Below are 69,741 nucleotides of genomic sequence, written 5' to 3' on the forward strand. Positions count from 1 at the left end.
CAATAATCTTAAAATTTTTAAAATCAAGCAGAATAAATCAATATCAATTATACACGATATCATGTCAATAAGAAGTATACCATGTTGACAACAAGTGTATGCATGTTTTTACGATTATGTCAATAGATAAAGTACATAATAAATCTATGTCAATAACAAGTATACCCTATCGACAGCAAGTGCATGTATATTCTTAAAATTATGTCAATAGATAAAGTACATAATAAATCAATGTCAATAACAAGTATATCTCATATATAGCAAACATAATTATCTGGTTACTATTATGTCAATTTGACTATGTCAACAGCGATTCTAATAAGTATACACTATGTCAATAACAAGTATATCATGTTTAAAGCAAACATAATTATGTTATTACTTTTATATTAATTGTTAAAGTTTATAATGTAAACAGCAATCCAAACAAGCATACACTATGTCAACAGTATACAATATCATCTCAATGACAAGTATATGTTGTTTATAGAAAACACAAGTCTATTATCATAACTATGTCAATAGCTATTGTATGAAATGTCAATAATCTTAAAAATTTAAACAAATCCTTAACTGGAAGCAGATGCATGTTCTCTTTCGTTTTTTCCAGCAGCCTTGTTGATTTTCCTCTCTTTCGATTCTACCATCGCTAATCAACAATAAAAAATCAGCAGAAATCGAATTCAGAAGAAAACAAATCCAGATCTGTTTTAATACACTAAAATCGAAGCAATATACTTAAAATTTGAATCAATTTCTTAACCTGAAGAATTCACTTCAACGACCGCCGATTTGGAATGCCTTTTTCTGGCTACAATCGGTGCTTCAACTTCAACTACTTCTTCGATCCTCATTTTTGGAAATTAATTGATGTAGAAAACTGAACGAAGTCTAAGATTAGGAGATGAATTGCGACGAAGGGAAGAGAAGATGCAGAATTGTAGAAGAAATTTGGGAGAGAACTCAGAGAAATGTTCGAGAGTTTTGCCGGCGTGTTTTGAATACAGCTGAAACATTTTAGAGCTGAAATGACAAAAATACCCCCCTGTTGACATAAACCAGAGGTTGTTGACATCGCGCTAAGATTGTGAATGGGTGGCTGAGATTGCATCTCAATTCTCAATTAGGCCCAAAAATCTCAAATATATATATATATATATATATATATAGGGGTGTGTTACGGTTAGAACAGTGTTACGGTCAGAACATCAAATCATATACATTTTATGCACATATAAGTTAACTCTCATATGTAATAATGTACCACCCCCATATAATGTACATTATATGGGGATGTACATTATTTTGGGGTGGTACATTATTACATATGGAGGTGGTACATTATATGTGCATAAAATGTACATGGTTTGACGTTCTGACAATATTTAGCGTTCTGACCTGAATACATCCATATATATATATATATATATATTTATTTATTTATAAAAATGTTTTTATTACCACAAAAAAGAATTACTACTATCAATTGGATTCTTATCTTAAATATAAAGAAAAAAAGGTGGTAAATTGCCATAGTCGAACTACTATAAATAGCCTCGCACTATCAGAACTATCTCATAACTCAAAATGCTTCTTCAGCTCTTAAGTATTTTCTGGCTCTCAAAAATTCTACTGCAATTCGAGTTTAGTGAATGAACTCTATTGATTTTAAATTACATTTCAATGTGTTGTTTTGAGTTTGAGCACCGATAATTTAATTAATTTACTAAGCAAAAATGGATTACGTCGGACTCAAGGTGATGAGGAAGGATTTCGGAGGCAGCGCCGCTTGCTCCGGCATCGTGGTGGCCTTTTCCTCCGTCAACGGTCTGTATCCGAGGAGATGCAGCTGACGGAGATCTAGAAAATCCTCGGGATTCGGGCCGGAATTTCGATCTGAATGTTTCCGGAAACATCGTCTACAGCAGCGGAGGTGGTGGATTGCCTGGTCTGGACTTGAGCGAGGGAGTGAACTACATCCTCAACGGAGAAATTGATCTGAATCGTGATTCTCAACGAAGCGGCGGAGAAATCCAGCACCACCGCCGCGGAGATCGTCGAGGACAACGATTGCGTAATCATAGCGGCTCCATCACACCAACAAATCCAGATGCGGAATTGAGGAGAGACTATGCCATGCCCTTGTCTCATGCAATTTCAAGCACCGGCTTCGACGTCCACCAGTCTGGATATCGGCGGAGCTTCTATGGTGGATTTCCTCTCGGTGTACGCATTGTGAGCCCGTTCCAGATCAGCAGCAAACGACTCGACGCCGCTGTTCGACGCACATCTCACATCCCTCACTCATGCATCTATTTGCCTCAGGTATCATTTCTCATACTACTAGAGAATTGAGATGTTGCATGTTTATTTTTCTTTGACTTCAAATTATTTTTAGTTTTAAACAAATTTAAAAGATGATACTACCAAAGTTTTCAATTTCGTCTGATTTTTCTAATTGGATCGGATTGCAGCAAATATTTGCATTTATAGAAAAAATGTTATGCTTTTCAATTTCGTCTACTCATTATGAAATCAAATGAAATAAAAGTGCAGTAAGTTTATCCCATCAGAATTTACAAATCTTATTTAATTTATAACGCTATAATCAAGATGTTTTCTTCAATTTTTTTTTATTTTTTTATAAAAAATAAATTTTTAATTTTCAGAAAATGATTTATTCTCTTGAAGATTCAAATCATCGGACCTATTGGGTGAATAAGAAACATTTTATGTCATGATGTTAAGGCTCTAAACTATAACAACAATTTTTGTGAAGTATAAGGCTAATATAGTTAAAGCTTAATACTATAGTTAACAAGAAACATTTAATATCATGATGTTAATTAAGGCTCTCTAAACTACAACTAACAGTTTCTGTACTAATTTGAATCTCGATTAATTAGTAAAGAATTTTGTTGAAGTTTAATAATTAATCGGTAACATTTCTAATCTATTTTACAATGCAGGTCTCTAAACTGGGATTTGCTGGACTTGATAACGTGGCCGGTATTCCTCATCAAATACCTCCTTTTCCACAGTCCAATGCACATCCCTGGCTTGAACCGCTATGAGTTCGAGCTCTTCCAGAGCGAGTACTACGCAATGCCGGCCCCAGCCAAAGTCGCCATCTCTGCGACGACGTGCTTGAATCAAAGGCTTTCAAGGCCGAGGCTGACAAGAGGGCACTCATGGCGGAGACTACTTCAGCTTCAAAGGAAAGAAGAATAAGCGGAAGTGCAGCGGTGAAGACTCAGAATTTCTGAATGACTTCGTAGCTGATGGGAACGGCGATGAGTGCTATCTGTCTAAAACAGATGGTAACTTGATCTGCTGCGATGGCTGCCCTGCTGCGTTCCATGCTAGATGCGTTGGGGTCGTCACCAGCCAATTGTCCGATGGTAATTGGATTTGCCCCGAGTGCACCATTGAGAGGGATGTGTCTTACCAGCTGAGTAAGTCTATCCGAGGAATGGAGCTGCTTGGGTTTGATGCTTATGGTCGGCACTACTACAACTGCTGCGGTTACTTGTTCGTGTAAGTTGTCACTACAACAAATTTGCATATTCTAATTTTATGTAACTAACTTTGAGTGTTTTTCATGACATATGGTCTGAACTTACATTTTTCTTTTGGAAAACCCTAATTATGAGAGAATTTTTATTTGCAGGGCGGACTCACGTGAAGACAACTACTGGTTTTTGTTGTACAACAAAGACGATATGCCAGCAGTTGTTGCAGCGCTAGAGGCATCATCCAGTGTGTATGACGTAATAGCAAATGCTATTTGGAGGAACTGGAACTTAACTCGTGGAGTCGATGAGACACTAGAGGGGACCAACTAGTGGTCAGTTCTGAAGTTCCATGGGACATGGTAAACCCTAGAGATGAAGGTGCTGGTGCTAGTGCATCAACTAGCTCTTTAGAAGTGGCAAACTACTTCAATATCTACGAGTTTGCTCGTGCGTCATACAAGTTCTCCAAGGAGTTGGCCTCAAAATGGTCTGAAGAGGAGCAAGTAACGAAGTCAGCATGAGAGATCATCGGGAGGCAGATGAGGGTGATCTCCAACAAATATGCTGCATTTTCGTGGCCGAATCTAAGAGATATGGGTGAGGCCACCACTAGAAGGGAGAACTACGGATGGTGTATCTGCTGCAAAGTTCCGGAATTGGAAAAAGATTGCTTGTTCTAACTAATGATAATGTTCAAGCGTCTGACAATTTCATGAGCCAGGCTTTGGGTACCGTGCCAGGGCTGGATAGTAGGAAGAACCACTTGGTGGATGTCATATGCCATCTTATCTGGATCGAGAGTCAACCTCGCAGCCTTCTATGCGGCCCCTGGTTGGATCCAAGCTATTCCGGCCGTTGGCGGAACAATACAATTGAGGCAGCCCATATTGGAAACGTCAAGCATTTGCTTCTTGAGGTTGGTCTAGTTTCATTGTCGTGTATTAATCAATTTTCCTATATTTTAGCATTCATATGGTCACAATAGGCAAATTGTATTAAAGTAGATTGTGGTGTCAAAAGAGTTTCTAGAGTTGTACCTTTATTTATGGCCCGAGAAGCGTCTTGCAGCGTCGCCTGGGCCAATTTTTTTTTTCAAAACATTGGGATGAAACGACGTCGTTTGGTCATTTCATTTTTCTCTTATTCAACTCTCCTTTCCATTTATTTCCTTTTTATATATTTTAAAAGCGGCGTTGCTTGAACCATTTTTTATTTTTTTAAGTGTACGGTCAAAATGACGATTTTGACCTCGTTTGTTCTTCTTTATTTTCTTTAAATGTAAGGCCAAAATGACGTTGTTTGCTCTTTTTTATTTTTCTCATATTTTGTTATATAATCAAAATGGCGACACATTGTCCGTGCCTCCTTTTATATCTTCTAAAGGCGGCTGTAACGCCCCACTTTTTCAAACCCTAATTTTCGGGTTATAAAATTTTTGCATTAAATGCCTTAAATGCTATGATATGTGAATTATTTGATGAGTGATTAATTGCATAGTGTCTTTGTGACCTAATTGCGTATGAGAATGGAGATTGAGTTGAATAGTCAACTTGTTGAAATGTTGACGTGGCTATTGAATAGTCAAAGATGTGGAAAAATGATGTGGCCGTTGAAAGGTCAATACGATGAGAAAATGAAGTGAAAGTGAAGAGATGATTGATTTGGAATATGTGAATATTTTGATGCGGAGAAATATAATTGTGGGGAATTATTTATTTTGCTAAGGGATGAGTGAGAAAAATAATAGGAGCATTTATTTAAATCATGTGGAATTTTCGGCCACTATCTTAATTGGAGAAGAAATAATATTATTCTTGGATTTAATTATTTGTTCGGGATAATTATCCAAATTAAATCCAAAGTCCAAATACTCTATAATTCCTACATGGAATTTTCGAACCACCACTATAATTTTTCCCATGAGATTTTCGAAAATCTCATTTATTGGAGAAGAGAGAATTATTTTATTTATTTGATTCCTTATTTATTCTATTCCATGAATAAATATAAATATGCTAAAATATCCTAGCATATCTTGCCAAATCTAAGAAGATATTGTCATATCCTAATTAAATTAGGATTTGAATTTATTCCTTGTGGGAAGAGGAAATACACGCCTAGTTCCTATTAAATTGGGGAGTATTTTATTTTATTCTTGCTCCGTGATATATTATTCTACTCCGTGAAATATTTGAATTTAAATTATAGGCTAATTAAAAGCCTATAATTTTCGAAATCCCCATGATTCTCAACCAATTCAACGCCAACTACTCCTCAAATCTCTCCATATCTCTCCCAAATCTTTTATTTAATCAATTATTGGGATATTATTTGTGACTCTATAAATAGGAGAAGAGATCAAACCCTAGAAATCACAAAAACCGGCGTCTCCCACTTCTCCCATATTCTCGAAAATTACTCCCCTCTCTCTCCAAGTTTTCTTCAAGTTTCTTCAAGATTTCTTCATCAATTGAGAAGAATTCAAGTGAAATTCAAGAGATTATTGAAGAATCAAGACTAATTCCTTGTTTCTACCGTTCGTTCTTTTGGAAAAGGTACTTTATTTATTGATCTTCTCTTCTTCTACCGATTAATCGGTATTCTTGAGTCCACATGCATTTAGATGAGTGGAGGGGAAATAAATTGATGAAATTGGGATGCATGGATGTGTGTGTGTGTGTGTGTGTTCGACCGTGTGTGTGTGTGTGTGTGCACGCCTCGGTCGGCGTGCACAAGTGTGATGATTGTGTGCGTATGTTGTGTGTGTGGAACACTCATGCGTGATACGAATTATTGGTGATTTTGGGATGAGTATTTAAATAAAAATGGTATGTTAATCATACTTTGATTGTGATATTGATGATTTTGAAAATAATCGTTGGGAAAAAAAAGAAACGTGGGATCATGCATAATACTGAAATCCATGATTGAAACTGATTTGTGATACGCCTAATTTAAAGGTGATACTTCGCGCTCTCAGCGTGATAAACAAGGAGAAGAGAATTCTATCGAGCTAAACCTACGAGGTGGGCTTTCTTTTAAAATAAGGACATTGTCCTAAAATGATATTGATGAGAATGAAAGATGTGTTATCATGCCTTGATTTGTTTTGTCGTGCCTATCCCTCGTGGCTATGCCACTATTGTTATAATCGAATTCGGATCCATGTAGAGCCGCAAACTCTACTTGGGTTAGTGTACACCAATGTTAGACCGAGTGCTGGCGTACGGGTTGGCCGGTCTAGTGACCTGGATTGCGGCCGCAGTCCTTGTCATGTAGAATGAGGATATGGTAAACGTCTATGAGAAAAATGGTTGCGCGACCGTGATATTTGAGAAAGAAGATATTTTGGTGCCTCGGGTCTTTCTAAAGTTAAAACCCCGATGGACACTTGAAAATGGCATGATAACTATAATTGTGATAAAAACTGTTTTCGGCAATGAGCCCATTGAGTATGTTTATCGTACTCAGCCCTGCATGTGTTTTCCTTATGTGCAAGTTGAGTGGTGACGAGCGGGCGGCGGTGTTGAGTAGAGAATAATAAGATGATCTGTTGGTACTTAAGGTGTCGTTGTGTCCTCATACATAGCCTCACTTCTTTCTTGGTCGCTTCCGCTATGCTGTTTTTATGAAAACTTATGATCTTTTGTTGGGATAAATACTGTTATTTCGTGGGTATATTTTGGGTATAGAACACTTAGAAATATTTTGGAACCTTTGCTACTTTGGAGCATTTATGGTGATAGCCTTTTATTGGTTTTCTTTGCTAAAGCATAAATTCTTTTCCTATTAAATTGTTCATTAAATGCTTTGGTGAAAATCTCTTATCAAATGGAACCCTAGCCTATGATTTTTGATGCATTTAAGTCTGTTTAGATAACGATCGCCGCATTTATTATACCCTAGATGGGCGGGTCGTTACAGCGGCCTTGCCTAAACTTTTTTTTTAAAACGTAAAGCCAAAACGGCGTCGTTTATTCTCTTTTATTATTTTTAAAACGTAAGGAAAAACAAGGTCATTTGTTCTTTTTAATTTTCTTCTTTTTTGCTCTATTATGAAAAATGGTGACACATTTTTCGTGCCTTCTAAAGCTAAAATGTCGCCGTTTGCTCTTTCCATTTAAAAACCTAAAGCTAAAATGTCGATGTTTGTTCTTTCTATTTATTTTCTTTTTCCTTTTTATATATCTATATGTGGTGATGCCTGAAAATTTTTAAAAACATAGCCAAAACTATATAGTTTGTTCTTTTCCATTTATTTGTCCATTTGATGCTACTTCACACACATAAGTGTATATTAGTGCATGCAAAACATTATAGATTCGGTGTAAACGGTTCAAATTTTTTTATTTCAATGGTTCTCAATTGAACAAATTTCCATAGGCCTATACGTGTAAAAATCATGTCTCCAAATAGAAATCTGATTGAAGATATCATGAAATTAATGGAGAAAGGTATATCCTATTTTTGTGCATCATCATAGCTCAAATAAGTGTGGATATGATTTGAATTTTCTTGATGTTGAACTTGAATCAAACTATCTTGTATGTATTGGTTATCTAATTTTTATTTTTCTATTATTTTTGCCAACGGTTGGCATCGAATCTCCTGTGTCGCATACTCTCTGCAGATTGGACTAAGAGTGTCGATAACGCAGCCACGACGGGTTCATCATCTCACACAATGAGGAAGTCAGCAATGCGAGTACCCTGTATACATGCAGATAGTCGAGGAAACGCAAGTGCCCAAAGGACAAACTCGCCCCAACTCCAAAAGAGGAGCAAGGGGTGAGTTTGTCTTGGTGGAGAGGCGGAAAGGATTCACGAAAGCTCTTCAATTGGAAGGTCCTTCCTCGCACCTTGGCTCGCAATGCAACCCAAAAAGGTCTAGAGCTTGTTCTTTTCTTCCATCTCTGCTTCATTTTTTAAATCATTAATACAGACTTGTGGTATAGCAGGTGGTTGTAAGGAGATTGATGGGGTTAGCTACCCAGACGGCGGAGACTACGCGAAGAGGACGAAGGATCTCGCTTGGTCGGCCGCTGTCGGGGCCTCCAAGACGGTGGATCAGCTTGCACTTCAGGTGTGTTTTTCTTATTTCTATATTATTCATCAGTGTTATGCTAAATATCTTATATAGTACCCCGCTCGTCTACAAAAAATAGACAAGTTTTACCATTTTGGACCGTGCACCAAAAATTAAACTAATTCTCAATATGGAAAGTTTGAACCAATACTAACACTACTTTCCACCACATTTTTCCCTCCATCTCTCTTATTTTATCAATTGTGCATTAATATTCGTGTCGTTTACAACTTTGTCTATTTTTTTTGGATGGGAGGAGTATTAGTTGTTTAAATTCAAATTTTACATGCAATATTGCAAATAATTTGATTTAACAAGTTATATCTTTTCATAAATTAGTAACTTAACATAAAAATTACTCCATGTTATTAATTGAAATACTATGTTTGTGGTGTGAACTAATATAACTCTCTCAACTGATATTATTTAGGTGAGGCTACTCGACACCAACATCAAGTGGAATGCGGGAGGCATCAACCTTCTTCCTGAACACAAGAAGGATAGGCAAGGAAGGCGGTGAAATACTAGTCGATGCAGGTCCCTCGCTCGTGCATCGCCTAATGAGGGCAGTAAAGAGGGTGAGGAGGAGAAAATTGAAGGGGTCATCGAACGAGCGGAGAGGTTGGAACAGTCGATGTGTGAACACTGCACTGAATGTGTTCTTATTGGGTATGCTGGACCATTCTAATTTTATTATATAGGGGTATATCCTTATAAATGAGTCTTGTTTTACAAAATTTGATTTATTTATAAAAAGTCTTATAAGTGACTTGCACTAATTTGCATGCCTTTTTCATAGAAACCAGGTTATGGAATCCTCTACACCAAGCACAACCATATCACCTCTCTTCATGACATGCCTGGAAGCCTTGTGGGTAGCTGCTCGACAGGAGTGAATGCTTAGTACGACTCTAGCGATTTAGATAATTTCTTGCGGCAAGAAATGCATTAGAATTCCAAGTACGACTCAGGTGATTTGGATCAATTCTTGCTGTAAGAAATGCATTCGAAGTCTAAGCACGACTAAGGCGACTTGGATCATTTCTTGCGGCAAGAATTGCATCAGTACTCCAGTTTTTGCGGCCCACCCCGGCTAAGGATAGCCCAAGGCAGGTGGGGTCTGTGACTAGGGGTGGAAGATAAGAAGCGGGGGGAAAAGACGTACGATAAATGGTGGTTTTTATCTTGACTTGAAAATAAATGAAGAAAAGAAATGTATTTAATCATTCTAATCAAAGCAATGGAATAATTGTCTCAAAAGTATTTAATGCCATCAAAATGACTAAGGTAATAATTTTCATGGAAAATCGTATAGTATGGCAACCGAAAGATAATATGGCAGCGGAAATATAGTACAAGAGAGCCATGGGTGCCGCCCATGTATGAAGACACAACTCACTCGGGTTTCAACAACTTCTACTCAACATTCGCTGCAACCATCACCACTCAACCAGCACATAAAGAAAACATATGCAAGGCTGAGTACTTGATATACTCAGTGAGCTATGCCAAAAATGTTTAAACGATTATGTCATCCATTGCGCAGTCCTACATATGTTTTCTTTATGTGCAAGTTGAGTGGTGATGGTTGCGGCGGATGTTGTGTAGAAGCTGTTGGAAACCGAGTGCGCCGGGTCTTCATACATGGGCAACACTCATGACTCTCTTGGACGATATTTCTGCTGCCATATTTTCTTTTTGTTGCCATACTAAACTATTTCAAGACAATTATTACCTTAGTTGTTTTGATGACATTAAATACTTTTGAGATAATTATTCCATTGCTTTGATTTGTATTATTAAATACATTTATTTTCTTCAGTTATTTTCGAGTCAAGTTAAATACTGCCATTTATTGTACGTCTTTTCCCACGTCTTCTCTCTCCGCTTCTTATCTCCCACCCCCAGTCGCAGACCCCACCTGCCTTGGGCTATCCTTAGCCGGGGTGGGCCGCTACACCAGTCTTAGTGTGAGCAGTGATGCAAGAGATGGTGAAGCAGCCCATGATGAACCAACAGTCCCAATAGTCAAGCCACACCTTTCACGATTCTGCAGAGATATCACCGATGTGTGTATCACAAATTAACTACATTGATAAAATGTGTGTTTCTTTTGAACTTCATACTTGGATACTTTATTTGTTGTAAGTAATACTTGCTCTCTTTTTTCCATATTAGTTGAGTTGTATTACATTTTGTGTTGTACCACATTACTTGAGTCAATTTCCGTTTTTGCTAAAAACAATATTATTAATAATTTAAAGGACGAAGGGAGTAAATTATGGAGTACAATAAATTAATTATAGGATAAACTTAAAAGAGAATAAAAAATTTAACAACCACATATTGATGTCTGTAATTGGTATTCAATGAATTGTAATTTATATTACAGAAATCAATCAGTGGGCTAGATTGTTTATGACTGCACCTCTTGTCCTTGATTCCTCCGAACACAACACATTGAATGGGATCTGAGCATCATGTGATGCCATTTCCGAGCCTGATCCTTGTATTGAAAACAATGGATCTTCTTCACTCTTGAAAAATAAAATAATCCAGTAGATTCACATGACAAGCACCAATCCCATAACAAGAGAGTGATCAATATGAGGTTCAACAACCATTGTTAACACATCTTCTCCAAGAACGACTCCACTTGTTGTTATCTTTCTTTTAACCTATACATACCAAAACATACATAGTTATAAACTACTAATAATAAACTATTTAATCAAGATAATCATATACATTGATCTCACCTCTGCAACAAGGCCACCATGAGCATCAATTATTCGGCAAGATTGCTTACAACTTTTAATTTCCATTCTGTATTCGCATACTTTATCTTCGCCTACTCTGATCAAAGCTTTGCACATTGAGTAACCTCTCAAATATCTGAGAAACGCTCTGATTCCCATGAGTTTTCGAACTTGAAACACCGGCTTCTTCTTCCCGCCTTCTGTGCTTGTTGTTGATCTGTATCCCTCCCATGTTTTAAATATGGAGAATTTCTGCTATACAAAATATATGATATTACATGATGAAATCAATAAATTTTTATTTTGAGTTTCTAAGAAATTAAATTACCTTTTTAACTATAGTCAATAGGACTTTGCCTATGGCATCCATGATGCAGATTTGAGTGGTGCATCTGTGGCTATAGTTGTCGACACGAAACACGATACAACCGTTGGAATCGAAAACAGCACAGCCGTTGGTGCTCATGATTAGAGACTTCATCCAAAGAGTGAACACTTCTTGCTTTGATGAAGTGCATAAAGAGACAAGCTGCGGATGCACCTTTGCCATGATGTGATGAGAAACTAAACAGAGACAAAAACTAGATTTTGTAGCAATCTTTTTTATGTAAACTGCAAAAACTCAATGACCCTTTTGGGATTTTGTGTTTCTTAATTATAGAGAATGATGATGATGATGATGATGATGATGATGATGATGATGATGAAGAAGATGTGAGTTATGCACATTTTATAAATATATGAAAAACACACACATAAATAAGTTTCAAGTGGATATACAGAGGTGCATCATCCTTTTTGTCCTAACCCAGCCTTGTAGCTCTCTATGGGCTACATTTTGATAGGACAAATTTGAAATTTGTTCACATTGGTTTGTCATAGATTTCAACTAAGTGACCACAACTTCCCAAAGTGTGTTTGGTGTTTTCTACTAGACACCCGTGTCCTACTACACAAATTGAAATTAAATGATCATACTCCATATCATAATTGAGTACAATTAATCATAATTAACAAGTACAAAATTAAAAAGAAATTGTTGGTTCGGCACCCCGTCCCTTAAGAATGAGGTTAGGGGTTCAATCCCCATCCATATGCATAGAGCAAATCATTTGGCAGACCTGTACCACTTAGTACTCTGACCATTGGAATAAAGGATTTAGTCCTCTAGTTGTCGGCATGAGGGATATCTTGGTAACAAAAAAAATGATTTTTTTTTAAATGTTACACAAATAGAACACCAAAAATAGGATACAATATCCAAAGTCCTATTCGAATCAAAAAAAGATCATATAATGTAACATTGGTGTATGAGGTGGTTGAGATTAGAGCATTCTTTAATGTAGTTGGATCAAGTGGTTTTGGACAAGGAATGAAGATTATTCTTCATATTGGAAGTTCGTGAATCGCTTTTTCATAGTTTAAGCGCCTCTTAATTACAAGTTGGCCTTATTATAGTAATTGTAAGTTATCTCGTTCCTTTTAAATTATTGTTTTTGTATTTTCAAGTAGATCAGGCTTTGGAACTTAATATTAAAAGGCAAATCTACATAGTCCAATTGTTGTCACATTACTTGTCAAGCATGTTTGGAATTGGTATCATCCACGTCAGGCGTCAGCACATCATGCATGTCAACTTGGCCTCATTTTATAAAACTTGTATAGTTTATAAAGGGCGTTTATGAAGCATGTTTCATAGGCAAACGCCCTCGGTTTTGTTGAAAAGTAGTTACTCTAAAATTTGACTCCCACATTAATCAAAGGTTGTCATATTTGTATTTATTTCTAGTGTTTTCACTTCCCTTTAGGTGGTTGAATTTACCTTGCACGAGTAACTTTCGATTTGGAGCGTCTCACTTGTAGCGGGACGGAGGGAGTATAAAATATTTAGAAGTTAACTCGAATTTGAGAGTTTTAACCTCAAATTTAGCTCCTCTACTACTAAAATAACTTATACTCACTGTCTTTACCATAACTAGTAGTATTTCTCTTGTGCAATGCAGGGTATATTAAATTTCTATCTCACCCGAACAATGCACAACATATTATATTTTCTTGTGAAGGGTATATAATACTATCAAATTATATGCATCAAAAGTATGAAATAAAAAAACGTTTATTAAAATTAGTCCAAAAATATTGATTAAAATCTTTTAAATATCTAACAGAAAAAAAGTAAACACACATCAACACCCTATAAATAAGAACCTATATAGTTCAATAGTTAAACAACGTCATCAAGAAATTATAAAAATAAAAATAAAATTTCGCATGAAAATTATAAAAATAACAAACACGCATCAACAACATCTAATTAAGAACATATATAGTTCAATAGTGAAACACCCTCACCAAGAAAGTATAATAATAAAAATAAAACCTCACATGAAAATTACAATATATACTTCATTAGATAAGAGATAGTTAAGCGATGAATGGTAGCATGTGTGGTTTATCGAATAACAGATGAGATAAAAAGTGGTGTGATATCTATGAATTGTGTACATACGAAATGATTAAGAGATGGATAAAAGATACTATTGGTGTCTTACACACATAAAGTATATATTTTAGTGAAGTATAAAATAAGTTTCACTAATATTTCTTTATTTTTTTTATATTTATAATTAAAGAAAAGAAAAATAGTGATGTCAGAAAATTGTGATAGAATCACAATAAGAATCAAGATATTGATATAAATAAGAATAATATTTGATAGTTATATCAGAGTAAGTTCAGAGTTGTTATATAGCACTAACAGTGTTTGGTATGTAGCCAAGTTAAGAGTTAGTTTTAGTGAATCATCCATGTTAATTTTGTGGATCGAGCAAGCGCGAGTTAAAACTTATATTTCAACCTAGAAAATTAAACTCTCATTTTGGTGGATTAGATTAATAACTTTGGAAGTTGAACATAAATAGTGAAATGAAAGTACAATATTGTCACGTTATCTTTCTCACTCCTACCCGAGAAATTATATTGTTGAGGTTATTTTAGTCAACATAAAATTTAACATAATATTCTATATTTTCCACTAAAATCATTAAATAAATATATGATAAATTCATAGCTAAATTCCAAATGCATCAACTAGATATAACTACAAAACATGATACATGTCATGGTCATTAATCATTATCCATTAAAATCAAACTGAAGGAATTTGGGCACACTTTCATTGAAATTTGTTTTGTCTTTCTTAAAATCATTTTCGAAATTTAAATTAGTCATTTTTTTATATTTAGTTAATATAATTTTTAAATTTTGATTTAAGTTATTTTGCAAGTATAATATTTCTTTTTCATTTCACAAATACAAAAATTTAAAGGATATTGATGTCTAATATCACGAAACTTTTCAAAATATTATTTTCTCCACAAATATTGAACTTGACATAGTAATGTCACAAACTTAAATAGTTGTTTAATTTTTCCCACTAGCAATAAAATCTGACTAAATTAAAAAATGAGATAGATAATCATATTTGGCATCTAGGGACTTTGAAATCACATCATCATTTCTTAGTGGTAAATAAAATGTAGCCAGATTTTTTCGTTGGTGGAAAAATTAAACAACTATTAAGTTTGTGATATTATACGCCAAGTTTAAAGTTTATAGAAAAAAATAAATTTTTAAATAGTTTTATGATGTTAGGTGTCAATATTCCAAAATTTAAACAAAAGTTTGAAATTGGAGAAAAATAAATGAAATATGAGATGCAAAATTGAATTATGACTATAATGATGCTGAATGATTGTTTTGTACCAAACTACCAATTAATGGTATTTCGATTGACGTGAGATTAGTCAACAGTAAAATTGAAAAATATCATTAAAACCAAAAGTCAAAGATGAAAAATTGTGATTGAACTAACGAATGATGATATATGGATGGAATCATTGAAGTGAGACTAGTCAACGTGAAAGTTGAAAAGTAGAATTATAATTAAAATGAAATTAAAATCTAGAGAACGGGTGTTTTGACAAAAAATGGATTATTTTTATGAACAAAACTTGATTGTAAGCGAGTATAGCATATGTACTAATTTAAATGCATTAATTATGAAAATAAATATGCTATTTAATGGTACTCTATTAGTCTATAAAAATTAGTTTTAATTTTGAAATATATATTTTTTAATATGTAATTAATAAAGTAGGAGATGGAAAGAGAGAAAATTTGATGAAATATAAAAAAGAAAAATGATAGTAATAAAATTCTATAAATAGAAATGATATTAAATTTTGAGGATAAAAGGTATAGTAGTATTAATTAAAAAAATTTAAACATTTCATATTTATAGGATACAGATTTTTAGAAATTATTTGACTTTATGGAGAAAAAGGTGACAAAAGTAGTGGTATCTGCATATATAATATTGAAGTTATTTTTATGGCAAATGGAACAAAATTACTAAGTTATCCTCCATCTTTCCTATTGTCAGTTTGTGCATATATACTATTGAAGTTATTTTAGTTTACATAAAATTAGCATGATATCTATATTTTGCACCGAACATACCAATTAGAAATATAGCACAGACCATAAATATATATCATGATCATTATCCTAACTAGTTTTAGCCCACGCGCTATGCGCGATACAAAATATTTTTGTTTTATTAATTAGACATTGTGAATAAGTAACATAAAATAAAAAATAACATCATTACGAGATTAAAAAATAAAATGTAATGCATTATAATCACAATATAGATTAACGATATAAAATTAAATAAGTTTAAATTAAATCATCATGAAATATTTGTTAATTACAACACTTATATAGGTCTTTACAACAAAGAAAATTACCATACTTAATACATACATACTTTAATATTAAATTACCATCAATATTCAATTGGTATAATTATTTAATATACCACTACAAGATATAATTAGGACAATAATATCGCCATAAAAAGATAAATAATGAATAACAAAACAAACAAAAAAACACAAACCACATCTATCACCGACTCTTCTTCAGCCTTATTTTTCTCCTTAATCTCTAAGTTGATGATTTATGCATATGCGCAAATGCAAATGTGATATTTATGATTTTTGTCTTCTTTGCTTCCTTTAGCCATTTCGTTGTTAGGTGTTTTTCTTTGCATGAAAATTATGGAAGTGACGAAATTGGCGACGAATGTGTAAAGCTGTAGCTTCAAAATATTATAGATAGTCAACAACTTATGTGATTTCTTTATTTGTAAAAAATAAAATATTGTAGCCTAGACGAAAAAATAAAACAAATTAACATGAAGAAAATACTTAGATATGAAATAATATCACTAAAATAGAATGATCTCAAAAAGGATTTAAAAGTGCTCTTTGCCTTTTACCATCTTTTGCACAACTCTCTCTCCACTATCTCCGACTCACGTCTTTTTTTCTTCGTCTTTCACTCTCTCATATGACACCTGCTCCGCCTCATTTATGGTTTGCACAGTGATAAAACATGTATTTATAGATAAAGATCACTAACAATTTCTAAAACCTTTCAAATGCAACTATACATCACAAAAAATGAAAGAACAGTTATCTACCTAATAAATAGTAATTAAAACATATATTATTTTATGATATAAATAAAAAGCGTTAGAAATCATGTATAATCATATTCAATTCATAATCTTAATTGATTATTATTAGCTAAACCCTAAACCCTAGTATCAACCCCGTGTGTTGCACGACTCGTTGATTTTTCTTCATATTAACTTTGTATTTTGTGATAAGTATTATGATAAGAAATATAAAATCATAAATATATATAATTTGGGAGTATGAATAAAGTGTGATATTAAAACTTTTAATTAAATTTATTTATTTGAAAGTTGAGGTGTGCAAACATATTTTAGTTAGGCATGGAAATTTAGAAATCATAGTTAGGCATGGAAATTTAGAAATCATGTTATAGGTTACATATATTTACTTAATGCAAAGAGAAAAGAGAAAAATCCAATTAGAAAAATTTACACAAATTTCTAGAAATGCTCTATCCTTGTTTTTTCCTCGTGCCAATTTTAACCATTTACACCATTTACATCCTTGTTTCTTGAAGATTTCTTGCTAGTAGTTGCCGCAATCAGCTCGTTGTCAACGTCAATATCTTCCATCTCAGTCTCACTCACTCTTTATTGTAGTCACAACACCCCATGTCCTTCGTCTTTCACGGGTCTTTTGATGACTCAGAAGTATTGTTAGGATGTAGATCATCGAGAAAGGTAAATCCCATAATTTCATTTTTCGCTGATAAGATCACATATTAGGAACATAATAATTGCACAAAAATAGTGCTTAAAATAGATAAATAATCACAATTTTTTTATAGAAAAAATTCAGTGATGCAACATGTATAGAGATCGCAATGAGGAAAGAATTATAAGCTAGAAATGATACCATACCGTTGGATACATGAAATTTTGCAAAATTTTGGGGAAGTTGATTACCGTGGGAGGAAGTATAATGTATGATGTGTGAATATTTGGTGTGTGAATATTTGGACTTGTGAGATAATATAGGGCATATATATAGAGGCTTTTCTTAATAGTATTCATATTGAAATTTATTATGTGTAACTCACATTTGATTGGTGGTAGTTTCATTTTTTTAATTAGTTAACCGAAAATTTATCTTTAGTGTAATTCACATTAATTGAAATTATGACTGTAGTAGTCGAATATCAACTGTGATTAAATTACATAATCCAATGTATTCAACATGTCCAATGTGTTGTTGTAGTGTAAAAATGATAAATTTGAATAGAAGAATAAACGGCTCAATTAACTATTTCATAATTATAAAGAATAGTGTATTACTACCGAATGAAATGAATTAAAAGCAATTAATGGAAATAATCATTATAACTGCTAGTACATTAAAATATTTTCACAGCTAAATTTATTTAATCAAAATTTACTTTTGCAGTTTTTATTTATTGCATTTACATTCCTTGCACAAAATAGTTATTCAAAACTTCTCAAAACTCTCATTTTATATATGTATAGACTAATAATATCATGGATAGATAACTAAACTGAGTGAATAAATGAGTTGATAGAATTTGAGATACATTTATTAAAAAAAATAAAATTGAAATAAGAGCATTAGAGCATCCGCAGCGGTAGCAAGGACGCTGCTCGTCCGTCCGTGCCGCAGATCACGGTGCTGTCCATCCGCCGCTGGAGCTCATCCGTCCGTGCCGCTGAGCAGCCCTACGTGGCACGCTCCGATTAGCCGTTGGCAAATTCTTTTTTTTAAAAAAAAAATTCAAAATTTATTTAAAAAAAATGTTTTTAAATAAAAAAATAATATTTTCCCACTTCCCAAAAAATTATATCCATTTTCTACCCACTTTTAATTTATTTTTCAATTTTTTTTCCCAAAATTCACATTTTCATCTATAAATACCCCCACTTCAACACAAAAAAAAAATCACATTTTCATCTATTCTATCATCATTCATCTACATTCTCTTATCTTTTTTCCTCATACTCTCTCATCTAAATTCCCACCACACTACACAATGTCCGGCTCCGGCGATCACCCATCCGGCAATCGCGGTTGGAACCACGATTGGTTCAACTCCGAGGCCGGATATAGTCCGGAAACCCAATTTACGGCCCCTCCTCAAACTCAAGGTTCGCAAGCTGCGGGTGGCTACCGTCCTTACCCGTTGCATGACCTTAACGCCCCCGGGTTCGGGTGGGCACCCGAACCCAGATCGGGAGGGAGCAGTAGCTCTACTCCTACTTCTACTTCTGTTCCTACTCCTCCTGTTCGTGGCACCCGCACCCCGTACACTTCGGGTGAGATGATGGCGATGTTCAAAGCCTACTTGGTAGTCTCTGAAGATCCGGACGTCGGCACGAACCAAACCGGGGAAACTTATTGGTGGCGCATCACTCGCCTCTACAATGAAACCCGGCCGGCAGGAACCATATATCGCAATGATAGTATGGTTCGCAATTGCATCTTCAGATGCAACGAGGCAATCGGAAAGTTCCAGGGGATTTACCTCGAGGAAGAGCGGTCGGCGGGGAGTGGCACGAACGAGCTCGACATCATCACTGCCGCCTTGGCGGCATACCAACGGGAGGAGTTCAAACCGTTCAAGTACCTCGATTGTTGGCAGAGGGGCGCCAACATCCGAAGTATAGGGGCGGCATAACAGCATCCTCCTCCAGCTCCTTCAGCAAACGGTCCAGGTCGGTTGCCCTATCCGACGGCGTCTCTGATGATGTGGCTACCCAGCTTGCCGGAGCTAACTTGGGTAGCCCCGACGCTGGCCCGAGCAGTTCCTGCCTGCAAGGAAGGAAGAAGGCGGCGGCCAATCGCCCCCGCCGTCGCGCCTCGACTCCATCAGCCCCCGCCCGCCGCCCCCGCTCCCTTTGTGCCTCCTCCACCCCCGAACAACACGTTGTGGGCCATCTTGAGTCAACTCTATATGAACGATACGTCTCGGATGACTTCAGAGCAACTTGCAACACATGAGCAAATGATCCGGGGTCTCAAGAGGCAATTGGGGTTAGAGGAGTAGTCTTCCACGTGTATAATTTTTAATTTGTAGGATTTTAATTATGTATTTTTTTTATTTTCTAGGATTTTAATTATGTATTTTATTTTTTAGTATTTTAATTATGTACTTTTTATTTTTTAATGTATTTTTATAATGTAGAAATGTTTTTAATAATTGGAGTATTTAAATTGAATAATAGAATGGTGGGACCCTTGAGCTTGTCCTTAGCTAAGAATACGGATGTTGGTGTTGTGCTCTTAGCTAAGGACAAGCAGTAAAAGTGGATCCGAGCCGACGGTGTAGTTTTGGTAGGCTGATACATTTGATTGTAATATAATGAGAGAGAAGAAGATCAAACCACTCTTGTTTCCCATTTTCTTTGCTAGCTTTAGTTAGTATCTGTCCCTCAATATGTATTCCTCTATCAAAAGTCAAATTAATGGAATTGCTCTCTCTCTCTCTCTCTAGATCTCATGTATATAACGAGTTGGTGTGTGTAAACTTAGCCTTTAATTAATTAGATGGATGGTTATAAATGTAGTACTACTATATAACCTGCAGAGTGGGACTGTATAACTATATATTCTCTCTATATCTTGGATCATATGGAAATGTTATTATTTAACTAATTAAATACTCCATAAATGTTTCTAATACTTAATTATCGATTTAAACATGGATTGAGATTTTTTGCATCTAAACAGATTTAAGAAGATTATTATTATTATTATTCCCCATTTTCATTAATTTTAAAAAAGAAAATTTTATTTCTTCAATCCTTGAAAAACTTAAACAATTTAAGAATGGACATAAGGATGAAAAAGAAAGAGATAAGATAAGCACAATGTTTTAAAAATCGGACCGGACCGGCCGGTTCAACCGGTTCGGCCGCGAACCGGTAGGCATTCCGGTCCGGTTTGCCTCTAAAAACCGTCTGAGAGGGAGCCCAGCAAGTCGGAGCGGCGATTTGGAGCGGCGATTTGGAACGGCGGCGGAGGTGTGGAGAATCGAGGGAGAAATGGGAGGGAGAAGTGGGAAGGTTGGAAGTGGAAACGACGCTGACGTTGTGAATTCTTAATTGAGTTAATTGATTACGTGAACTAATCTCAATTCTCAAAGCAAAACCTCATAAACCAAGTAAAAAAAATATTTTAATATTAAATCGGTTTCCGGTTAGCGGTTCAACCGGTTCCTCTATGGGACGGAGGGAGTACTTGTTTATGCGATTATGCCTATATGGTTATTTTTGTTGATTATGTTAACTAGTATCACCCACGTGTGCGTGGCACGATCCATTATTTTATTTTTCTCGAGTTAATATTAATATTGTTGATTAATAAAAAAAATATGAAAAACGATATAGTTATACGAACTTTAAAAATAAAAATAAAATAAATATTTAATACACATTTTATTGTTGTTAATTTAAATATTAACAACAAATTCTAGAGAGATTTTTTACTGTATTACATTAAACCCAACGGAGTAATAAATAATATATTTATTTTAATTTGTATTACATTAAACCCAACGGAGTAATAAATAATATATTTATTTTAATTAATTATTAAATATTGATAAATTACTTAATTAGAGTAGTATATGTAAATGGTAATTTATTTAATTATGGAGAATAAAAAACAGCTAAAACTTTAGAAAAAACATTCAAACAACATAATTGACATTATCAATATTTTGGAAGATAGAAAATTCAAAATATATTGATATGTGGACATATTAAATTGCTCCATTCATCAATCCCATAAATTAAGAATGAATTGACGCCCATTAATCTCATTAATTGTCAATCAGTCAACATTTCACCAATTTAATCCGTCTTATTTAAAAATAAATAAAATTCAAATTTCAAAACTAAATAGAATCTCAAATTTTCTACATCTCATCTAATTTTCAACTCTCTCTCCATTGCCAATCCAACCTGCTGACGATAGGTAAAGCTCGTTGCCAGCAGCCCTCACTCACGGCTTCTACCTCTGCACCACCACCATTGCCATTTCATTCTTCATATTTGTTTCCCCACCGTAGATCGGACGCTAAAACCGTCGATCCTTTCTTAAAGAGATCATTATTGGGGTTTTTTTCTCGATTCCTCGTTTCTGCATATTTGATACTCTTTCTTGATTCTGCATGTCCTACCCCTCACTTGAGAAGATCATTCTCTGAGCGGACCATGCCGTCCTACCCCTCACTTGAGGAGATGATTCTCTAAGCGGACCATGGTGGCGGCGTTGAGCATCCAACAATTTTGTTGTTACGTAAATAGGCTAACCTCACCGCTAATGATTTTGAGTTAAGTTTTTGGTCTTGTATTTATAGAGTCGTGCATTGAACATTAGCCATTATTTATAACATCAATGGTCATTAATATGGTCATTATGTTGTACTATAAAGTCAAAATGGTATTTTATTTTTAGGATTATGGATTTGTAACTGCTATTTAAACGACTAATTTGTATTTGTATATGACAAAATGCCATATATTGCTGCAATTGTTGGTGGTTACAAATGATGTGGCTAAGGATTAATGACATATTGCTATTTAAATCACATTAATTTATTTTACAGTTTTTTTGAAGTGTGACGAATGACATATTGTTGCTATTTTTTTGCTAGTTTTTGAAATTACTATCCTCTTAAATGTTTGAAACTTTGAATTGCATAGGACCTGTTAAATCTAAATGACAGTTACTAAACATCCATGCACATTTATTATAATTATTTTGTAGAATGCAGCCGGAAATTTGTAGCTGATTTTAGGACTCGTAACCCCCATTTTATAAATTGATATCCATGGCTGAATTATCAATGCACATTTATAATTAATTTTATGACCTTTCATGCTCTACATTGATTATGACATGTTTTATAAATTTTCAAATTCATCCCATAATTTATAAATATTTCAAAATAAGCCCAAAACTCGCATTTTATATATGCATAGATAGATACCTTGCTGTATTTGTTTAGCAATTATAGGTTAATATAGCCGTGGTATTTGATTCCCAATTATTTTTCTGATTAAGAATATTAAGCAAAGTATTAGGTATATTTAAAATCTAACTTAACGAAGCCAATGGCTACAAATTGATTCAGTCCCTCAATTATGATTTGGAATGTGATTATGATTCAATCCCTAAATTAGTAGTACTATTTTATATTTTCACTTAAGTCTAGGCATATTTCATACATATTTTATAGTCAACGTGCAAAATAAATGAATGTACCCTCCCTAAGGCTCTACATGTCAACTAAATGATTTATCTTTTATTTGATAAAACTACATGAAATTTTAATACTCCATGCTATCCACTCACCAATATATTAATACAGTCAAATACAGGTATCTAACTATAGTAACAGAATACATAATAATTATAGAGCAAATCATCCCATTTTTTCATCGCTCTTAAACCACCCATTTTAAAACTAGTATCTTTCAATTTCAATCTATATTTTGTACACGTACTCTACACACAAAATATTTACAATAAAATAATATGCATATATTAAAGTAATCAAAATATTATGCTTGCACGACAAATGAGGCGATTCCGAGCAACCTCAAATATCAATCACAAATTCAATAGTAATTCTAGTAAAAAGAGAAATAAAAACTCATTTTGTCCCTATCGTATAGTTGAATCTGGATTTGATTTACGAGGAGCGACCCCGGATGATCTTGGACCGTAAAGTTCAAATCTTGAGGAACAAATCTATTGCCAGTGTAAAAGTACTTTGGAGAAACCACGAATACGAGGAAGCCACGTGGGAGCTCGAGGATAAGATGATGGAACCGTACTCGGAACTCTTCCAATGAAGGTACCAAATTTCGGGACGAAATCTCTTTTAAGAGGGGTAGAATGTAACGCCCCACTTTTTCGAACCCTAATTTTCGAGACATAAAAATTTTTGCATTAAATGCTTTTAATGCTATAGAGTATGTGAATTAAATGATGAGTGATTTATTGCATGATTCTTTGTGGCCTAATTGCGATTTGGAGTTGAGTTGGAGTTGAATAGTCAAACTTGTTGATTATATGGCGTGGCTATTGAATAGTCAATTTTGTGGAAAATATGACGTGGCCGTTGAAAGGTCAATGTGTTGTGAAGATGGAGTGGAATTAAAAATGGTGGATTTTGTGATGTGATTATGTGAATATTTTGATGCGGGGCGAAATAATATTGTGGTAAATTATTTTCCTAAGGGATGAGTGAGATTAAATAGGAGCATCATTACTTAATTGGAATTTTCGACTACCCCTATTTATTGGATAAGAATCCTATTTTTCTTGGATTTAATTATTGCTTGGGATAATTATTTAAATTAAATCCAAAGTCCGATTATTCCTTATTTATTCCATGAAATTTTCGACCCCTATGCTTATTTTAAGGAGATTTTCGAAAATCTCCTATTTATGGGAGAAGGGATTATTTTATTATATTATTTGATCCCTTATTTATTCTCTTCCATGAATAAATTCAAATATCCTAGCATATCTTACTATATCTAAGGAGATCTTGTCATATCTTATTTTAAATAATATTTGAAATTGATTCCTTGTGGAGGAATCAATAATTAACGCCACTTCCTAATTATTTGGGGAGGATTATTATTTTTATTCTACTCGGTGATATTTTATTCTACTCCGTGAAATATCTAAATTAAATCATAGGCTAATTAAATAGCCTAAAATTCGAAACCCTCTTATTTCTCACCCATATTAACGCCAATCTCTCCCACCATATTTCTCCAAATCTTTATTTATTTAATTGTGGAATTATATTCTTGAACTCTATAAATAAGAGAGAAAACCCTAAACCTAAATCAAAGAAAAACCGTCCCCACTCCCCCAAAATCACGTCTCTCCCCTCTCTCACACTCTATCTCAATTTTTCTTCTACTATTCTCCAATATTTCTTCATCTGTTGAGAAGAATTGAAGTTGAAACTCAAGAATCTTTGAAGAATCAAGGCTATTACTTTGTTTCTACCGTTTGTTCGACTATTTATCCTTCATTTATTTTCTCTTGATTAAACATTTGACTTGCTGCTCTGATAGTTCGTTTAATACCTAGGTCAAGTCCCTTTAAATGAAACCCTACCCTATGTTGAATTCTTTAAGTACGTTTTGGTAGCAGTCGCCGCATTTATTGTATCCTAGGAGGGCGGGCTGTTACAAAGAAATACGCTCGACATGGTAAGTACCAATTATGCTATAGAATATCCTATGTATGGAAACACAATAAAATCATCAATCACCAAATCAATTAGTGATTTGGTGGATATTCTTCTAACATATAAAATCAAACGACCAAGTTGGTCGCCGAGGAATTGGTGAAGGGAGACGTTTAACCATTCGGTGTGCATTTGATCCAGGAGGGGAGAGCTCGCCAAAGCTTCTGTTCGCGTCGCTCTTCGTTGTGTCGTGGTTCCCACCTTGAGAACAAGATGGATTTTAACCGCGGGGGAGTTGATACGTTTATATCTTCGGAAATATCTCCCGTATCTCTATTATTATATTGTTATTCTCATTATTCAATCAATGAAATCATTATTATTGTCTTTTATCTTTATTTAGTTTTTCTGTTTAGAATTTCCGATTGTCGACAGAGCACGATTTCTCTGCGACTTTCTTTATCTTTTTCACTTGATAAGGGTTTTTTCCCATATCACTCTTCCACAATATCTAAATTTGGTCAAAGTGCAAATTACATTATAGAATTGAAAGGATTTGGAACAATGATTAAATTCTAAATATAAACATTTTTATGGTGTCAAACAATAAATTTGGAATTAATATAAAATCCAGATCATCAGTTAACATGTTATCAAACTGATATTGATGGTTTCTAAAATGACATGGGAGAAAAAAAAAAAAGAGACACTCAGAATGGGAAGAGGGAACAAGGGATTAAATAATAAATTCACCATTAACTTTATAACAGATCCAATGTATTATCAAGAAAAGCATAACTTAGCCTTCAATAGATAGAACTTCTCATATCTTGCCAACTAAGGTCACAATTCAGATTCAGTAGGAGAGAATTCTTCAACACCACAACGATTTATAACGTCCGACAATGCTTTAACAACCTAGGAAAACAAAGATGAGCAAAGATGATAAGAGAAAGCAATGGGAAGAGTTCGCATTAAAGTTACCTTGTTGATTGAGTATCTACTATTGTCTATTGGGATCCAAGCTGAGGCATTTATCAGCCATGTGAACCAACCAGTAGAGCTGGTAAACATCGGGACTATCTTTCAGCGTAGGATCTGTCAGTTCTGTGTATTTCTTTTGCCTTAGCAGCGGCCTCGCCTGCAACAAAGTTGCTAGCTTTTACATGTTTAATTCCTACAAACAATGCCACTGCCATGTGCAGATGAACTTACCCAGCTCAAGTAGCTTTGTCCATCGATGTTTTCTATCGTCTTTCTCCCTGTGATCAGTTCAAGAAGCACCACACCAAACGCAAAGACATCAACTTTACTCACTTCTTTCCCAGTTTCATCATACTCTGGTGCCAAGTGTTCAAAAGTCTTCATGGCTGACCACTCTCCTAGCGTCTCGTATTCATTCATAAATCCGTAGTATGACAGCCGATCCCACATGTTTTGCTGTAAGAGATCATCTATATCCATTTCCATCATATTTTTTTTCAAATATATCAAAAAAATGTACCATTGCTTGAAAATCATGTGTTACAAGGATGTTGCTTGGCCTCATGCTTCCATAGATTCCTTCTTCGTGCAAGTATGCCAATCCTTTAGCTGCACCATATGCTATGTTTATTCGTATTTCCCATGTCAGCTTCTTGTTTCCATCTGCACAAAATCATATTCATTCAAAGAAAAAAGAACAAAAAAGAGATATGTATAGCTCTTGTAAGTTGAATGAGATCACTACTGTCTCCACTCACCAGATAAATGCGTGTTGAGAGAGCTGTTGCAGATGTACTCATACACGAGAAATCTGTTTGGTCCCTCGAGCACGATCCTATGAGCAACGCCACATTCAAATGCCTAACTCCCTCCAGCATCCGAACCTCTCTCTGATAATCTTCCTCTCCCATTGTTACTGAAGGGGTCTCCCTGATCAGAATTTTCATCTGATCGTTCAGCAATCCGAGATAGGTTTTGCTTCCATGATCCGACATCAAGTTCTGAGATCAGAAGCCATTTGTTGCAATCTGCAGCTCAGCATAAGTGAAGTTCATCTTCTGTCTATACCATGGCCTGATGGCCTTGTGTTTCTACATGAACAACATAGCAAGTGACTACTTTCCCACCCTTCTTCCCCTGCACCTCAAATATAAGTATTTAAATCATTCTTTAACAATCACACACACACACACACGCACTTTTTCAGAAATTTTACTATAACTTACTGTTCTTCTGGTTGGTCGTAAACTCCCCTTTTGTGGCAGCTTCGTCGATTTGAGGTGTTCTTAAAATCTGAATGGTGTGGTCAGATTTGATCCTTGATATTCCACAAGACAAGTTTTTGCTTAAGTATTTTGTTTCTTTCCTCAGTTTCCTACGTGAATCGTTTTCGAATAAGCAATTCTACAGTTGAGTTGAGTAGTCTTACCTATATTTGATTTTCCTAGTTCAGTCGAGTAGTAATTGGGGAGAGATTTACAAATACCTTCCAAGAACTACATGCGTGGCCTGGTAACTTTTAGCGTATTCGGCTGCTACTTCTTTCAGCGTACCGGCTTCTACTGTGATCCCAAATTCAACCTAAACATTTACAACGTAATGTTAACTCATTTTATAGCATATATATAGATATAGTAGAGCAATTTAGTCTTGCTATCTAATATTAGTAAATCAATCACCTGTAATACATCTGCAGCAACCAACATCTCTTTAAACTCCAGTGAGGTTGAGTATCTGACAAGTGTCTTGTAAATTTCTGCTTTGAATTAATCGTTGCACTTGAATGCTTCTTGGATTCTTTAAACATGTCATGAATTATTAGTACTCAGATTTTATCTTCGAATTGATCATCATCACATAGACACGAAAAGGGTAAGTTCTTACTTAGCACGAGGCCATATCTCTTAGCATGAAATCTATGTTTCTCCATAAAGCTTCAGTGATCACAAGAAGCTTGATGATGCTACCATATCTGAGCGATAACTGAACCACAATGCTCCTAAGAGAAATACTGAGCTGCTTCGGAGCATCATGGATGATCAGCGTCCTTTGCCTGCTCGTAGTCATGGCTCGTGTTGAAGAATGAAGGAGGAGATACACTGCGCCTTTAGCATAGATCACTTGACTAAAATCATGCAAGTAAAATCAAATATTACTAGTAATCTTTTCATGCTATAAATAGATCAACATGTAAGAATCTTGAAAAGCAACAAAACTTTCAAAGACAGAGAATATAAGCATATTATGAAATAATACTAAGTTGCCAATGTTAATATCAAGAACAATGAATGAGTAGATTAAAAAAAAAGGTGCAGTAGAGAATAATGGTAAACTATTTTATATGAAGAGATTTTTTTGTAGCACTTGGCATTGTTGTTTTGTATCCTTTGCATGTGTTATTTGTTGTTTTCACTACATGATTTGAATTTAGATGAGAGGTTAGTCTATGATCACTATCTCTGCTTCTTGTCTTCATAGTTGTACCATCCATTTTCACTGCACGATTATCACGAAGAAGTAAAATATTCATCAAACTATGAAAACATGTTGTTACTGATATTCAATGTTGCTACATGTTTGTATGGATAAAGACAAGAGTTCCTCAGTTCTTGCTTCCTCTCTTGTTGTTTTCTTTAAAATTTATGTCAGTAATACAAACTAAATTTATCACGTGACAGCTTTTTAAACCAAAACCATTCCCCGAATTCTGGTTTTTTCCATGAACTATGAGATTTGTTTTTAAAACTACGAACTGTCATTTCGTTAGGATTTTCCCAATCCGACCCGAATAGCATAATTCAAAATGTTAAAGTTGTGTTTTGTTTATTCAAAAGTTGTCATTTGTTATGTAATAATTGTGACTGTATGTATTATTGTGCTAAATAGGATCCAAGTAATCAATTTAGTGACAAATAAGGTTAAAATTGACATGTAGACAACCCAGGTTTCGTCGTTAACCCGCCGGGGGAAAATCCTAACGAAATGGAAGTTCGTGGTTTTAAAAACAAATATCATAGTTCATGGGAAAAACCGGAATTAGGGGAAAGGTTTTGGTTTAAAAATCCAAAAACCCTAATACAAACTAAATTTATCACGTGATAGTTTTTTAGTATGAATCTGGTAATGTTCTTATGTGACCGGAAGCTTTCCTTGAATATTAAGTGTTGTTGATCTGTGCTTAGTCAATTGATTGAGTAGATTGATTTTTGTTGATTGCCTTCATTTTTTACAAGTTTTATATTGACCCTATGCTTAACTACTTGTTTATGCAAACACCTTGTGCAAGAGAGATCATAGATGTCGAGATCATTGGTGGTATCCTAATTTCCAGGAACCCGCCTCTCTTATGGGGCTCAATCTGGTTTGTGCAAACTGTGAAGTGAACAAGGTTTTGTTCTAGAGCTTGGATTGATTGGCATCGTGGAATTCACTCCTCGTGTTGCCAGGCAGCAGTGGCATCTTAGAACGCCAACTCTTGTATGACCAGGAGTTGAGGAATTTCTTGAACATGTGACACAGAGTGATCAGAGCGTGCCTCCATTGATGCCTTACCGACCATCAAGATTTTAACTCAGACACGTGCTGTTGGCAGAGAAGATTTCGAACTGGGATCTCAAGTACCACTCAGATTGCATAGTGCCATGGCTAGAACGAGCTTCGTATCCAGTCTGTCGCCAGGAGTTGGAGAGAGGAAACAACAGTAGCAGCAATGGAGAATCGGGAGGAGGTGGTCTCTATTGTGGCCTTTTCGTTCGTCTCATTCCACTCATAACCTTGGTGAGACAGTCGAACCAAGCCCGGGTCCCATGTTTATCAATTACAACAAATCGTGCTAGTATTCAACTTGGTCGTAATATTAAGGAAACAATGTTTAATGAAATGCATATAAAATTGCTTGACATTGAATTATCCAGCAGGCTAAATTTTATTGTGACAGAACTGACTTCCATATATATATAGCCTTTGCTGAACAGAGAAACAAGAAAGGCAATAGAAGATCATCTAGAAATCAGAATGAACGATTCAAAATAGACCAACTGATAGTAGATTGTCCAAGAAAGAAGCTAGGAGCTGAACGCCTATTCAACACTAGAGAATTCAGTAGAGTAGTATGGATAATAAAAATTACAGAACATCCTGACATTTATCACCAACCACCGCCATCACAACTCTTCTTGGCATCTCCCCACCCCGAATTACCTGCATCCGCACCCGAACCCCCAGGCATCTCCTCCCCAGCTACCCCAACCAGCATTACCACCAACACCGCCTCCCCAACTACCACCGCCCGGTGAATCCTGGGCTTTTGATCCAGAGAAGCCACTCCCCCATCCACCATCACCATTGCCATCCTTGGAACCCCACCTTTGTGAACCACGGTCGTGGTACTGCCTGTCACCCCTGCCATTACCATAAGAATCTGACCTACGGCCCCGGCCACGTACACGTCCTCCTCCACCATATGGTCTAGGTGCTCCACTGGGATGCCCATCACCATTTCTGTAATCACCCCTCACTGCAAGGAAAAGCAAATTGATGCACATTTATTATTCACAAAATTCATTTATGAAATGCACCAGTTAATTGAATCATTTCGAATCTTACCACTTCTAGGGCCAGAATTCCTGTGTCTGTCTGAAGATTGGCCTCCTCTCCAGCCTCCATCATTGGATGAATTGCCCCAGCCACCACCGGACCCAGATGAGCCCCCAGTTGCAGGACTCCTCACTGGCAACATAGCAGCAACTGATCGTAGCGATGGAGTAGAGTCAGATGAGTCATCAATATGGTCCTGAAAATAAGCCACAAGACGGTCTATATCCTCAAACATTCATTTCCGGAACTTAAATCCCTTTGGATAGAGATCTATGTACTCGTGGTGAGGATTAGAACTCCGTATATACGTCAAGATGAATGTGCCAGGATGCTCGTGAAATATTCCAAAGCAATATACAATTCTCATAGGATTCTCAGCCTTTTCAATTCTGAGGAGCTCATCAACTTCAGTTTTAGTACCCCGCCTGAACTTTCGGTAATTAAGCATCGACTTCAAATGAGCTACCAGTGGATCTACATAACGATCCATTACCTGCATGAAGGGTTAATCAAACTCGCATGCTTTCACAGAAATAAAATATCTAATATCTGCATGATCAGTAAAGTCTCCAAAATAACAGCTCCGTAAATTACCTCATCAAGATCTTCAAATGTATCCTCTCCGATTTTCAGTGTTTTCCCGATCCGAACCAAGCTCAATATATCCTTGTGCTCTTTTCCACCTTCTACAATGTCCTTGTTAGCATATACCCCATCATAAACTTTCAGAGTCAGTGTCAAAAATGATGGCCCACCAGAACTAGGGCATATGACACATTCACCGGGATCCTTGTCGGACAAAAACTGTTGACAGGAATCAAAGGGTATAAGAACTCAAAGACATGAAAGCATTTCGAAACAGGAAGAGTACGTAGCAGCAGTAAGCTATTACAAAATCATGTAAATGCACTTTTTGGAATGATATCACAATCTGGACTCAATAAAACGAATCTTCACCAGTATAAATTACGCTTCACATGTGAATGAACCTTAGATTAAAAGGTAATCAAACCATATCAAGTCCAAGAAAAAAAAATTCAATAATCCCAAATACCCAATAAATACGCAAGTGCCAAGCAGGCCCACAAATGAATTGTGAACGACTACAATAGAAGATTACAACAAACCTCTATCGCAGCATCAGACGTTATATTTTGGAAGCGTGGGTAAATGATCACTCTCGGCAGGAAATGCTTCTTTGCAAGTTCCTTCTCTTTGCGAGCTTTTTCCTGAACAGTTTGCAGAGTACAGTGTTCTTCATGATAGTAAGGCTCTGTCATTCTGTGACTCCTGTAACGGTTACTCCTCATTTCACTTTCTCTACAAGTTAAAAACACCTGATAGCTATTTTTCTGAATTGATTTAATCCTGCAAGTCAAAAAATCACCCTTACGCAGCTTCTCATATAAATTATTCATATCCCACCACTCATCCATGTAATCCTCCTTACTGAGAATGCCAGCTATTCCAGATTCAAGGACGCAAATTGCTTTCTGGCCCTGAACCTTTTCAACCTGCACAATTCTTCGTTCGGAGAGTAGTTTCTCTTCGGTCTCTCCAGTGATCATGTCAAACTCTTCATCCTGACTTGGTTCTACAAAGGGTCTGCGACGATCCTGAAAACCTTCCATCAATTCCTGATGTGAATCAGGGTATTCACAATCATAGGATGCAACGACATCGAGGGCCATGGGTTGATTGGGGTCCGAAAAGAAGTTGGAGATATGACAAGGAGCCGAGCGGATTCGGAGGTCTGACTCAAACCAGAATTTTCCTATCAAAATGATGTCCAAATGCTGTTCTAAGACTACCATTATCTTCATCGTCAAGAGATCTTCGCGTGAGTACCTTACACGCCTCAATCGGAGCTCGGATGAGGAAGTTATGGCCGTTTGACGAAAGTCGTGCAGAGCTGCCAAAAGTGCCCGGCCACAGAGAAAACGCCCGCGCAAGGCCCCAAAACGCCCGGGCCGGGCGTTTTGCCCGAAAATGCCATTTTTTAAGATTTTAAAGACTATTTTCCCTATTACTTTTGTTTTAGTATAAATACTCTTTTGTAGGGTTTTCATTCTCAGCTTTTGAATATTTGTAAGAGACTATTTCTCCATATTTGAGAGCTCACCTTCTTCATCTTTTGAGGACTTATCAAATTCCTTCGCATTGCATTCGATCTTTTGCCGGGCTAAGGTTGATTGTAAAGGTATGCTTGCTAGTTCTTGTGTTGCTAGTTTATGGAGCCATTAGGTGTTTGTATGTGAAAGTGCCTTTAGGATTTCTTCTTGTTCTTCACCTAAATCATAACACTAATCCATCATCTATCCTTTTATCCATTTTTCTTGTTCCATTTCTTGGTTTATCTTGTTTATTTGTTGGGTTTATTTACAAGAATAAGTCCGGGGCAAATTCATGAGTCTTCAATCTAGAAGATTCACATTATTTGGTATCAAGAGCCATTGGTTCTTGTTCTTGTAATAAAAAATAAAAATAAAAATAAAAAAGGATAAATTCTTCAAATGGTGAAAATTGTTAGAAATTTGTCAAAAAAAAAAGAGAGATCTCAAATCCTATCCATGGGCTTTAGCTATAAATTGATATATGCGTTCTTGGGTATGTCAATTTGATTGTCTAAAAGTTGTAGGCCAAAATTTCATCAATTGTTTGGTCTATTGTTGATGGTTGAAATTGTGCACACAAAGTATTTGTTAATTTGTCTCATTGGCTTAGCTCCCTACTTTCACTAATCTTGTGGCTTCTTGGACTAGTTTTCACTTGCCTAGTTGTGTATCTTGTTTGTGCTATTTGTGCAACCCTTGGGATTACATCATCGAGAGCAAGTGAGGGAGAGTATCTAGCCACTAAATCTCTAAACCTTCCGAGAGACATTGGGTGTGAGTTTGGGGAATTGGGGACATACTTTGTGGGTTGGGAAGTGAGCTCCTCACTAAAGTCTCCATTCTTGGGTGTGTGCGTTGTTTGTGTTATTAACAAAAGGGATGTGTCCCTAGTCCTCTTTATCTTCTTTGTAGGTACCGAAAATGCCACCACGTACGAGGATTTCTAAGCACAATTCGCCTAGAAGGGAGGATGGGGACGACATCGCGTCCACATCCGACGACACCCTCAAAGAGATGTTTTCCTCAATCATGAAGGAGATGCGCGATGCACGGGGAATCATGAATTCTATGCAAGAGGGATTTACGGTATACCATAAGAATATATCCCTCATAAGAGATCGAGTTAGGCATAACCATTCCATAGCACCTAGTGACCGAGAGAGACATGATAGGAGTGACTACAAGTCAAGGTATCACGATGATGGACTTGATAGAGGGAGTAGAAGGGAGCGAGTACCAAAGTTCCATGGAGAGTCTCACTCTAGGAGGATGAGGGATCATGATCATCATAAAGTGCATGAGTGGTTAATGGAGGAGGAAGTCTCAAGTAAATCAAGGGAGAGCTCAAACCCTCGACATTATGGTGGTGACACAAGACGAAGAAGCATCCCACCAAAGAAGATGGACATATCTCATCCTAGCTATCACACGAAGGTTTCGTCGTGGTTGTCATCCAACTTCACTACTTCAAAGGGCTTGATTCAAAATAAGTGTGACGATAAAGAGCGTGTCAAGCATATGTTGGATTTTGTTGACGATGATGATGCAGAGCATGAGGAAGATGTACGCCCAACTTTCAATGATGGTGTGTCTAGCATGGTGGAAGCCGAGGACGAGTGTGAGCCATTAAAATCGCTTCAAGTATTGAGCATTGCAACGAAGTCAAATGAGATTGCTAAAGTAAATGAGTACTTGAGGAATGAGCAAGAGAGAGAAGAAAATATAGAGTGTGAGAAAAGGCTAAAAAGTGAGATGCAAAAGCCAAGAGAGAGTGGTGGGGGTGAGTGTGAATCAACACAACCAAGAGAGAAAAACTACAAGCATGTGAGAAAAAAAAGTTGCTTGTTAGATTCTAAGATCAACCTTGGGAGGGCTCTAAATCACCCTATCCTTTTTGCCCTTGGTGAGGAGAATGACCCTTATTTCACTAACTCTTTTAACATGTTTTTTCTCTTTGATGGCTTTTTGAAACATAAATTAGAAGGATTGGAATGCGAACCTCGAGTTGTGGATGTACTGAGTAACTTCTTACCGGTTATAAGCTCATGGAAGAAATGTCAAGATGAATCACCCATTGTCCAAGGTGAACTTGATCGGGATTTGAGGACAAATCCTTCAAAAGAAGGAGGAGATGATGTGAATCCGGGTGTCCTAGAGAATAATCGAAGAACCGGATTTGAGGACAAATCCTTTCATAAAGAAGGAGAGGATGATGTGAATCCGGGTATTCACAATCATAGGATGCAACGACATCGAGGGCCATGGGTTGATTGGGGTCCGAAAAGAAGGTGGAGATATGACAAGGAGCCGAGCCGGATTCGGAGGTCTGACTCAAACCAGAATTTTCCTATCAAAATGATGTCCAAATGCTGTTCTAAGACCACCATTATCTTCATCGTCAAGAGATCTTCGCGTGAGTACCTTACACGCCTCAATCGGAGCTCGGATGAGGAAGTTATGGCCGTTTGACGAAAGTCGCGCAGAGCTGCCAAAAGTGTCCGGCCACAGAGAAAACGCCCGGGCAAGGCCCCAAAACGCCCGGGCCGGGCGTTTTGCCCGAAAATGCCATTTTTTAAGATTTTAAAGACTATTTTCCCTATTACTTTTGTTTTAGTATAAATACTCTTTTGTAGGGTTTTCATTCTCAGCTTTTGAATATTTGTAAGAGACTATTTCTCCATATTTGAGAGTTCACCTTCTTCATCTTTTGAGGACTTATCAAATTCCTTCGGGTTGCATTCGATCTTTTGCCGGGCTAAGGTTGATTGTAAAGGTATGCTTGCTAGTTCTTGTGTTGCTAGTTTGTGGAGCCATTAGGTGTTTGTATGTGAAAGTGCTTTTAGGATTTCTTTCTTGTTCTTCACCTAAATCATAACACTAATCCATCATCTATCCTTTTATCCATTTTTCTTGTTCCATTTCTTGGTTTATCTTGTTTATTTGTTGGGTTTATTTACAAAAATAAGTCCGGGGCAAATTCATGAGTCTTCAATCTAGAAGATTCACATTAATTCCAATCTAATATCATTGAAGGTTTCTTTCTTGTTCAGATGATTTTTCTGCTCAGCATGTTCATGAACATCTACAGCTCTTAGTAAATGTGGCTTCTCCCTGACATGCTCGATCGCCATTTCCAGGACATCGTCGTCGTCATTGGCATCATCATTCCTATCCTCCCGATAAATATCCTTGGCCAGATCTTGTGCAAGAATATACTCCCTCCGTCCCACTTAAAATGAAACATTTGGAAATCGGCACGGGATTTTATGTAATGTTGTTTTGTGAGTTGATGAGGAGAGAGTAAAGTAAAAGAGATGAAAAAGTAGAGATAGAGTTGTTTCTATTTTAGGAAACGTTTCATTTTTAATGGGACAAACAAAAAAGGAAAACGTTTCATTTTTAATGGGACAGAGGGAGTATGATTCTGGATGAATTCTGGTGTCATCTAACAGATCAATAAATTGACTACTACTGGAAGTCAATCCGCTACGTCGCACTCGGAGGAACCCAACAGCATTGATAAAAACCTTTTTGCCAAGCCCATGAGATTGCTGCAGGTCTTTCCTAGTGAAGATGGCACCTGCTCTTACTAGGGACCTCTGGAGAGAAGCTGCTTTTCTGGGTCCTAGACCAGAAATAAATTGTAGAGGAGCAAATAACCATTCATGACTGGCAGCCAAATTAATATCAAGGCCCACCTGGTTTGTTACATCTACCATCACTTGTTCAACCATTCCATACTTCTCATCAGGAGTAAGAAAGTTCTCCAAAGGGTTAAGCTTCCAAGATAATATCTCTTTACCCGGCCCACATAATGTGGCAGCCACTGCTAATGGATTCTGAAGATGACGTCCAAGACCCACAGCACGTCTAATGATACCTGGAAGCGGGGGGTATAAGTAAGCTGGAAAAAATAATGCATACAACTGGCATAGTACTATGGTGGCAGCAACATCCACATAGAGAGTAAGTAAAGGGAAGTGATCATGTAAAAAAGATTCAAGGTTACCTTCTTGTGAAGGAAGCTGATCAACTGAGATACGAGAATTTTCATACAGGTGCGGTAAAGATTCATCGCCAAAGACAATATTCAGATTATCCATCTCATGACCAACATCACAAGGATTATCTTCCACCATCTTGAATATTATCTGATAACAGAATGGGCAATAAAATAAAGCGTCACCTCATAAATATTTTCTAGAGTTAATGAAAAAGAAATTCCAAATAAAGGATAGAGATCGCAATGTATGCCATACAAATAAGTTACAGTAAAGAAACAAAAATAGTGCAACTGTGTACCTCATAAATGTCCTCCTTCAACTGCGTACAAGACAAATTCTTTGCTCCTAAAACTACAATATGTGGTTGATGGTCCATCATAAAATTTTGCACTCTCTGCTGATCATTTCTTTTACGTTGCTGTTCATTGACACTTTGACCATGAATGCTGAGGGAACCAGCATGCAATACATCCAAAACTTCTCCAGATGAATCCAACATCACAAAGGTAGTTGCTGGCTTTCCAGGGCCCCAACAGCAAGCCATAACCCTGGGTGCAGTTTCTTCATCAGAACTGACATCATTCTCTTTCCGTTGGTATGGTGCAACAGATACTTTTTCCCACAATAGCCTCCCATAATCTAGTAGTAGCCATGATTTTGCTCTACTTGTCAGCAGTGATCTTGCTTCTTTTTCCATTAAAGGAAGAAGAAAATTGCTAAATGCATCATTAAGAATCAGTTTCCTCTGCTCATTCCATAACTGAGCAGATTTACTTACACCATCACTCAAATAATAATCATATGAGACACTTATCAACTTATCAAGGACTACTTCAGGCAGCTTTATAGTAACTTGCAAGAGCTCCTCTTCAGCTTTCTGAATCAAAAGCCACTGAGCATCCTCAAATCTATTAAGTGGTTTGTCCTTCAACCACTTTACTCCATAAAACTGGTGAAAAGAATCAATAGCTGTGTTTCCCTCAGGAATAGGACTAGTTGACACTACAGCGTTGTCCATAAAGATACTGCGCACATGTCTCCTAACACATGGTTCACAGCTAATTTCAACCGCCGCCTGTTCATAATTTTATCATGAGAAGTTAGAGAAAATATTTTAAACCATATAAAATCTACCCAGTATAACAAAATTATCGAATAAGAAAACTTCTACATACCATGTGCCTTGCGCCTTTCAATACCGCTTGAGGTATCTCAAACATTGCACAGGTGAAATTAGAAGCCATTTCCTCTGGTGTTTCCTTAGCATCCTCCAATTCATCCATTCTCTGCAAAGAACAAAGCCCACTTGATCAATCAATAAAAGAAGGGCACTCAGAAACAAAATACCTACCATTTTCTCCAGAGATATCTGCAAACCAAATTGCTCAGAACTGTAACCAAATTTGCTTGCAACCTCCCACAGTCCAGCTTTACTACAAATGCTGTAATGTGATTTTCTCTTTGGTCTTTTAAACTGGCCTTCGTCTAGGACAACTTCGCCCGGAGGGGAATGCAAATTAAATTTTGAGCGTACATCATCCACTTCTCTTTCCGAATCAGCAGCTTCGAGTGACTTAGTGATTGACTGAAACAGCTGTTCATTTAATCTTAGGCATGTCTCATCATACACTCTCCGTCTCTCTTCTTCAAATTGCTTAGTATAGTATGACTGTAGAGCATTTTTTCTTTTCAAAAGAAGAAGCCACTTCTGATCCAAGTCCTGAATTGCCCAAAGTACCTGCAACACACAAGTCCTTCAAGTATCTCCATAAACTCACAAGCTAGTCTTCCATCTAGGAGGTATTGAAAGTCAAACGCACAAAATATACGATAAAAATTTTCTATTACGGAATTCTTTTAGCTACTTCATGGGTTCCATAAATAAAAAGCACATCAGTGAAAATCAAACATATCGGTGAAGGGGACAACACTTTGGACTTAAAACGGTTACCTACTGTTGTACCACAGCTAAAAGGAAAAAAGAGGAACCAGTGATAAGCAATTAATAAATGTGCACCTTGTGCCACTTCAGCGTAGGCTTTTGATTCATATCATTTTCAATGCTAGATTCGTGATCAGTTGGATCCTTTAGAAGGCTTAATATTTCCTCTTTCCTGTACATAGCAATGAACGGGACCTACAATATGGATAAACAGATCAGCAACTTACCCTGCAACAAAAATCAGAAAATATGATGCTCTTAAATAATTCCTAATAATATTTTTTACTAAAAACCATACGTCTAAATTCTGAATGTGAATCAACTCCAAGAATCTAGCTATATGCCGCTTCAGCTCATCATCCACTTCTTCATTTGTAGTACCACTCCTGTTGAACAAAGGTACCATACCACTGACAAGTTGATCGTAAATCCACTCAGTCTCCATTTTGACACTGAACTCATCTGTTGGGGGGTGGCCTGTACTTTCCTTAGATATCTACATAGAAAGGTAGGAATTTACAGCCAAAGACTTAGCATCTATGATCAAATATGCCACAAGATACTAAGTAAACCTGCATTCTTTCAGGAATATCGATTTCCCGTATTTGATCATCCTTTTTTGTCATGTACTTTTCAGAAAGCACACTAGGATCAAACTGATCTTCAAGACTCCTTTCACTAGTTTCACCAAACATGTCTCGCACATCTATCTTGCGAAGCCTCAGGAGATCTTCAACATCACCAAAAATTTCATGTGCTTCCTGGAGTGCAGATGAGGAAATCCCTGGGTGCTGTCTGTTTTTCTTAGGTTTCTTTCTCCTGCGTACAGATGAAAAACTGTTATATACAGAATATAGAGAACATTAGATCTAAAGCAACATTTACAAATACAGGGTCTGTGGAAAGACCTAACAGGGGTTCCATGCTCATCAACTTCTTCTTCATCAACAATGAAATCAGCCATCTCATCCTCCTCACCAATGTCTGCATCATCTTCTTCTTCAAGCTGTTCATCCTCCTCTGCAATATCCTCAAGAGGTTGCCCTGCAATAGGTGAGAAAACCCAAGATCTCTATTCATCTATACATCTAAAGCTCAAGGTAAAACATACTTGCAAAGAGAAGTTTTACCATCATCATCACCAAACAAACTACGCTTGAGCTTCTCCTCTGCAGTACGCCCACCCTTCCCACTTCTATCAAATTCTTCTTCATCGGTAAACCAGGAAGGCCCTTCTTCTGCATCCCCCCTAGCCTTCTTCAGTCTCTTAAACTTCTTACTTTCCTATAATTAATAAAAAACACAAAATACCAAGGTAAACTAAAAACTTTCTGCATTAAAAATTAAAGGCATAAATGCGCCTAAAGACTCTGAAAAAGCCAAAAGAAGATGAACTCACGAGCTTTGAACGATTGACAGATATATTGCTTTCCTGGAGGAGTTCATAATCATCCTCATCAAGCATGAATTGATCCCTGTGTTGATCCATTTCTTTATCATGAGATCAAATAAGCTTTTCTGTGTCGTCAGTGGTTAAAATTTTTATATCTACCAAATAAAAAGACCTCATAAGTGAAAATAAAAGTAACAACCTTTTCTTCCTTTTCTTTTTCTTCTGCTCCTCATCACTATCAACTCGATCTTCTTCCTCATCCTCTTCTTCGTCGACATTGTTGACTATAAATCCATCATTTTCATATTCATCCTGTCCTTCCTCTATTCAAAATAGATGATTTCCATCAGACAGTCACCACCAACCCACCGTTAAATAGACCAGTACTCTTAATTATAAATAATTGAAGAGGAAAATACATTAGGTGATTGTGCTGTACTAAAACCACTCTTAATTATAAATAATTGAAGAGGAAAATACATTACGTGATTGTGCTGTACTAAACCTTTAGTCTGCTTAAGGTAATAACTCCATGGACAGATAAATGATTTTATCCAAAAAAAAAACACACAGACCATAATTGTATCCCCTCCCGAAAATGAAGAAACAGAAAAAAGTGATGAGTACTTTTTAATTGCATGCACTAGAACCCTCTTCAACCAAACGATTTAAACTGGTTTACACCATCTCCGACCCATTTACACCAACCTCAAACTCAATTTTTAGTATACAAAAAGTAATTTTACTCCGATCATTAACACAAAATTTAAGATTTACACCATTTTTGGGATTTTGTCCCAAAGAACTTTTACAATAGCACCAAATATGGTGTTGTTTCACAAAAAAACACCAAAAACTCCTTCTCCGCCACCGCCACCAACCCCGCCTCCTTCTCCGCCACCGCAACCACCCCCGTTCTCCAACCTATATCTTGGGTTGGATGGAGTATAAACAATTATTACCTTCAGAGTCGGAGATGACATTTTTGCTAGTCATTGTGGTCAAATTTTATGTGAGGGTGGAAAAAGTGAAAGTGCGGCAAACCCTTGTAATTACCTTTTATTACATGCAGCGACAATGTGATCAGGGTTTTTAGAGAGAGAAAATGCATTTTTTGATGTCAGAAATCCTAAACACCTTATTTTATGGGTTGGGTGAGGGCTCTCAGTTGTTGTGTTAGATGGAGCATTTTACGTGGATTGTGAGAAAGCAAATATGGAAAAAAAAAAAAAAGAACAGCTTATTTTGAAAGCCATTGCCTAATAAGGAAAAAAAATCAAATTATCCAAGCCGCAACCACTCCCGCCTCCTTCTCCGCCACCGCAACCACTCCCGCCTCCTTCTCCACCCATCGCCACCACCCCCGTTCTCCAACCTCTATCTTGGGTGGGATGGAGTATAAACAATTATCGGAAAGTTACCTTCGTCGAGAGACATTTTGCTGGTCACTGGTCTAATTTTCGGTGAGGGTGGAAAAAGTGAAAGTGAGGAAACCCTTGTAATTACCTTTTATAACTAGCAGCGACTGTGTGTGTGTTTTTTTAATAAATAGACCGTGCATTTTTAAAATCACTTATATGTATTTCATTTTTTTTTTTGTTAATTTAATAAATAGACCGTTTGAAAAAGTGTCACAATCTGTTCTCTTAATTTACACTAATTTAGTGGGACAGAAATTTACAAAATACCCCCATAAATACTTAAATTACAATTTCTTACACATTTTATCTAATTAATTACTCTTCGTCCGTGAAACGTTGTTCAGTTTTGTCATTTCGCTCTGCCTGTGAAATATTGTCCACTTTGCTTTTTTTTCATTTTTGGTAAATGGACCCTACTTTCCACTAACTCATTACACTCACATTCTATTATAAAATATAAAATTAATATATAAATATGGTGCCTACAGTACTCCATTAATTTTTTTTCTACTCACTTTTCTTCACTTTTCTTAAAACACGTGCCTAGTCAAACATTGACAGCATTTTGCAGTCGGAGGAAGTATATTTTTATCCTTCAAATATTTATAAGAACCTATCAATACCTAAAATTTACATTTACCTTTAAATTTGAGTATTCCGTCCCACAATAGAAGTCACATTTGATGTGGACACGAGTTTTAAGAAATGTAAAAAATAGTGAATTAAAAAAATTAATAGAATATGAGGTTCACTTTTTTATATTTATTTTATAATAAAATGTGAGTGAAGTGAGTTAGTGAAACGTAAGACGATTTATCTATAAATGCATCATTTTGAGAGCTCATGAGCCGTCTTGTTGTTGCCAATTACGTGAAACATGGCCAATTGTGTGAAACATGGGATTTTTGGGAGCATAAACCAATTGAACCAATTTCAATAAAATTAATTATGGGATTCTTGATTTTGAAAGTGAGTCATGTTTCTGAACCACCTCTTTTGCATTTGGTGCGAGACAAATATGTCTCCATCATCCATTAATTTGTTAATAAAGGTTACTCCAATTAATATATTGTTGTAGTAATAGGAGTAGCATACATCGACATTTAAGCCATCGCACCATCTCCATGATCATCATATTTATGTTTTTCATTTGCAATGAAAAAAGTTTTAATTTTTATTACAGGTTTATTAAAAAATCATTTAATTTAGTTGGCTAAAAATCCAATCTTTAAAATTCCCTAGTTGCTAATTAATGCTACAACATTGTGTTATTGTGTGTATGTGTGTGTGTGAGGGAGAGAGAGAGATGAAATAAACCTCTTTAATTTGCCGATCAAAGATCTCGATCAGTATGTGATTCAAGCAAGGAAGTTCAATTAATTAGTTATAAAAACAAACAAACAAACAAATAGGGATTCTACAGGATCAAACCTATTGGACTTAAGAAATGATTATGAATGATATAAAAAAAAGAGAGTGAAAAAGAAATTAATATTAAATAAAAATGAAGTAGAAGAACCCAGATTCCAAATGATATATGCCATGGTTCCTTACTTCGACAGGGTACAAATATCTAAATTTGATATTTTTAGATACTTTTTCAGACTCATTGCCGATACTAAGTAGCAGTCAAAAATTTGACGCGAATTGCTTAAACAATCTCAAGCGGCCCCCCTTATGGTAGAAGAACAGGTAATGACTATTTATACCGGAACAAACGGTTATCTTGATTCATTAGAAATTGGCAATATAAATTACTAAAAATCCTTATATAATCCAAATCTTTATCTCTTTTCTAATTGGTACTTACATCTAGGATTCCTCTATTTTTAGTTTTCTCACTTCTCCTTTCAGATTTTTCTTCGTCATTCTTATTTTGCTCAAAACTTCTATAAATAGTTTTTAATACTCCTCATATGCTACACGTACTATGCTAAGATAAACGCACAAATGTCAGAAAATTAATGCACAAAATATTTATAATTCTAGCATAACAAATATATCATGAACACATAATTAAAATCAAGATAATACAAGACTACTTAATATTTAGCAATTATGTATCAATAATTTATAAGTAGAAGATGGGAAGAAAAATAGCTAGCTATAGAAAGTACGTAGGTACACAACTTGGAATATCTTGACCTATAAATGATTTCATAGGAGTATTTACTTAAAATTTCAAGTTAATTTGTATTTTTATAAGAAAATAAAAATAATACGGAGTAGTACTACTAAAAAACAAAGAGAATATACAATTCAGCATGTGCTATTTACTTTTATAAATAAGCAAATAAATATAAATGAAATACGGTATGATTATTGCTATGAATCTTCAAGCATTGTATATATACATGAGCATCGTGCACTTACATTTAAAGTAGCAAAGAAAATTCATATGATAGGCGTGGCCCCACCATCTCTCTCTACGACTTTCTTATCCCCAAACTCAACCCAACCCTTAACCGCCAATTCAACTTCTTCTTCTTCCCCAATTAAAGCTCACCAATTCTTCCCACTTTCTCCACCCAAATTCTTCAATTTCAATCATGAATTCCAGCTCCGAACAACCTGTTATTGATTCCGCCGATTTCTTCGATTGCTTGCCGGACGACGTCGTCTTGTCGATTTTCGGCAAATTGCAAGACGCCAAATCGCTGTGCCTGTCCATGTCCACCTGCAAGCGCTTCCGATCCATCGCCCCGCAGGTCGATCGAGTCTTCCTCCCGATCCCTCCGAAGAAGTCCGACGCCAAGGATTCCGATCAGAAGAGTTCCTTCAAAAATCTGGTGATCCGAGCGTTGACCAAGCCCTTCCTTCGATTTCTCAGATGATCAAATTGAAGCCCAAGCCCGAGGAGAATGACGACCTAGATTTCTACTCCTACTACGTCCCCAACCAGATACTGAAGAATTTCCAAGGAATCCGCGGCCTCCGTCTCCGGCTGCCCTGCCACGGCAATCACAAGCATAATCCGTCCAGGAATGGTAAGAATTCGACGACGTTACTGAAATGGAGAGCTGAATTCGGGCGGGAGCTGCACAGCTGCGTGATTTTGGGGGCGAAATCGTGGTCGGAGAAGGATAGGGTTGAATCGAGCGAAGAGGAGGCGTCGTCGTCGCCGTCGCGGGTGATGGCGGACGACAAGCTGAAGCTGCGGATCGTGTGGACGATATCGTGCTTGATCGCTGCGTCGGCGAGGCATTACCTGATGCAGGAGACAGTGAAAGGGCTGAAGATGATCGAGAGCGTGGTGGGGTCGGATGAGAGCGATCAGGGGAGGCTGTGTATGAACAAGGAGCAGATTGAGGAGATTCGGCAATCGAGCAAGGGGAAGGGAGATGATGAGACGACGGTGGAGAGTAGGAGCAGAGTGCCGGCGCTGAGGATGAAGATGTGGTATTTGGATCGGCTGGAGGTGCCGGGGTCGGGGAAGGTCATGGAGGGGGCGACGCTCGTGGTTATAAAGCCGGCTGTTGGGGGAGAGGACGAGGCGAAGAAGGGCCGGAGTGATGCGGAGATGGTGGCGGACGCGTTTGAAGGGGAAGGGAAGGTGATGGGTGAAGCAGTTAGGAAGCTCATGGTTGCCAAGAAATGCTATGTTTTGGAGATGAATTCGTTTTAACACATTATTACTATTACTTTGTATTGGATATAAGTGCTCATAAATGAAATCATTTAAACAAGAATGGAGCAATCTCTATTAAGAAGTGTAGGTATAAATATAATACTAGTTGCCTTGTTTCACTTCTAGATTCTAAATGAGAATAGTGAGATAGGCAAATCTTGTTGCAAAAAAAAATATGCACAACCTAAATTTATTAGTGTTATGCATAAATGAGAATAGTGAGATGGACAATCTTGTTTCACCATCTTGTCACATATTTTCTAGTTTATTAGTGTTAATTATGATTTGTTGAATCTTAACTAATTCTATTATATACAGTGTCCTAAGGTTAGAAGGGAGGGGAGTCGAATTATAGTATTGAATGGCTTTCCGTGAAGGGAAGAGGGCCTTTTTTTTTTTTGAAGGAGTTGTCTTTATAGTTATTGTATTTTGCATTTCACTACCTAAGTTTTCGATTCGTTTCCATTTGCTTCTTTTTTCCAAAGCAGGGGCAAATGCATATACTTAAGAATATGCCACATAGTTAGCAATTTCCCCAATTATCATTGCACAAATATATAAATATAACAAAGAAAGATAGAACTTAGAAACTTCAGTACTTAAAGAGCAGTAAATCAATAAAAATGATTGGATAAAATTAGATATGTAACTAGAGAAATTATTAAACAGGAAATCAATAAAAATAGAGATCGTAAATCTGACTCAATGATGATCATTCCGAACCACCACAGAAATGTGCATAACCTAAATTACGACACAAAATGGATGGACGAATACAAATGACTCAATGGTGAGCGTTCTTCTATTTATTATTACAAGCAAATGAAGGGGTATCTATATCATTTAAACAAAATGTTTCACATTAAATTCTGTTGAATATTGTGTGGACTATTTGTGTTTTGGACCTATATATTAATTGTGTTGGGCTTGCTTATTTAATTAATATGTGGCCCAATACTGATAATAAGTCCAGCCCGGTTTTGCAGGCCTGTTACTTATTTGATGGCACAGATGCATGCCACGTAGCAGCTCCACAAGGATCGTGCTTCTGAGCCGTTGGATTAATGTGTGTGTTTGTTATGAGTCTACTGACTCTTCGGTTACACCATTCATTCACCAGAACTCTCTCTCTCGTGCGCCTTTGCTCTGCCTTCTCTCTAACCTCTCTCTAGATTCCGGCCTTGTTCGCCGACTATCTTCTCCAGTCTTTTGTTCTCACCGTTGATACTTGGTTCTAAAGAAGTTCATCGGTTCAGATCTTGAGTGAAGTGAGACGCAGTGTATTCCTTCTCAGATCTAGGGTATAGTCCAACTTCTGTGTTGGATTTGGTGGTGACTGGAGGTTTCTTGGAGGTTCGTGTGTTGCTGAGTTGTGATCCAAGAGTTTGGTGTTGATCCTTGTGTGAGGAGGCTACATCAGTTGTGTACTCAGTGAAACTGAGGTTTCTGGTCCCTGAGTCCTTTCAATTGATTCTCTCTTTGTGACTTGTGGTAGAAGTGAGTGGGGAGGTCCTTGGCCTAGTGAAGTCACCGTTGTGACCTGAGCCATATTCATAATCCAACATCCACGAGTACACAAGCACTGAATCCAAGTCTTTTATCTCATCACACCAAAACTAAACTAAAACATCCAATATGAATAGTAGTTTGGCCCAACAAATTACAAGGTTAGCAGTTGAAAAACTGATAAAAAAAACTATCAGCATTTTACTTGACAGTAAGTTTGATTTTCTTAGGCAAAATGCATTTTATGTTGCCACACTCTTAGATATCATCGTCTTCGCCTTCCTTGAGCACTAATTCAACTGCCTCAAACTCTAATACAGAAGGACAGGACAGAGGACACTCCTGATGGAGTGGTGAAGGAGGAGACTTCCAACAAGGCTTGAACCAATCAGAAAACTCTAGCATGGATAACTCTTCCAATTTGGGATAGCAGTTGTCAAGATCTCGATCACCCTACAAGAAGATATAAGCACGACATATCTCAACATCTGTCTATCCAATTCCTATATATGCTTAATGCAACTGAATCACAGCAAGGTGCATACCTTTGTCTGTTCCATTATCACGTCTGTCGAACCTGCATCATCTCACCCAACAGAAAAAGGCCAGGAAATCAATGAATGTGCAGAACTTTACAAGATTGGTATGGCTTGAGATCATAGTGCTATGACAGTAAGCACAAAATATGACATGTACCACCTCCAAAACAATACTACTAGCACTCTGAGAATAGACACACTTGGTTTTGAGAATTTATTCAAAGATCAGTTTAGGTGCAAAATGCTGTCATTACCTCCGGATGAACGGCCAGAGATGAGGGAAACAAGATATTTCATTTTTTTTCTTTCAAGAAGTACCTATAGTATAGAGACAACTTTACTACTGTCTTATTGATGAAGAGCAATTGAATAGCTTTCAAGTTGACATGCTTTTTGAAGAATCATATATAACTAGAAGACAGTCTTTCAACAAGAGAGGAAGGTTTGTGTTATACCTAACCAAGATGAAAGATGAAGTGAATGTGACATTGACATTAACCAAGTATTATGAGTTTGAACAGGTTACCATGTCCAGGAAGAACTGTGTCCATGAAATTAAGCTCTGATGCTGCTGCAGTAGCTTTTTGTGCATCAATGCACTTCCTGTGGTCGTGCAAGAAACCTTCTTCCGCAACATTAAGATTCTCATTTACTGAAATCTTTTTCTTGGACAGTGCCTCACACTCAAAAACTTTCTGGTTCGAAAATCCAATTCTCATTTACTCTGTGAGGTTGTCTCACGATGAATAGACGACTTATTAGTAATGTCATTCAGAGCTTTACGACTCTCGCGTGCAAATCCACCCGTCTTTGACAATGGTCTGGATGTCTTTGATTTGCCATTAGCAGTGACTTCTACAAAACGAAATCAGTATAGTTTACACAAAGAGTACACAAAAATACTAAGCTCTGTATACCGAATACTATCGCTTATGAAGCATGAGTGTGCTTGAAATTAAGCAAAGCGGAGCCTACAACTAAAAGATAGGCCAAATATGCAATGAGGTAAAAACAATGCAGTACAGAAGATGAACTATTATTACCTTTTACGGTGGATGACAGAATTTTCATCTTGGATGCTCAACGGTTTTAGAGTGAGAGGCCTTTCCATATTTCTTCAACACACTGCAAACACACAAAATATTATTAAATGAAAAAACATACACAAATCAATCTGACAAAGAAACATCAGAATGTTAGATAACATTGTCAACCTCTCACAATTCAAAATTATCAATATGAAAAGCCTTTCAACACGAAATCAGGAGCATAGAAAAAGGAAATCTCGGCTAAGGCGTTTCGGATTTTTTTTCAAGGGAAACAATTGATCCAATTTCTCCATTCTTTTTACAGCACGAAAAATCACAGCCTTTTGAATTCCTTCGTTTGCTAATCTAATTTCACACTCACAATGAAAATGATATGTGAAAATTCAGTCGAGGTTCACCACATGAGATAGGTCGCAGCTTCAAAATAAATCAGTAAAACTCCCAAGGGCATTTGTGCTGATTTAGAAGTCAAAATCCCAAACTACGAAAACAAAAAAACAGTAAAGAAGTTTATCAGTCGATAGATGGAAATCGGAACGCAAAAGTGCACCTGATGTTTCTGGAATGAATTCGATGAAAATCGCGTGAGAGAGAGAGAGAGAGGAGGAATGGGCGGGAAGATGATGCCATTGAAATGGTTATTGATTACTCTTCGCTGGGCCTGGCATGGACCTTGTCCTGGCCATTGATGAGTTTTATAGAGCTAGCAATTTCGTCACTGACATAAAAATATGATATGTAAACCCACGGAATTAATGGATTTAGGTCGAGAGTTATTGAATTCATGTCATTATCGGATTGAACCGTTAAGAACTCAATAATTTCAAGCTGGGTTCGATTTGGATTCTATTGGGTCTAGGTAGACCGTTACAAAATAATATTATTATTTATTTATTTTAAAAAAACTCCATGCTTTAGTTTTACTTCCTTCGTCCTCTAAAAAGTAAAAATAAAAAAAAATTATTTAAGAAAATTTCTTTCTCTCTAATGTGGTGGGGACCCATTTTCCACTAAGACACTTTTCTTTCTTTCTCTTACTTTATCAATTTTACATAAAACTCGTGTCATTTTAAAAGTTTCTATTTTTAGGGGGCGGAGGGAGTATTTTATAGTATGTTTTTGTAAATCAGGTTCAAATCGAATTTTTATCATGTAAATCAGGTTTGGGTAAGTGTTATTATCGTGTCATGTCAACACATTATATCATGTCGATAACGAGTTTGTGTTTGGTGTGGGTCGTGTCTGGGTTGATAGTTCCATTTCCCCATATATATTCTTTGCCCTCCGAAGATAATTTCTTAGCTTTGCCGCGGGGTTATCAGATTAAACCGATAATGACTCGGCTCGCATAATTTGCTACACCTAATTTTTTATAACAAAAACAGGCCTTAGCTCAATATACCTTTCGTGAACCAAAATCCTATTTTCACTGTAAAATTATAGTTTCCAAATTGTAATCTTTGTAGAATTGGTCACAGACACAGATTATGCCTTTGTGATGCTATTTTAACCGCCTTTCCCATCGAGCTGTTATCAAATCTTTCTTTCTGACATTCAACTTTGTCTAGTTTTCAGTTTGATCTTTTACTTTAATACCAGAATATTTACATAACTTGCGTTCATTACATATCTTGTTTCAGATCACCACTAGTTTGTGTGTATGGCCATGGGAGTAAAATGATAGTGATGTCATCAAAAAGTTTGAGAGAGAGCTAGGCAAAATTCAACTGCAATCCTCATGTGACACAAAACAAGTAAGACATGATCAAAGTAAAACTCAAAGAAACAGTAAAAACAAACAGAAGAGATACATAATAGAGAAGAGAAATAGCAGTAGAAATGATTGTGTAGATAGGAATTTGGTTAATAGAATATACATGGGAAGGGAAGGGAAATAAGTGCTCACAAATAGAGCCACCACCCTACCAAGAATTTACAAATTTCTCACCCTCAAGCGTCAAACCCCACGCAACGCTCTTCTGGGGAAAAAATTGATAAACCACTGTCAACATCAAGAAGAATATTAGAAGAGGTTAAAACCCCCTAAAAAAGAAGAGATAAAACCAAGACACCAAGATTAGACAGCTTTCCTCCCCTACCCTCCAAACATCACTGTAACTCTTGTAACTGAAGCAAGAGACTGAGGGCAGAACCGACAACAGCAAAAAGAAAAAAATCCATATACATACACAAGGTGCACTGTTAATGTCCCAAGTCCTCACTAGCTATGCCAACACTTGACTTGTCAACCATCCGCACATTGTATCGTTCGTATACTCTTGCTCGGTTCTCTGCCCACCATGTTTCCGCTTGCTTCTCACTAAATCGCTTCCGGCTGCATTCAAACATTTTCATAATCAAGAAGAATTTCCCCAAGCTTTGTATTTTTCAACTTATTAGCCTAAACTAATCATTTCACTTCTTAAAATAACAGACACCGAGACAGTTTATAATTTATACTATAACCAAAAACCAGAGGATATTGAACTCAAAATTACTATACATTTTAAACCATGGGCCATAAGCAGAGGAAATAAAAAAAATGGTGTCACTTCACTTCAGACTACGCAATGGTGGTGCAGCTATACCGGACATACTAGGAAGGTTAAACGTTAATTAGAAGGTATTGTATGGCTGAATGTACCGTTCCTGAAACGAACTCGCTTCAGGTCTTTGAGCCCTCCAGGTAAGGAGGTAAGAGTGATATAAACACCTAGCTCATCTTGCTCAACCCACTCATTTTCGCTACGAGTATCACTTTCTTTTGTTCTATTACCATTTCTTGTTACATCTGTATGAGCTGGTCTGCTGTGACCCAAACTGCGATTACTTGCAGTACTAGACCCATTTGTCAGCAATGGGTTGTTTGGCTCGTTTGACTCCTGATCCAAGAAATTCGTTTGACCATTCACTCGATCGATGGAGGCATTTAAAACATCATTAGGTATTGAAGGGGCAACAAGTGGAATGAAGGGCGGAGATTTGCTGCTTCTGGTAGAACCCACAGGAAGTCTTTCAGCCATTTCCTTCAGCTGCATGAAAGAAAATACAATCAACTATGAAAACTACACAAATCAGTCAAAGAAGTTATTCTAGCAGCATATGAAATCCTAGTATAGTTCTTTGTTCTCTTCATTCCCCCTGTTTTCCCCATTTTATACAATGTCAATATAAATAAATCTATAGCAAAGAATAAAGCTCATAGTAACAGATATGAAAGAAAATTTGAAGAGACCAATAAAGCAAATATTCTCATTAGAACCTAGACCATTTATTATCAATGAGAACTTAACCAGACTTTCATCCATCTAGCAGGATTATGTGAACCAGATTCCAGAGGCTATTGAAGTAACTAGAAAAAGCCATTTAATTAGCTCCAACACTAGACAGCAAACAAATATCGTTAACAGTGAAGGGCAACTTTGGATCAGGGATCTCTACTAATTTAAAGTGAGAATATTTCGTCAAGCAATATGGTAATGTATCTTGCTACAAGCTAAAAGGGAGTTGAAGTCTGGATCTTGACCCACAGTTAGATAAGAGCAGAGAGGGCAACAGAGAGGTATGTAGTTCTTCCAGGTAGGTGACAATGTACAAGTGTGAGGGCTGAAAGTATAAAGGAACAATGTAAAAGAATGAAGTAATAGCAGTTATAGTGTTCTTGGATATGTGGGATTCAGATCTGTGAAAGCCAATATACATGTATATTATATATATGAACAGCTATGAAAACCTATGGAACTCCATATTAAAAATACTACTAGGATTGTTTGTTCCTGATATGTCATGCCATCTCCGGAACATTTGGGTATCCCCCCTCACATCAATTAGTAGTGTACAAAGGATGTAAGAACCACATATCAAAAAAAGGAAACAGATGCAATTTCTTACAGAAAATACAGACCAGCAAACATATAAATTGTTATCTAGAATTTTATACAGAATTATTTTTCTTACTTGAGCAGTAAGTGATTTTATGACTTCTTTTGCAGCTTTGCACTTTGCAGTCTCTTCCCCTGCAATTGCTATTGCCTCCTTCAGCTGTGTAGTTGTTCTTTCTAGCTCTACTTCCTGAAGTTGAGCCTTCCGAGTGAGACTTTCTACCTGCACAGAAAAATATTTGAATACAATCTGAGACTCAGAGGGCTATATAGTCAATACACATGAAAGCTTTTATATCTGGCAGCTGCACATTAAATAGAGCACCACAATATATTTAACTGAGAGCATACCCACCTAAAAGAAAGAAATAACTTTCCTTGATCACAAGAATAAAAAGCAGAAATCATTCAAACGAGCTTTGCTTATCCGCTAAAAGAGATCTATGTTGTGGAGGTAAAGAAGTAGTAACACGTTCCTCGGAACAATAATTTCAAAAATGAACTTCAATTATAGCAGTTGCAGCACAACACGAGAAAAAAAATGAATTATTGAAGAAAATCCATCAATCTTCAGGGTGTATGCCCTGTTCAATACGAGTAAAAGCGATCTCCATCAATCTCCATGGACTTTAAATTAATTAATGTAGAAAGTAGAATACAGGTTAGTGATTTAAGAGAAAAGTAAAAGTTTGTCATAAACATTTATCACGAGAGAAACTGAAAAGATTGCAGTATGTAAGTCTCAGTTTAGTAACGGGCCTCGTATTCAGCACCATCACTTATCTAAGATAACCGGAGAGAGTGAGGCTGTGCACTTTAGCTTATTAAGGTAAGATGAAAAACTTGTCCACCCTGTAACCCATAGGTTCATCTCCAACCCACAGAAGAGTTTAATGCGATGAGATAAACACGAAAATGTGCATGTAATGAGCACCACAAAGAAGTATATGTAAAAAGAAGTAGCAATAACATGGAACCAATTGCATAGAACTTGCCTGTGCTCTTAATTTGATAACTTCTTGGCTGAGGTTATCATGATTTGTCTTTGCCTCATCCAGAACAATCTTAGGTGATGTAAGTCCTCCTAGTGTAGGGGTTGGTGTGGTAGAGCGAGGAGGACTGGCACGTCATGATATTGGTGATGTTGCTCGAGAAACAATCCTCGAACCAGGAACTGAAGCTGAGAAGAATTTTTTGGATGAACCAAAAGCAGGATTGAAAGATTTTGAGATATTAAGAGCCCCCCATTGGGAGTTTCCATTTGGGATTGGTGATACACGACTGCTATTGAATTCAAGCTTTTTGTTTCTTTTAGAGGATAGACTCTCCCCTTGTTTCAAAGGTTCCATAGAAGCAAACCTAGCTAGATTGGGGCGGGATCTTGTATCCAATTTCTCATCTTTATCTTTTGTATCGTTTATTCCCGGATTCATTCTTGCTCTTCTACTTATTGATGACTGAGATGAAGTATCAATTTCAATAGCCTTTCTCAATTTACTGAAGCAATTATCACAAACACGATACGGTTTATTTGGATTTGGTACCATAGAAGCCCTGAGTGACTTCTTGCTGCTGCATGAATGACAAAAAACAAGGCCACAGTTGTAACAGTTGTGACGCTTCCTTTTGAAGTTAAATGGCAGGCGGCAGCCAGAACACATGGACTGATCGTCTCCTGAAACCCATTTATGAAGACAGATAGCTGCAGTGAAATTAGTACCACAAGCAATACTCTTTACTTGCTTGTCTTTTAGAGCTTCAACCAGAGTTGGAAAATTTTGGTCGTTTGTATCCCCATGACCCAACCTACCGTTTGCTCCCTTTCCCCATGTATAAACTTCAGTTCTTGAGGTCAACACAGCCACATGATAAGCACCACAAGCTATCTCCTCAACAAAACTCTTCCCGAGTCTTCCCTCAACACGACATGGGAGCTTCCCATCAGCTTGAGGGTTTCCCAGCTGTCCATAAACTGGACTCCCCATGGCATATACATGTCCTGAGGTTGTAAGAGCCACGGTCATACTGTGCCCACAAGCAACTTGGCAAAAATTAGGTTCTACAAGAGCAGCAACACAGGTAGGAACAAGTTTTGATTCCTTATCACCATGTCCAAGTCGACCTTTGTCGCCGTCACCCCATGTAAAAAGCTTTCCTGAAGAACAGTTACTGGAACTTGAGCTTCCAACCATAACTTCAACAACTGCAGCAGTATGCCAAACACCACACGCTGCTCTTACAGTGCGTAGTCCCTTCAGAGATTCCACTTCTCGTGGCTTTGAGATACTTGCACGATCTCCATGACCAAGAACCGCAAAAGTTCCATCACCGAAAGTAAACAACTGCCCAGCAGAAGTCACAACAGCTGTATGCCAAGGCCCACATGAGATTGAAGAAACATGTATTCCCTCCAGTGGCCCATTTACTCTTTTTGGCACCCAATGGCTAACTTCATTTCCATGACCTAGAAGGCCGAAATGACCATCACCCCAAGTGTACAAATCTCCTGAAAGTGTAACAGCACAAGAATGATATTCACCACATGCAACAAGCTCAATATTTGTATTGCTGAGCCCATCAATTAGCTTCGGATGCAAGACATCAGCATCTACACCGTGGCCAAGCCTGCCTCCTATTCCTCACCCCAAGAGAATATCTCTCCCTGCTTGGTCATAATGGCAGCATGTCGTCCACCACAAGCTATGTTCTGAACATCTAATACAACTGCAGACTCCAACGCCTTCGGCAATAATGCATCCATTTTCGCTACAAGACTACTCCCAACTCTGTGTGGCCCACCGCCAATAATTCCATCCCCAGTGCCTTCTCCCCAAATGAAAACATCACCCAGGGCGTCACCATCATCATGACCAGAACCTTGACTTGATGAGCTTACAGCACTAGAAAGGTTCACGCGGAAGGCGTCTACCCCCATTCCTTTCATGTGACCATGTATGCCATCAGAGCCTCCAGAAGACACAGAATGCACCGAAGCACTAGCAGAATCTGAGGGGAAGAAACCCTTTGGAGGTACAGCATACATTATGGCATCAGAAAATACCTTATCCAGACCATTTTTTGGGAGGACTCTCATAAGGGCTGTGGAGACGAAGTTGATCACCACCATCCTGCTAAGATTTCAAGTCACAAAAGTTTACTTTAAAAAGGGCAAAAAAGGAAAGGAAAAAAGAGAGTGAAGAGCATAACAGATGTCTAGACCATAAATCAGAAAAGAGGATGAAATAAGGTTATAGTAAAAACACTACACCTTCTGCAAGATATCACCACTATCAAAGGGGGAGTGCAGCGGCGAACTTCTTCTAGTGTATGTTCTAGGACTAGTAGCTCCAGAAGAGATTCCATCACTCCTGGATTCTGTTCACCACTTACGCTGGTGACCTCGTGAAATCAATGTCTTAAGGCCACTAAACCAGACTTCGGCTTCCTCCTTGTCCTTGCATATCTACAAAAGAAGAGGACAAAGTGCATATTAAATTATCAGTGAAAGATTGATGGCCCAAATATAGTATTTTCAAAAGAACTTGGGGATCGCAAACAGAACCTTACCAAATCAAGTGATCTGTCATTGTATATAAGAGAAAAGGATTGATATTCTTTCTCAGGTCGTGGGTACCTCGTCAGAATAAAAGAAAGGCGATTCAGGCATGTATCCAGAGATCTATAACAGGACCATGATTCCACAAATTACCTGAGCACACTCTACACAAATCAAAGAATAACTTCATACTGAGATAGCGTAAATCTCCAAAGACTAAGTTTAAGATTAAATGATCCAGTTTGTCACTTTATCTCTAAAAGATAGTAAATCTCCAAAGACTAAGTTTAAGATTAAATGATCCAGTTTGTCACTTTATCTCTAAAAGATACATAAGGATACCCCAAATATAACTAAGAAAAAGGTGGTTGAAAGGTTTGATTAGCCCAGCAATGAGAAATAGTCCTACAAAACTACTACATCAATAATTTAAAGACAATAAACAGTAAACACTAGTCCCAAAGATCTGTTTTGACTCTAACAGGCTGAGGGACCACAGACTAGAGTATCCTGTGGTCGTGTCAGATTTGCAGCATTATTTGACATATGAGTCTGCAGGGGCTAAATGACATGATGAACCATAAAAGTAAATCATAGGTATAACATGAAATCTTATTGTGCATAATCATTGAATAGGTGTCCAATAGGAAACTCACAGTCCGTTGTCCTGATATAATTCTGGAGACATGACTAAGTTTAAGGTGTTTCTCCTCTTTCCCCGAAAACCATATGAGGACAGATCCATCCTGAAATAAAACAGATGCACGAGTTAAATATTTTGTCATCGAGAAACGCCAGAACACAAATAGCATGTTACAAGTGAAGTAATTATAAACAGCCAAACCATTATTTATATAATAAAATATTGTGCCATGGTTCAACAATCAAGCCAAATGTGATCAACACTTCTGTATGATCAGGCTATCGTATGCTCATATTTGATTGTGCTCATCAGATTACACAAATGAAAAGAACCTTCCAAGACAGTAAGAAAGGCTTATCAAAACTTTCATTGATATAAAGGTAATAAAAGTTTGTGATAAAGTGCTTCTTTCACCATCCAACTCAAGTCTAAAAACAAAACTAAAGCCCTAGCTGTCCATTCCAGCTCCCTTACTAGAGGAAGAAATAGGAGATCAGAACATATCATGTATCACTTATAAAGGAGTTATTTATCAGCCTACTGCCTACACCTAGTTTTGATCACATGAATCGACAATGAAATTTGAGGCTTAATCTAAGACAGTAAATACACAGCATAAAAATTACAAAATCTTAAAATGGACATAAAGGTTCCACGATCATAACATATTTCTTTGTTCCCTTCTATTATTATTTAATTTTGTTTCTTAGTATTATTTTTCCTTTCTAAGTTATTGCTAGTATATCAAATTATACCAGTAAAAACAATCATAAATCAATGCTCACTTTCACCCATCAATATTTCATGCATGATATAAGTCAAGAGATTGTGTGGCAAACTGGAATATCAATCAACTGCTACAGTGTATAGTTGGCCTTGAAGTACACAACCATCAAAAAATACACATGGATTCATGAAACTTAAAAAACTTATTATTATTATATTTAAAGAGAGTAAAATATATAAATAAAAAAACTGAAGACTATTGAAAATAATTGCATTTGCAACTAATTGTAAGGTCATAAAATGAAGTGTCAATGACAAGCCCAAACGCCGAAATCTTAAAAATCCAATGGGCTTACATTTGCCAGGCGGAAAGGACAAAATTTAGGTTTCCCTCTTCTTCCATACTTCAGTAAGTATGCACCTTTCGTTAGAGCTGTGATAGCCTGTAAAAAATTCAGCATATTTCAAAAGATTAGCATAGCCAGCATGGTTTACACAGAAACAAAGGCTATTGCACAGCCAGCATGGTTTACACAGAAACGAAGCTTATGAAAATAAATATGCAGCCAGTTGGATACGAGAAATGAAATAGCAAGATAACTGATTTTGTATAGTTCCAGAAAAATATACAGAAACTAAGGAATCTAAAGAACAAATCCTTAAACTAAGAAATGAAAAACTCCTAGGTCAAATTAAATGTCAATGCAGCATATCTGCACATCTAAGTTCTACTTTTCAAGCCTCGAGCAACCACAACTAAAAGAATAATTCCCGTTAGAAGAACATGATGATTGAGTACCAAGAAAACAAAAAAAACATCTTTGAGTTGTTAGGAATTTTTAAGGAACGGAATATTTGAGCAATCACTTCATCATATGAAGTATTAAATCAATTGAGACTTCACTAGGAGCTATTCAGATTCATGAAGATAGTACTAAACTACTAATTCATGTATCCAGAAAAGGAACTGCTGCTGCACAATTTGCAACAAAAATAGGCCGAGAGATATGAATGAGGTCAACACAAAGACTATCGTCATCTTTTAACTTGGTCTAATGAGTCATCTTCCATGTTTTGCATGTTTGGCAACATTAACCAATTTATCTTTAATTTGGATGAGCTATAAATGTATATGAGACAGACCAGAAATACAAATATAAGTATAGTTTGAATTTTGAAAGCAATGTGGTGAAAACTGATAAGGCCACTACCCAGCAAAGCAATCATGGGACTGCCAAGAGTCAGATTTACATAATGTTTGGCATACACATGAGGAAAATAATCAAGAAAACTTATTTAATCTTAAAGAAATTATCAGAAAATTTCAAAAGTCCAGTCTATAGATTTTTCAAGATTTGATGCTTGGGTTTTACAAACATTGAAGTGTTCAAAGAAAAGCCTCAGAATTTTCTTATAGTTATAGCTTACTGATTCTCACTTCAAGAGCATGCTTCCACATAACAATGCTAGTTTAAAAGTCTGGTGATCTACTTAGGAAAGAAATACTCAGTTAAACCAAATAACCAGTCACGACAAGCGGCGAATGAACCATTTTCTGCATAGAGTAACTTTAGCTATCAGTGTATTTGCATAACGCATTAGACAAATTTACAAAAACAGATGCATAAGAAGGAAAATTTGTTCAATTGCTCCAAGAGATGTCAAAAAAGGTCTAAACCATACCACGAAATGCATCAGAATGTGACAATACCTAATTTAATAGAAATCACGAAGCAACAGAGAAATTACTAGAGCTGAATCGTACAATCCGAGAGTTAAAAACGCTCATAGAAAGCAAAAAGCAACAGCAAGCCAGTAAATTTATACTTGTTCGATATCCCTCTCGATTGGTCCACCAACTCTGCTGACGTCGGAGCTGCTCATCCTATCGGCGGCGCGTGACATGAAAACAAAAGATTCCGATTTCCAGAACAAACCCTAAGTGGAAACCCCCCATACACTACCCACACTCATAAAATAGTCCACTGCCAGTCAACTGCACGGCGTCGGGAGCAGAGTAGCCGCGCGAATTGCAGCGGAACAAGTGCGGAGGCCGCCAATTGCGGAGCAAACTTGATTTAGTAGGAGAGTGGGAGAATGAAGTAGTGAAATAATCGACGGAGAGCCGCGAAAGGCGGAGATGCGAGTAGTGAGAGAAGAGAGGAGATCAGGAGAAGGCGAGCTGAGTAGCTCGACTGTGTAACAAAGCTATTCTGTGGAGAGAGAGAAAGAGAGAGGGGGGGGGGGGGGGAATTGTGGACTTGTGGAATTCCTTTTCCATTTTTCATTTTTCATTTTTCATTTTTTCTTTTTTATTTTTTCTTTTTTCTTTTTTCTTTTTTCTTTATGCATTGTGTGTGAAGAAAGTGGATGAAGCAATTTTTGGGATAATTTGACTCATACTTGGTTAATAAACCTTGACGTGGCATTCATTATTTACTTTAAGTAAAATATAGTGCTCCATGTATAATTTTATGACTATCTAGACTCATGTTCTTTGCGTGAATTTGAAATTAAAATTGAATTTGAATTGGAATTCGAAATAATTCAATTTAATTCTAAATTTTTTTGTTTGATAAAAATGATGTAATTGATGTAGAATTGAATTTGAAAAAATTAGAGAGTGTGTTGATGTCTCCAGTGTGTGAAAGTGTTCAATTTTATAACTAGTTGGAATTCCAATTATCTGCATTTAGAATTCAAATTATGGAATGAAGAGGATGACGTGGGAATTGGATGCTCATTTTTTATTTTTGGTAAGAATGTGTGTATGTACGTGCCCGTTTATATACCGTTTGGTGGTGATATGAATATATTTAATTAAAAGTCTCTGTAACCGATATATTTGTCGTTGTTATTATTTTTTTATATTATTTTTTTATATTTCTCCAAATCTCTCTTTTTATATATGTATAGAGAGATAGATAGATAGATTGACTTTTTGAGTAAGTATTTACTAGCTTTAGAGCATATAACATTTCGTTCCATCTAAGTTGAGTTGTATTCTTTTATGGATATTTCAACTAAGTTGAGTCGTATTCTTTTTTTCAGTTTTACAAAATAGCATCAAATCACTTCTATTTTATCTCTCATACTTTATTCTCTATTCTATTTTGTTTTATCTTTAATTAATCTATATCTATTTAACAAAAAATTTCAATTTTTGTGCATAAAAAAATGTCTCAGCGTAACTGTGACAAAGGGACTTAGGAAGTTGTATTAGCTATTCTATTAAACAATTTTTGGGTTTTTCAGTTATTCACGCATTTAATTGCTAGCTCGTGGAGTAGTATTGTTTTATGAGTAGCACAAATAAAAAAAAGAAGTAAATCTAAAGTTGTCCAAAAGGTTTAGATTAGTAGCACCTTGTCACTGAGTTGTGTAGTATACATGCTCATACAAAAGATGCCAATGTCATTGGCGTTGGCGTATTAAAAAACGCTAGTTATATTAGTTATATTAGCACCTTGCCATTGAATTGTGTAATGAACAATACTATTAGTACAATACAAATAAATATATATACAGACGTAAGATGCCAATGTCATTGGTCTTGGTGTATTTAAAAACGCCAAATAAATTGGTTCTTATGTTTAATCATATTTTAATAGCATTGGCGTTTTTTCCATTTCTAGAATGCCAAAAAATACCCCTTAAAGAGACCTTATTTCTAAATTGACCCTGCATTCCAAAAATTTCGGGATTCATTAGATTTTCTTTTGGTGAACTCAAAACTTCTTATTTATACTCTCTCGCCCAAGATGTCCACATTTTCTTTTACTTTATTTCACTCAATGTGTTCGCTTTCTATATTTTGAAATAATTTTTTTTTTCTTTTATCCTTATTAATCAATTACTTTTTATCTCGTGCTATTTAGGAATATGAAAATTTTCAGTAGGACAGAGAGAGTTATAAAAATGTCTTACTATAATTTAAGATGTCTTTCATCTTCTATTTACTTTTCTATTTCTCCCTCTAATTTGTAATTTATTTATCTTTTTATGGAATGCATATTTACATATGTTGTAATAGGCATGTATGTGTGCATGTTGCGTTTGTTAGTCAAAATAATTATGCAAAGATTCCAACCATATAAATACTCGGAAAATAATGATTGTTACTACTATTTGTTAGGACTTAGGATGAAAACGTTTCCCCACTGTTTCTCCATAGGAAAAAACACCCTATTAATGAGTAATGAAGAAAAATAGTAAGAAAAAATAATTGTACTTGCGGTATAAAAATTGGTACCGGAAGTCTTAAAGAATAAAATTTGGTACTGATCTATACCTTTCATTGAAGAATCAAGTTCCATCAAAAAGAAAATAAGTAGTTAGAGTTTCCTGCTTTACAAGAAATTAAAACTATACATATACGCCTAGACAAGAAATTATTTATATGAGTACTGATGTATATACCCGTGCCTCCTTTCTTTCCTCTCCTATCCTTTATTATCTATAATAAAAACAAAAGAATGAGTGAAATTCTTTTTTATAGATAATAAATTTACAACCTAGAAAATATCTTTTTAACAGACGTATGGATGAAAAATGGGAGGTGATAATGACCAACACCACGAGCCCCTGCACTTTTTGTAAAGAAAGGAGGAGCCACAAGTCAAAATCATGGTCCCTTTCCCTTTGACGAAAATTGGTCCTGCTTTTTCTCCCACTTTTTTTTTTTTTTTTTTTTTATGTATTTCTCTTGTAATAATTTATATGTTCAAATTTTGATCGATAAGCTCAAGAAATTGATCGATAGCTTTGTCCTCTTATGTGGTCTTCTCTATCCATACTCTAATTCAAGATTGTGATAGAGAAGATAAATTGTGGATGGAATTAATATGAACTATACATAATATGAAGCATGGTTGTAGTCTTGTACATACGACTGACATTTTCGACATGACATGAAAATTCGACACGAACATGCACGAAATTAATAGGTCTGGATCAAACCTTATTGGATTTGGGTCCTTATTGGATCGATCTAATGAGGGTGTCTCCGGTGGCGCCCCTCCCACTAGGACCTCCACTAGCCCTTCCCACAAAAACTGTCTGTCACGTCAGCACTAGCCCTTCCCATTCCACTGCCACATCACTAGCCCTTCCCACTGCACTAGCCCTTCCCACTAGGACTTCCACTAGCCCTTCCCGCAATTAAATTAATTCACAATTAAAATTAAAATTTATAGAATTAAAATTAAAATTTAAACTTCCACAAGAGTTTTTTTTTAAAAAAATAAAAATTAATGCGGACGTCCGACCTTCGCCACAGCGACGAACGTCCGGTCGGACGTCGGGCTGAGGGGCGAGCCCATGGGATGGGCACTCGGGACGGGTATGGGCGCCCTTCCCGTTCACAGTGGCGGACGTCCGGTCGGACATCGGCGACGTCCGCCATTGGAGACACCCTAAGAACCAATGATTTTAGGTAGGGTTCAGATAACCCATTAAGAATCATATTATTATTTTATTATTTAAAGACACACTTTAATCTTATTATTTATGTTTAAATCGTTAAAAAGTTTTAATCATATCAAATTTTATTGTGTAATATCATGTTTGGTTCGTCATCGTGTTGTGTCAACTCAAATTATATAGTATCGTTAACGGCAAGACTGGAAATTTCCGATGACATGAACAAGCACGAAGTTAATGAGTTTGAGTCCTTATCGGACGACCTAATAAGAACCTGATAACGATCCAACCTACATAGCAACACAATAATCTTAATTTCTTGATTTGTTAGCCCTAGTTGTAGAGACTCTTGTGATATTTGACAACACAATAATCTTAATTAATCTGCTTGTTGATTATAGCATGTTATATTTTTGTGGTCCATTCCTCTTTGTTTCACCTTTAGTTTCTACATAGCAAAAAGCAATGAACATGCACGTGTGCTCCATGTGATCGCTCACACAAGTCATCTTTTAGACCCCCAAATGGATTGATATTATGGAAGAAGAAATTATGCTTTTAGGTGTGCATGACCATCAATATTTTAATTAGATAATGCATTTGCATAGACACCAAGTTTAATAGGTATACGTTGCAATTGTTTAACACCTCAATTATTGGAGTATAATAGGTTGCAAGAGGTATCACTACTCACATGACGCAGTTTCCTATATAATTCGTTTACTACTATTAGGATCCTGTATTTTTAATGATGATTAAAGTTAATTGCTTTGTAATCATTGGTGTTCTAGCTAGAGAGGTTACTAATATAATAATTAGTAAGTTAGAGCATATAACTGCATAACACGTAGAATTGGGACAATTAATCTTATCACTCAGGTGGATCTAAATCATTATGATGAGCTTAGATCATCTAGTCCATAGTTGATGTCTCAAAGACATTTCATATTTGGAAACTTTGAAATATTTACTACCATTCATTTGTTATCAAATTTATATTTAATTAATAGTTCAAAATATCAAAATTTAGGAGTTGGTAATTGTCAATTGATGTAAATCATGTAATCTACGGTTTAGATATTTCAAAAAATCTTTGAACTAAATTAGTGATCATCCTAGTAACTTGAGCCATAGATGAACATTAAACATGGAATAAGTAAATAAGTTAATGAAAGCAACGTCCAAGAATTCACTTGTTTTATTTTATCATTCTTCCAAGTTGAATCTTGTTTACTCCTTTTCTTTAGTTTTAAATCATAAAATCATTTAATTCAGATTCTAAATAGTACTATAAAGTATAAAATAGTCCAATCATAGTACTTAAGCCCCGTTTGATAGCTATATTTCATTATGAATATTATTTATTACGACTTTACTTATTGTTTGATCTACAAAATAAATTAACCACGAGCCCGTATTATTTTTTCAGCCCGGAGAGGCCCGCACTGTTTTCTATGTTTTGATAGTATAATTGAACCAACCAAGGAGGTGGCTTTATGTATCTGCAATAAAAATCCAAGGAAGATAATTTAGTTTAATCTAATTACCCTTAATTAATTAGGTAAATTAGTCTTCTCTCCGCAAGCAAAATCACCTTCTCTTTCAAGCAAAATCTGACGCAGTCCTCCATATTAATTTTCATAGGAAGCAAGTGAAGATGAGTAGTTTTGCAGATCACTATGAATAATTCTTTATTCAATTTGTCAATATGTAGGAGAAAAAATTTCCTAGTCTAGATATACCAAGGTGGAATGATGATGTGGTATGTCCCATCTATAATATATTGACAAATGAAAATATACATAGCTCCATTTCCAGTTGGAAATTACACCTCCACACATGCTAATTGTCAAAATTTTTAATATAGAAATTATGAATATCCCATATATAATATATGTATTCTTATTAATACCGACTACATATTTATTTTAATTATTAATCTAAATGTTCTTTTATACTACATCATGCCATAATTATTTATTTATCTAAATGTTATTTTATATCATTACATAATTATGTATAATCGAAACTTAAATTTAGTCTTCTTAATCAAGTAAAATTATATATTGATCATCTTATTATTATTAACTACCTTTACATTTTAACATGGCATATAACTAAAAATACTTAAGCTATAAAATAGTGATTAATATATACCAAAAAAAAAAAAAAAAAACTTAAGCTATATGGCAATATTTATTCTGTTCAATGCTATCAATTAAAGAAAAAATATTCCCGTGAAACGTGATTACACTCTATTACGTGTGTTCACATATATATACATTAAAAATATATATTACGTATATAATGAAATAGTTCCATAGTTTACAACTGCAGTAATTATTTTTTCAGTTGATGGAAAGATAATTGGAGATTTAAGTCGTATCGTTTTATGCATAGTATTATATATGGAATCCTCATAATTTCCATACTAAAAATTTTGACAATTAGCATGTGTGGAGGTGTAATTTCCAGCTAATAGTGCAGTTATGTATATTTCCATTTGTAAAAATATTATAGATGGGACACACCACATCATCATTCCACCTTGGTATGTCTAGATTAGGGAATTTTTTCTCCAATGCATGGATACTTTGTATTGCACATAAAAATTACCTTTCCAAGACATAAGTTTGTTGAGTTACAGTGTATTTTGTTAAAGTTTGATTGTGTTGTTAATCTTGGCGGTAGGTGCAAAATTCGGTTTTTTTATGGGTTAATAATTTGGTAATTAATGATTTTTTATTGGGATAAACAAGAAATTAAATTATTTGCATAATTAATCTAATACTAAGAAATGATATTTAGCCTAAACAATATTGCATCAATAGTCTTGCGGGCTTACTCTACTTTGAGCTAAAAAGCCTGAGATTTTGGGCCAAAATGTCAGCCCATTTCATTATATTTACTTAGTCAATATATTAAAAATATGACTAAACTATTGAAAATATTATTCAGACTTTAAATTTTTTTTATTTACTTGTGTTCAATAAAATATATTCAATAAAGTTATCATTTAATTATTGCCGTATTTAAATTAATGTCAATTGTAGAATGATTTAGATTTTTATTTATTTTTATCATTAATGGACTTAACTTTTATATAGCTTGATGGCCCAAATGCCACTAGGTTGAGCTTATAAAAGATTAGCTCAATTGATTTTCGCCTGGGCTCGTAAAATTACATATCCCAATATAGAGAAAAGCATAAGCTAGATAGTAGTATCATAAAATGAGAAAATTGAACAAAATATAAGGGTTCTATTGTACCAAATTTACAGTGAACCTCTTTAGAGAATCTTTCTATAGGCAACTTAGCACTCTGTTACGCCCGCATTTTACTAAGGATAATAAAATATGGTTAACTGTGACCGGGGATGGGAATTAAAAAGAGGGGATAGAAATTGGGGAAAATAAACATGGGTAGATCATATAATCAAGGATTATTTGAAAAGAATATACTTTGAATAGACTAGCTCGATCATAACGACTCGAGTTAGTGATTCATACAACACAACTTTATCAAACATCAGAGTCACGTAGAAGTGAATTGCTTCAATGCACAGCGGAAATGACTGAAACACGGTTCCATGTATGAAGACATGAACCTCCGAGAGTACTGCATAAGAATAAGAATAAGCCCCACTTTGAATCAGCACCCTCCACTTCATCACAGCTCAACCTGCACATTTAGAAATACATGCAGGGCTGAGTACAAAAAGTACTCAGTGAACACATTGCCGAAAGATACACATATACATTTATAAAAATATTGTTAAGCCATCGTTAGAGTAATCCTTGAGGGTTTTCCTTTAAAAGACCCAAGCTTACTAAATTCATTTACTTAAAAAGTTCGTCTGATCAGACTTCATTCCTTTTGTAATTTGCCATATCTGAACATTCCTTCTTGTGTCGGGAAAGTGGCCACTTTCCACGGACATCGGACCGGCCAACCATCTCGATGACACACAGTCCACGTGTACACTAGTCCGAGTAGGGACTCTCCCCTTGCTGGGACCCGAATTCGATTCTTACTTTGATTGGCATAGCACATTCGGTATAACCAACACAGATAGACATCATTACATAAAACCAAAACAATTTATGGCAAGACAATATCATTTGCATGGATAAATATTATCTCAAAATATTTCATACTTTCATTTGTATATAAATACGAAAGTTCACCTTGTATGCTTCCAAACTCCGTAAAATAATACTAACTCACTTGGAGTTACGTTCCTCGCGATGGACCTTGTCCAATAAAAGATAATTATGATTTAACTTCAAGAATTAAATAAAAGCATATGATATGCACCTAGGATATGCATTCTATCTTCTTGTTCTTTCCAACGTTATTCCTTTCACTTAATTAAATGGAGAGATCACTTAACTAAATAAAATCAAGACTTTACTTTAACCAACTTACGCAATCATACATATTTAAATTAATTCAAGGGAGTATAAGCCCAAGAAATTAATTTAATCCAAGCTAAATCTTAACTAAATCAAGTATAGTCTAATAACTTAACTAACCCAAGAAGAAACTAATTCATAAACATGGACTCATATATCATTTTTATTCTGGCCCAAGCACTTAATCAATTTAACTATCTTGGCCCAAAGAATTAAATTAAGAGGTCTAACTTATTTAATTTAAAGAGGCCCAATCTTGAAATAAAACTTAAAGCCCAAAATAATTAAAATAAGAGCCCAAGACTTCAAATAAGAAAATCCTACTCTCATTCTCTCCTCTCACTCCCTGCGCCCTGCGCCTCCTCTCTCTCCCAACGTCTCTCTCTCTCTACTCCCTCGGTTCTGCCGGACTGTAGCCGCCGGAGATGGCCAGCCACGCCTCCGGCGGAGTCGCCGACAACCTCTCCTCTCCTTCTTCTCCCTTGCTGCCCCTTTCTCGGTCAGCCGCTGCCCATCTTACGCTCGGCCTTCATCCGGCGACGAGCTGGTCCCACCAGCCGCCGCCTGCCACCGCCGCCGCCGCCGCTGCATACACGGCGGTCTCACCGCCGTCGCCACCCACCGTCGATCGAGAGAGGTAAGGTTCTCACATCCCTTTTTATTTAATTTTTTCTTACTAAAGATTTTATTTTGAAAACACAAAACTTAGTATCTGATTTCGAAAGTTGTAGAACCGGATAGATCGTGAAAAGAAGATCGAAAAGAAATCAATTTTGTCGTCGCTCGCCGGAAAGTCGCCGGACAGCCGCCGGAGCGTCGTCGACGTCGCCGGGCAGAATCTTCGGCTTGAGGTGAGGCTCCTATTTCTCTAATTACTTTGTCGATTCTATGACTTTGCATATATGGTATGTAAATTAAGCTCAACTTAGAATAAAAATGGTTTTTCACACTTTGAAAGAAAGAGTTGAAAGATTGATTAGGAAGCATGCTTCGTTGTGATTCTATGTTCTATATGATTTCTTGCTAAAATGACATGCTTGATGAAATCATGCTTGAAAAGAATTGAAAAGATTTAAAGGGAGTTTTGAGAAAATCCTACCTCAAAAGAATGATAAAGATTGTTTGATTTGTGCTCCAACTTGAAAATACTCCTCCCCTTGCTTGCTTGAAAACTTATTCGTAGAAGAAATTTTGAGTGTATAAAATCTTAGTGGAAAGCTTGTGTGTTTGAATTTGATAGATGAAAACCATTCATGTTTTATACTACAAGAAAATAAGGATCATCGTCCCATTGTAAAACACGTCTCGATCATGGTTTAACACGTACCTCTTTGCATGTAGTAACTCTCTTCGTTCAAAACACGTAGGTAGCAAATCCCTTGTTGATCAACACGTAGGTGATGAGTCTTTACTATGTAATTCATTTCGCTATACATTTGCATATCTTCCGTGGCACGTTCGTCTACATCGTGAAGGATGTTTTTGGCCCATTCTATTGAAATCTTAATGTGCATGAATAGTCTTTAACTATTCATCACCATTCCTTACTATTTACACTATGCATGAAGAGATACACTAATAATTACATGTATATACATATATATCCTTTCGTATGTATTGGTGCCACTTTCAAATGAATAGTCATCTTTGTCTTTGATCATCATTCATAGTGACTAGATTGGATAAAAATGAAACCATCCTTTTTACCGTAACCTTATTTCCTTTACTTGTGTAGGATCATGATTTGAAGAAAAAGGATGGCATCTAAAGAGTGTAGCTTTGGTTCTCCGAGAAGCCATTATTCTTCTTTGTATAAATATAGAAACATGTAGTATTTTTCTCACTTGTATAGAAGAGACTCTATTATGTATAAATAGACATTCAATATATACTTCTACTATAATTGTATATGGACAATTATTTCATAATTTCTTCTATGTTCTTGCATTACTTCTCTATCCTTAAATTGTACGCCCAATTTCTATTCAGGATCCTCATTGTTTGTGGATCTTGATGTTGATTGGACTATTTAACATCACATATATACCAAGAAAATAGTCTAATAAACAAATACTATATGGGATTAGCATTCATTGAGATTTTCACGTGCACAAAGAACTATATAAAGATTATAAGCTGGAGATGAAAAATTGCTTCAATAGCACATAAATAGAAAATTCAACTAAGTGCATCCGCAATGGTCGGCTAGCGACCGGCTAGTCGATTCTTCGCGCTGGCCGGTCGGCTAGTCGAACCATTGTAGGCGGCGAGCGGTATACCGGCCAGCCGATCGGCGTGGGCTGACCGATTGGTGGGTGCTGACCGATGCGCTAGTTGATCGGCTAGCCGCCATTGTGGCGGCCCGATCGGCCAGCGCCGATTTTTGTATTTTTTTTTTACAAACCTATATAAACGCGATTTTCGTTTCATTTTCATTTGCACCACTTGTTTTAACGAATTTTCTCTCTCTCTAACTTTCTGTACAAGAGCATCATCGCGCGATGAATAACGCGGGTGGTAGCGGTGGTGGTAGTGGTGGGGATGCTGAGGAGTACGAACGGAGGATGAACGAGGCTATGAATGCCTACATGAACCGCGAGATGGAGCGGTACATGCGTAGGGTGGAACAGCAGGCGATACCTCGCCCTCCACGAGTTGTCCACCGCCGAGCAGTGATTGATCGGGATCACGTAGCTGCACATCAACGGCTGTACGACGACTACTTTTCAGAGAACCCGCGGTTTCCCGCCAACATGTTCCGGCGGCGTTTTAGAATGCGCAGGGAGTTGTTTATGCGCATCGTTGGGGCATTAGAGCGTCAATATCTGTGTTTCTGCTTCAGGCACG

At 36.3% G+C, this 69,741-nt stretch overlaps 2 protein-coding genes, 2 long non-coding RNA genes and 4 pseudogenes across 9 annotated transcripts; 2 read left to right on the forward strand and 6 right to left on the reverse strand.

The window, feature by feature from the left end:
* Positions 1–10,864: 10,864 nt before the first annotated feature.
* On the reverse strand, positions 10,865–12,066 carry LOC125191330 (protein LURP-one-related 11-like). 2 transcript variants are annotated; one of them, XM_048088869.2, is made up of 3 exons: positions 11,688–12,066; positions 11,360–11,614; positions 10,865–11,278 (listed from the first exon to the last, which is right to left on the reverse strand). In XM_048088869.2, exons 1-3 carry the CDS (start codon positions 11,907–11,909, stop codon positions 11,165–11,167), a joined length of 591 nt encoding a protein of 196 aa, XP_047944826.2. In that variant the 5' UTR covers positions 11,910–12,066; the 3' UTR covers positions 10,865–11,164. The 2 variants fall into 2 exon arrangements, with proteins under 2 accessions (XP_047944826.2, XP_047944827.2); XM_048088870.2 differs by having other exon boundaries at positions 10,867–11,278; positions 11,360–11,611; positions 11,688–12,063.
* Positions 12,067–25,783: 13,717 nt separating this feature from the next.
* On the reverse strand, positions 25,784–28,213 carry LOC125189770 (putative serine/threonine-protein kinase PBL7; annotated as a pseudogene). Its single transcript, XR_016130763.1, has 10 exons — positions 27,944–28,213; positions 27,739–27,856; positions 27,546–27,640; positions 27,282–27,434; positions 27,187–27,196; positions 26,818–27,141; positions 26,580–26,722; positions 26,291–26,515; positions 26,060–26,216; positions 25,784–25,993 (listed from the first exon to the last, which is right to left on the reverse strand). The product of XR_016130763.1 is annotated as a putative serine/threonine-protein kinase PBL7 (transcript).
* A 2,042-nt stretch (positions 28,214–30,255) lies between these two features.
* LOC125189767 (transcription elongation factor SPT6 homolog) lies at positions 30,256–41,104 on the reverse strand (annotated as a pseudogene). The gene is made up of 19 exons (XR_016130764.1): positions 41,071–41,104; positions 40,308–40,431; positions 40,115–40,190; positions 39,846–39,999; positions 39,624–39,759; positions 39,288–39,534; positions 39,014–39,211; positions 38,791–38,910; positions 38,125–38,511; positions 37,949–38,059; positions 37,072–37,848; positions 36,779–36,920; positions 36,179–36,649; positions 35,776–35,998; positions 33,388–33,392; positions 31,783–32,279; positions 31,250–31,459; positions 30,665–31,148; positions 30,256–30,575 (listed from the first exon to the last, which is right to left on the reverse strand). The product of XR_016130764.1 is annotated as a transcription elongation factor SPT6 homolog (transcript).
* Positions 41,105–43,898: 2,794 nt separating this feature from the next.
* On the forward strand, positions 43,899–45,398 carry LOC125186167 (F-box protein At5g46170-like; annotated as a pseudogene).
* A 1,376-nt stretch (positions 45,399–46,774) lies between these two features.
* On the reverse strand, positions 46,775–49,001 carry LOC125190689 (protein PATRONUS 2). Its single transcript, XM_089058592.1, is given in 7 exon segments — positions 46,775–47,116; positions 47,209–47,240; positions 47,729–47,920; positions 47,923–48,057; positions 48,246–48,327; positions 48,650–48,732; positions 48,802–49,001. Coding segments are annotated over 5 exon segments (582 nt in total). The 5' UTR covers positions 48,274–48,327; positions 48,650–48,732; positions 48,802–49,001; the 3' UTR covers positions 46,775–46,921.
* A 1,078-nt stretch (positions 49,002–50,079) lies between these two features.
* Positions 50,080–59,297, reverse strand: LOC125187558 (PH, RCC1 and FYVE domains-containing protein 1-like; annotated as a pseudogene). The gene is made up of 9 exons (XR_016130458.1): positions 58,885–59,297; positions 57,414–57,500; positions 56,334–56,434; positions 55,700–55,769; positions 55,401–55,595; positions 53,128–55,260; positions 52,209–52,355; positions 50,904–51,283; positions 50,080–50,589 (listed from the first exon to the last, which is right to left on the reverse strand). The product of XR_016130458.1 is annotated as a PH, RCC1 and FYVE domains-containing protein 1-like (transcript).
* Positions 59,298–65,719: 6,422 nt separating this feature from the next.
* LOC125186263 (uncharacterized) lies at positions 65,720–68,140 on the reverse strand. Its single transcript, XR_007170395.2, has 3 exons — positions 67,994–68,140; positions 66,667–66,732; positions 65,720–66,160 (listed from the first exon to the last, which is right to left on the reverse strand). It is a non-coding gene; the product is annotated as an uncharacterized LOC125186263 (long non-coding RNA).
* LOC125186264 (uncharacterized) lies at positions 67,225–68,841 on the forward strand. Of its 2 annotated transcripts, none has more exons than XR_007170396.2 (3): positions 67,225–67,531; positions 67,620–67,745; positions 68,630–68,841. It is a non-coding gene; the product is annotated as an uncharacterized LOC125186264 (long non-coding RNA). The 2 variants fall into 2 exon arrangements; XR_007170397.2 differs by having other exon boundaries at positions 67,626–67,745.
* Positions 68,842–69,741: the final 900 nt, after the last annotated feature.

The sequence above is a fragment of the Salvia hispanica genome, chromosome 5, assembly GCF_029641045.1.
Source record: "Salvia hispanica isolate PSC_SH4W2 chromosome 5, Shi_PSC_v1, whole genome shotgun sequence".
NCBI lineage: Eukaryota > Viridiplantae > Streptophyta > Magnoliopsida > Lamiales > Lamiaceae > Salvia > Salvia hispanica.

Bases quoted from the DNA above. Each gene is read 5' to 3' on its own strand.
- LOC125191330 (XM_048088869.2), bottom strand. From the start codon at position 11,909: ATGGCAAAGGTGCATCCGCAGCTTGTCTCTTTATGCACTTCATCAAAG. The intron at 11,615-11,687 runs GTAATTTAATTT...TATTTTGTATAG, and splicing joins TATTGACTATAGTTAAAAAG to CAGAAATTCTCCATATTTAA. The intron at 11,279-11,359 runs GTGAGATCAATG...TGGTATGTATAG, and splicing joins ATGGTGGCCTTGTTGCAGAG to GTTAAAAGAAAGATAACAAC.